At 32.6% G+C, this 65,321-nt stretch overlaps 2 protein-coding genes across 2 annotated transcripts in view; one reads left to right on the top strand and one right to left on the bottom strand.

The window, feature by feature from the left end:
* Window positions 1-6,593: 6,593 nt before the first annotated feature.
* Window positions 6,594-33,972, top strand: LOC129225739 (COP9 signalosome complex subunit 1-like; the record flags this gene model as incomplete). The annotated part of the gene is given in 14 exon segments (XM_054860237.1): window positions 6,594-6,689; window positions 10,609-10,790; window positions 10,881-11,042; window positions 11,659-11,794; window positions 11,979-12,056; window positions 13,111-13,251; window positions 19,452-19,546; window positions 19,641-19,746; window positions 19,830-19,910; window positions 22,992-23,129; window positions 28,016-28,102; window positions 30,536-30,583; window positions 33,656-33,729; window positions 33,844-33,972. Coding segments are annotated over 13 exon segments (1,422 nt in total), but the record flags the coding sequence as incomplete, so codon positions are not given.
* Window positions 33,973-58,288: 24,316 nt separating this feature from the next.
* LOC129225684 (uncharacterized) overlaps window positions 58,289-65,321 on the bottom strand; it is a 190,323-nt gene continuing 183,290 nt past the window's right edge. The window contains exons 10-13 of the mRNA XM_054860160.1: window positions 64,675-64,701; window positions 62,791-62,835; window positions 60,111-60,179; window positions 58,289-59,716 (exon numbers count right to left, since the gene is read on the bottom strand). Coding sequence (XP_054716135.1) covers window positions 58,778-59,716; window positions 60,111-60,179; window positions 62,791-62,835; window positions 64,675-64,701 — 1,080 coding nt within the window. The 3' untranslated portion in view covers window positions 58,289-58,777. The remainder of the gene's footprint in view (window positions 59,717-60,110; window positions 60,180-62,790; window positions 62,836-64,674; window positions 64,702-65,321) is intronic.

The following is a 65,321-nucleotide window of genomic DNA, read 5'->3' as shown; positions in this document are numbered from 1 at the left end:
CATAACAGTTTTTTTTTTTTTTTTTTGCAAAAGCATTTGCTCTTGCAGATACAATGAGATTGGAGCTAAAAGTTGAATTAAAAAAACTAAAATAAAATTTTTTTAAATGTATAAAAACAGTAAAATTATCAACAACAAAACAGTAAGGAAATGTACTTGTAACAATTCAAAAAAGTTACGAAAAATACATGAAATGCAAAATAATTCAATCACTAAATGTCAACATCACCATCTCCCTGGCACGCCACTATGGGTCACAAATATTTTCTTCGTTCAAAGAAGAGCAACTGAGTAGATGCAGGGGTCTGTCCAGGATTTTTCACAGGGTCCGTTTTTTGAGAAAAATCAAATAATTTTGTGAAAAATCAAATACTTTTGTGAAAAATCAAATAATTTTGCAAAAAAAAAATTTTTTTTTTTTTTTTTGCAAAAACGAAAGTTTAGACTCTTGAGATGGTGGAAACTGCATCATTGACACTTAAAGTTGAGTGTTTTCCCTATTTTCTGTTAAGAATATCATTCTTTAGTGCTTTTCTAGTATTTGGGGGGGGGGGGGGGAGAGGCATCGCTCACTGGGAGATGGGCACCCCTCAAGTATCAATATTTATCTACCATTCTACATCATGTTAAATTATACTAGAAATGTTATTTGTATAGTATTTAAAACAACTGTAAGAAAAAAAAATTCAGTCAGGGGTTCAGCATTTAAATTTTTAACCCAAGACACTGTTTAAGAGCACAGAGTTTCGTTTAAAACTCATAAATTCCGTGATTTTTACAAAAATAAAAAAATATTTTATTTGTTTACTTCTTAACTAAGCGTACTAAACATCGAAAATGCGAAAAATCAGATTCCCATAGCGGATGCAAAGAGATTGCAATCCTCAAAGTGAAGGCATCAAAAGTATAAAAACGGCTTGTAAAATAAATATTTTGTATAAAATTATTTTAGAATTGCATTTTAGAGCCCTATGAAAAACATATCATTAATATCTGGACACAGTTGAAGCAATAATAATAATAATAATAATAATAAATAAATAAATAAAATAAAAAATAAACGATCGATTCAGCATTTTAATTATTGACTCATAAAAGAAAATGGAATTTCGCTTTAAAAACCTGAAATAAGCTTTGTTACAAAAATAAAGAACCCTTTTCATTTATTTGCATCCTAATAAAGCGAAGTTAGCTTGAAAAAAGAATGAAATATGATTCTCATATCGGATGTAAAATGATTTCGTTTTTCAAAATGTAGGCATCTATAGAAAAAAAAACGGTAAATAAAAGAGTTTGTTTTAAGTTAATTATCCTTTTTAGCATCGAAAAATCAAACCCATATAACTTTCTCCCAAAATAACAGTTTAACATCGCACCGCCAGACGCTAAGTGGCGATAAACAGTTAAACATCGCACTGCTAGACGCTGACGCTAAGTGGTGATTAGTTTGAATTTGGTAACTCTATCTGAAGCGATCACATCCCCCCCCCCCTACTACCCTTTGCAGTTCTAAGTTCATTTCGCTGTATATTATTGATTATTAAATCATGAGTGGGGAGAAAAGTGCTTACTACGCCTGTTCAGAGAATGTTGACGCTTTTTCAAAGAAGTTTACAACAACACCGCTGCATAAAACAAACAAGCAAAATTATAAACCAAACTGACTTTTAGCTGTTAATTTCTTTCAAAGAAACCAACAACAGGCATTATATTTATTTGGCCGTAGTAATTATTTATGGCTTGCAGGAGCATCACAAGAGTGCCGATTTTTTTTTTTCTTTTGCGAAATTAGCTGATTTTATATAACTTGATTCCTTTAATTTAACTTTAAAAAAGGTTCCAACCATTATCGGTTTTATACAAGAAATATGTTCTATTATTTTAATCTGAGATTTGCTCTTTCAATAAACAATTTGTGAAAGATCCGTTTTTGTTTATCAGAATTTTGTGAAGGGTCCGTTTTGGTTGATCGGGATTTTGTGAAAGGTCCGTTTTGGTTGATTGGATTTTTGTGAAAGGTCCGTTTTGGTTGATCGGATTTTTGTGAAGGGTCCGTTAACGGACCCAAATTTGCTCTGGCCAGACCCCTGAGATGTTCTTTGTCCATCTCTATATCTTCATTGCATAAAGTGCAGTTGGGACTGTTGTATATGCCAATGCAATGCAGGTGTTTAGCAAGGTAATTGTGACCAGTTTCCGCTTGAAATGTTGCAACTGCAACAGATCCGGGAGAATTTGGAATTTTGAAAATAGTCCCTCCATTTCTTTTTTTTTTTTTTTTTAAATTTCTTAGTGGAATTTAGTGTGGTTATTTTTCTTTTAGTATTTTTAATTATTCTTTTCATTGTTGTGAACAGTACTTCGCGGTTGTTTGATTGTAAAGGTTTTGTTCCCTTTTTTTCTAATTTTTCGGTGCATTCATTTCTTTAGATACAGTAATGTTATTCTAAATAGTGTAAGCCAGGCACAGTACACACTGCTTAGAAGGATTTCATATTTTGTTATTTGTTGGCAGTGGGAAATAGTAAGATCAAAACCCCTTTCAGAACCCTTGGATTTAGCTCAAATTTCCAGTCGAAGAACTAGAATTTCTATACCTATTAAGATTGGTTATGGCCAGAATCCCCGTCCAGAAGCTAATTTATGGCCGTGCTACTGCTTGCTAGATCAATTTGGCATCTTTAAAATTTCAACAATTAATAATCAACAAACATAAATAATTTTAATTTTATAATCTTAAAAATGTTTTTACTTTACATTGATCTTGATCTTGCAGGTCTGTATCCTATAGGATTTGGTCATTTCTCGGAACAATTTCCCTCCACACCTTTCCCCCTAAGGCTGGGAACACACTTGGCAGTTCTTTATTCGATTGAATTTTTATCGCTGCCACTACAACAGAATTGTAGCATTCACACTTTGCGGTAAAATATCTATTACAACCACGCCACCTCTGTCAGTTGATCACTGACCACCATGCAGCAAGGTAAAAATTCTGACGAAAGTAGTCAGGGGTCTGTCCAGGATTTTTCACAGGATCTGTTTTTTGTGAAAAATCAAATAATTTTGTGAAAAATGAATTATTTTTGAAAAATCAAATAATTTTGTTAAAACGAAATTTTAAAACTTAGAGATGGCACAAACTGCATCATTTAATTTTAAAGTTGAGTGTTTTCCTCTTCTATGTTGAGAATATCATTCTGGAGTGTTTTTCTGATATTTGGCGGGGGGGGGGGGGGTCATCGCTTTCTCAAGTATATATTTATCTACCATTCTACATTGTGTTAAATTATACTAGAAATATTTCTGCACAGTATTTAAAATAATTGTAAAAAATAATAATAAATAAAATTCAGACAAAGGTTCAGAATTTAACTTTGTGACCCAAGACGCTCTTAAAAAGCGCAGAATTTCGTTTAAAACTTATAAATTCCGTGATTTTAACAAAAATAAAAAGATATTTTAATTGTTTACCTCTTAACAAAGCTTACTAAACATCAAAAATTCGAAAAATCGGATTACCATAGCGGATACAAAGAGATCGCAATTCTCAAAGTGAAGGCATCAGAAGTATAAAAACGGCTTGTAAAAGAAATATTTTTGATAAAATTATTTTAAATTTGCATTTTAGAGTCCTTTACATTTCATTAATATCTGTGGACACAGTTGAAACAAAAAAAAAAATTAAACAATTCAGCATTTTAATTTTTGACTCATAAAAGAAAATTTAATTTTGCTTTAAAAACTTTGAATGAGAGTTCTAACAAAAATAGAGACTTTTCATTTATTTGCATCCTAATAAAGCGAAGTTAGCTTGAAAAAAGGACAAAATATGATTCTCATATTGGACGTTAAAAGATTGCATTTTTCAAAATGTAGACATCTAAAGAAAAAAAATGGTAATTAAAAAAGTTTATTTAAAGTTAATCATCCTTGTTACCATCAAAAAATCAAAACCCATATAATTTTCTTCCAAAATAACAGTTAAACATCGCACAGCACAGCCCCGTAAAAACACAAATATTGACATGCTGGTAAAATGATGAGAATATTTTCTAATCAAGTCCTTATAAAGGTTCAACGCCAGATGCTAAGTGGTGATAATTTTGAAGTTGGTGACCTTATCTGAAGCAATCATATTTTTTCCCTACCCTTACTATACCTTTGTTGTTTTAAGTTCATTTTACAGATATATATAATTATTGTTTATCAAATCAGGAGCTGGAGAAAAGTGCTTACCAACGCCTTTTCAGAAAAGTTTACAACAACACCGCTGCTAATTAGCTGTGATAAAGCAAACAAAAGACCAACCTTTTTTTAGCTGTTAATTTCTTTCTAAGAAACAAACAACAAGCATTATATTTATTTGGCAGTAGCAATTATTTGTCTCTTGCAGAAGGATCGCAAGAGTGCCCTTTTTTTTTTTTTTTTTTTTTTGCAAAATTAGCAGCTTTTGTATAAGCTGATCCCTATAATTTGACTTCAAAAATGGTTCCAAAAATAATCGGTTTATAAACAGAAATCTGCGTTATATTGCTTTCAGATTTGCTTTTTCAATAAATAATTTGAACGATCCGTTTTTGTTTATTAGAATTTTGTGAAGGGTTCGTTTTGGTTGATCGGAATTTTGTGAAAGATCCGTTTTGGTCGATCGGATTTTTGTGAAAGGTCCGTTAACTTACCCAAATATCCTCTGGCCAGACCCCTGGTAGTGCCAGTGGAAGACTGCATTTCTACCGTCAGCGTTAAAAAATCCGATTGTCATCCGAATCGTTTTTCTGCTGAATGTGTATGTTGCAATACCATCCCACCTGTCACTACTGGTACGGCATGAACGGCAAAAGAAACAATCGGAAAAAACTCCTTGTATGTTCCCGGCTTTAGGATCAATTAACAAAGCAGAATAACAACTTTGGTTTAACTTTCTTCAGCTTTTCTTTCAGAGAGGAAAATATTTACAACTATTGCACTAATTGTAACATATAAGTGCCATTCCACAGAAAAACAACTATCTTGTGCCACACGTGACACCTAATGTATTTATTTTTGAATATGATAATTTAAAAAGATAATGAGCAACATTTTGTCGCTTTAGGAGTCACTAAACGTATGATTTCTAAAGCAAAAATTTTCGTTCATTACCTTTTAAAATTATTATTTTTAGTGAAATGTAATAACTTTTATATGCAGGACAAAATGGCGGCTTTTCTGTGAAATAGCTCCAAAAGCCTAGCACACCTTTTTTGTTTTAAATTAGCTCTTGAAATAAAACATTTATTTTTTATAAAGCCAAATTTTTAGTAGGACAATTCTTTTATCAAAAGTGTAATTCCATAATTTGCAATTAAAAGTATTGAATTCTTTGGTAACACAAGCTGGAAACAGGAATTCAATACTTAGAAAACCCAGTTTATTTTTAAAATTCCCCCTAATCTGTCTTTAACTATAGTTTATTTTAAAACCAAACTCAACTTGCTTTTTTTTAATTTAACTTAGATCCTTATTAATATAATAAATGCAAAAGTGATATTTATGTACTTTATTTGTATATTTGTTTGTTCGTAATTCTTTCATGCCTTAACTACATAACCGATCATCATCATTAAATTTTGTATAGAGGTTGTCATGAGTTTCGTGGTGAACATAGGTATACCTTTCGTTTAGAACAGAGTTCCTTTATTCCAATTTTAAAGAAAAATATAAATTTTCAATATCTCATCGAAAAAATGTAATATTTGTTCGATTTTTGCAGCATGTTAAATCCTTTAGATAGCTTCACAATGTGACTTTTACCCGAAGTTTGAGCAATAATTAGAACACCCACCAAATCTTCTCAAAAGAAAGTAATTTAGTTTTCATATTTTTTTTTAATATCAACTTTCTGCCAGGTTTAACAGCTTTTGTGGAACATAGATGGGATAAATTATGATAAGTTGATATACGTTAGTTTTAGAAATACTTTTAGTCGAAGTTTTGAAATATTTTTTTGAAATTTCGATACTTAATTTATTAATACATGTGCAGCTGTCAACGTGGAAAGATCGCACCTGACGCTAGTTAATATATAAAGATTGTAGAAGTTTTAGGATTTTGAAGAAATCCAAAGTGGTCTAAATGGAAAAATTTTAGTCATAAAATGGTTTTTTTCTGGAAATCGATCGAATTTTTTAGAAAAGCCAGATTGCTGAACAAGCAACACTTGACCTTGACACCATTCATTTTTGAGGTAGGGTGGGCAATGCAGCTAGTTGTTCATATTTTTAAAATTCAGCAAACAATGTAGATTGAGATTTCAATCAAGTATTTTATGAAAAAATGCACGATGAGATTGTATGGTTTTTTTTTTTTTTTTTTTCAATGAAATATTTTAAGTTCATAAAGTTGAAACTTGTGTGAATATAAATACTCAAGGACTGGAAAATAAATACCCTAGTAAATAACTTTCTCAAAAGTAGCTTAAATATTTTGCATGCCTAAATATTATACATCATTTATTGTGTATTTTATATTTCTAATTTGATAAAAGAGGTTAAGAGGAACTTCTTAAAATTTATTTAGTTGTAAATGAGTCAAATGAGAAACTTGTGTTAATTTTTCAGAGCTCTGTTGAACCTATGCAAGTTGATGCACCTCCAGATGAAAATGATGCATCTGAGGAAGAAGTTTACATTGTTGAAAATCCAACATTGGTAAATTCACAAGTTTATTGTTATACATTTGACTACTTAAAGTTTAAACATCTCATATTAATTATTATTGCCTTGTTAAACTACTGACTTAGTACATTCAGTCAGACACTGTTCAGTCTAACTTGTATGCATCTCTGTTTTATGTAATGCTAATTTTGATCATTTTAGAAACAGTTGTTAGCAGCATTTTTTTTTTTTTTTTTTTTTTTTTTTTTTTTTTTTTTTTGTGATGAAAAATTTTCACTCCAAACCTAGATTTTCAAACCTAGATGCTAACATGAAATTTTGGGTCAGATCTAAAATTTTGTTTCCTGACTCATCGTATTTGAGATCCACAATTTACCACTTTTAGGTTTGTAAGAAGTAGTAGCAAGAGGTCAAAATGGGGAAAAAATCTGATAATAGGGTAGAAAAAATTAGTTTGAAAGTGTACATAGTGTAAAATAGAGTGGCACAAGCTGCTGTATTCAAAGATATCCTGCCAAGAAATAAGTAGGAGCAATTTTTATATTTCTGTCAGGATTTTTATCTTATTGCCAATTTTTATGAAATTTAATTTTGGCATTTGAAAGTTTTTACTAATATCCTATTTTTTATTCTGCAATTTTTTAATCAACATTTTAGTATTTGTAACAAAAACCAAGTGGAACCTAATTTTAGTTGGAAAAGTAATTATATATTTACCATGTTCCTCATTACATTGAAAAGTTCTGAATAAATCAATCTTATTTAAGCCTTTTCCCCACATGCAAACGAGTGAATGTTTTATTTATACAATGTTTGTATTCACCCTGAAGGTACCATTTTTATTACATTATTTTTGAATATACCAATTTTGCTTGTCCATTTTTTTGTGAAGGAGGTACCAAAAATGGCAGAAAAATCGGCTAGGTTTTACAGTTGAATTATTAAATAATTTATAAATAAATTTTAAACAAAATTCTGCATTTGTTTGCCAGATTATTAGGCTTTAATGATAAATCCAGTTGCTATCAAAATTAGTTCTTCTTGGCGTAAACTTTTTATGCAACTCGCAAAAGTGACACTAGAACGTTTCAAATTATTCCAGTGTTGTGAAAGGATACCAAAAAATATCTTTACATTCAAAGAAACAAGAACTTTTCTATTTTAACTGTTTGTCTTCCCTTTTAAAAATCTAATGTATTTTAAAGTCAAATTTTCTTTCTTTTTTTTCCTAATTGCCTTTAAGATGATTGGTTTTAGTTCTTGCATTTCCGTTTGTTTCCCTTTTTATTGGCGTTCCATTTTGTTTCTTTACAACTACAAATTTAAATGTTATCCAATAGCATCTGCAAGGCTCATATGGTTCTTGAAAAATCATTGAATTTCATTCTCGAAATAAGGCCTTTAAAGCACTTGATTTTTCAAACTTTTGATGTATAGGTTAAGTTTTGATGTATAGGGTAAGTAGATAAAGAGTGCCCACAATGCTTAATAACCAAAATTAGCTCCTTTGAACAATAATTTTGAGAGTTATTCAGCATTGAAGAAAGAAATTCTAAAAATAAAATAGGTTTTATGAACTCTTCCAGTTCAAAAAGCTATTTCTTCCATTCATCCCTTCATTATATTCTAAATCTGAAGTTTTCCACCTTCACAATTATGAAACTTTTTTGCCTCTGGTTGGAACATTGCTGTAATTGAGAGGGAGGGGGGGGGTTCAGGGGGTGTTACTCCCGAGATAATGTTTTTTATTATAAAAATAATCCAATGTGTTGTAAATTAGAATAAAACCACCTTATAAGGAATAAAATTATTTAAAAAAATACTTTTAGCTTGGTGTCGGACATAAATTGTTCATATTGGATGTAAACTATTGCTCTTAAATGTAAATACATAACAATGATTACAGTTATAAATATGTAAATTATAGGTTACACATACTGAAACAAAATTTACCAAGTAAATTCAAAAGTAGGGTTGATTGGGGGAAGTGGGACACTGAGGTAAGTCACCCCCCAAAAACTGAAATATCCATATGGTTTGTATACTTTTTACATTGATCATGTCATGGTTCATCATAGTGATTAGTTTTGCATATATTTGGGTTAAGTGGAATTTTTTTCTAGGTCAGAAAACTTAGTCAAAAAAAAAAAAATCTGAACAATATTTTTTGACGAGTTTAAGCAGCATTTTTCAAAGAAGTGTTTCCCAGTTAGCATTTATTTTTTTATGATCATTAAACATTCATGTACAGTTTAACTTAAAGTGCATACTGCAGTCAGAATTTTTGAGTAAAATATTATTAAAAACTGTTTTAGAGGAGGGGCCCCACTTACCCCGTAAAATTTTGCTATAAGACGTCCCCACACTATGGGGTAAGTAGTCCCCCCCCCCTAACAGTGAGGATTTGAAAATCAAAAGCAATTTTGATGAAATATTTGTATTAGTGAAACATAAGACAACTATGATGACTTAGTAGGAATTGATAGTTCAGCTACAAAAGCTGGTGGTGAAAGAAAATCATCAAGACTTATATGGGTTGAATGTTGATAATGGATCTTCCTTAGCCAACTTTACATAGACGCAGTCATTTAGTGTTTCTAATTTCTTTTTACACTTATAGTTTTGGCAAATTTACCAAAATTGATCTTAATCAACTGTATTACGTTCATTCAGCACACCCTTTCTCAAAAGGGGTCCTACTTACCCCTATCAACCCTAAATGTATATACAATAAATTCATTAAGTTGTTTTTTTATGCATGTTTCACTTTAACCTTAAAATTAAAGGCAAAAAAAGGGAGAAACACAGTTGAAAACATATATGTTATTTAAAGGAATGTAACGGTGTCGGACGTAAAAAAAATTTTACGACACCAAGATTTTAGTAAAAAATATTCACTTGTTGCAAAATGAAAATAGGTTACATCAAAGAGATTGAAATTCTTACTTTGTACCCAAAAGTACATGTATGTTGCTTTAAAATTATTAACTCAGCATAATTAACTGCCCATTTTGGTGTCGGACGTAAAACACTTAATGTACCCCAGAGGAATTCTTTTACAAATCAAAATGAATTATATTTTGACACATTTTTGCAACATCACCAGCAACACTCTGTATCTTTAAATGGTTATTCATTTCAATTCATAATATTAGCATGTATTTTTTGGAAAAAAACAGAATTTCTTCGAGAGTCTCCAAATATGGTTTCAAATGCTCAAGATGTTGACCTTGGTTTAACCTGCTGTAACTTATTTATAACTGAAGTGATCAAATTTTAGACAGACATTTCAAAATATACAACTCTTTACCTTTAAAATGACACCTCATTTGTTTACAAATTTTAATTTTGAAAATTTGATCATCTGGTTGACCTTATCATGGAATTGCCCTATGGTTGAAAAATGAGAACTATAAAATGTGATTTACTTCTACAAAGACAAAACAAAAATTGTTATGTAAAATATGCAAAGTGGAATGTTGTAACACTACCGTATACATATTCATATATAAATTAATCCATGCTGTAGTATAAGAATCAGCTAACCTCTTCATTTGTGCAATAACTTGAGATTTTTCTTTGCTATGTTAAGTATGATGATTATGAGAAAACACTCTATTTTTCATTCTATGACTATGCTTGACTTTTTAAAACTCTCAAGTGCAATTCTATGTAACATAATTGAATCAGTTTGTGTTGAAAGTGGGTAAGTCAATTTACAAACAGTGTTGACTACACCCTTTTAACAAAAAGTGATTCAATTTTGCATGTCTTTTTCTAAATTGCAATAGTTATTTGTTTGCAGTAAAGAGGGGGGAAATACATCTTATTTGCTTAATATAAAGTTTTTTTTTGAAATATTTTTAAGCATTTTCTGTCATTTGTTGTGAACTAACTTTAAATTTTTATTTTAAATCAATGTTATTTTTAAAAAAAACTATTTCAAAATTAGGATTTAGAAGCTTACATAAGTAGTTATACTGGATTGGCGAAGCTCTACAGACTTATTTACATAGCAGATCACTGTCCATCTCTTAGAATAGAAGCACTGAAAATGGCTTTATCGTATGTTCAAAGCACATACAATGTTAGTATGTACCAGATGATACACAGAAAACTGGTTGAAGCAGCCGGGTAAGTGTTTCTTCCTTCTCTGTTAATTTTAAAGTTCAATGCGGACCAGCTTTAACTTACATAGCTATTCTTTGTTGCATCGTTTTGTAGTAACTCCAATCTACCTGACGTAACAGGAGGCCTCAATGCTGGAGTTGTACCTTTAGATTCTCAATGGATTGAAACCAAAAGCAAAAAAGCAGCGCTTAAATTAGAGAAACTGGATACCGATTTGAAGAACTATAAAAGTAATTCTATAAAAGAAAGTATAAGGCAAGTAATTTTAGATAGAATAATAAAAAATCTATATTATGTTTAAAATATCCAATCATTGACTGCACTGTGTTTCCTTGCTGCATAGTTTTTGTGGAAAAACTAACAACAATCATATACTTTACTATTGTGTTCATAATTGTGCACTGAGCTTCAGAAAGGAGTGCACCACCAACCTCCAAAAGGAAGAGCAAAGCTTTTGGGAATTCAAAAAACAAAATGGGTGTATGAAATTGGTGCTCCCTGAATTTTTTCAAAAGCATCCTAAATACAGAGACAGGATTTAGCTTTTGGTTCTAGACAGAGTCATTACTAGATTTATGAACCAAATCATAAACGTAATATTTGCTCAGAGATTGGGAGTTTGGCTGTTTCAACCCGGGATTTTTTCAAAATTGTAGTTTTAAAATTGCAGTTTAGATGGTTATTTAGTAATGTTATGGGTAAAAAGTTCACGGACATTCCCCTGTTTATTTTTTAAAATTTAAACTTTTAATAATGTTATTGTTTTTGATTATGTTAGGTATTGTGATATTTCAGATCTTTGTCATACAAATAATGTGTATGTAAATATTCATACAGAATTCATAATTTTATCTTGCGCAATTTATTTTAGGCGTGGCCATGACGATTTAGGAGATCATTATTTAGACTGTGGTGATTTAAGTAATGCTTTGAAATGTTACAGCAGAGCAAGAGATTACTGCACTAGCGGGAAACATGTTGTCAACATGTGTTTAAATGTTATTAAGGTAAATATTAAGCAAAAATTATTTGTTTTTTGAATTTTAATCTTAAAAATTTTATTTCTTTATTGGCTTGGGCTTTTTCCCCCCTTTTTTCATTTTTATTTCTCAAAAATGAAATGCAAATGTTTAGATTAAATACTTTCAACTTATTATTCTTTCTAATCATGTATCAAATGCATAATTTTAGGTTAGCGTTTATCTTCAAAATTGGTCTCATGTCCTTACATATGTCAATAAAGCAGAAGTTACTCCTGAAGTAGCTGAAGTAAGTTTAGTTTATATTGCTCCCTTCAGACAATTTAGTTAAATATTGTGATGGATTTTAGATTATCCTGAATTGGATTCGTTTTTTTCTCTGATTACATCTAAAAAGCTATAAAATTTACTTGTCCAAATAATTGCATTATCTTTTATAAATATGAAAAGGTTCAGTGGTGCTCCATTTATACCAAAGCAAATCACCAATTGTTGCTGTTCCAAAAATCTAACTCTTTAATCTATTTTGCATCAAATGAATCTTTATATTTTCTCATTTTGTACTTCTGCATTCCTAAATGTGAGATATCATGTTAAATATTGTGAGCTTTCATCTTAAATGAATCGTTTATTTCAAAAACCAGTCCAACGACAAAATTTCCAGTTTTAAAAAAACAGTTGTATCATCACATTAAGTTTTTCACATGGGATTACAACACTTTTCACTGAAAGAAATATATCTAACTATGTTTACATTTGAGTAAAAATGTAGTAACCCATAGTGGAATTTTTTTTTAAATTAGGGTAAAAATTCTTTTCCAAAATTTTAGAGCTTGTCGTTTGACTGGTTTTTGAAATAAACTGTACAAATACATGACAGTATTTTTTTCTCTTTAACGATCATGAATGGCAACAGCATGAAATTGACTTTTTCCTGCTGTCTCAATTTCTAGTTTGAATCTCCTCAATTTTTGAGGAGAACTTCCGCTGTCAGTGATGATAAAGGGATGAAGGTCCACTCACGACAAAAAATATTTTTAGCAGTCAATACCAAAGCTGATACTTACAGACCGCGATTCCCTTCTGAAAATTTTCGTGTTGTGGGCGAGAAATTGGCGTTAGGTCTAAAATTATTTGCTGGTGAAAAATCATGTTATAACCCTTTCCCATAAGTTGAATTGAGTTGTAGCGGGAGTCTACTGTACGTATAAAAAATTTCAGAGTGGGACCATGAGTTTATCAGCCTTATAGTAAATAATGAGGGAGGATTTTTTTAGTACCTGCTGATTTCTGGAGTTATTACCATCATTTGTATTGTAATATTCCCTTTTCTTCATTTTCAGGCAAATGGAAAAGAAACAAATCAACTTGTTTTAACAAAATTGAGGTGTGCTGCTGGTTTAGCTGAACTGGCTACTAGAAAATATAAATCTGCTGCAAAAAACTTTCTTCAAGCATCTTTTGACCACTGTGATTTTCCTGACGTAAGTGTAATTCATTAAGCCAGTGTGTATTCTGCAGATGTCTATTTATCGTAGCAGACGTTTTGTAAAAACACAAACCATTGAAGTGTTCAATTTTCGTACAGGGTAAAACGCAAAACAAATTTCGACTTCCTCAATGCAACGTTTTTATTTCATATTGCTCTAATTAAAAACTAGTGGTCAAAATGACTTGATATTTCACCAGAATTGTTAGGATGACATGAGAATTTGTTTGAAGAAGAGAAATTAAGTTTAAAAAAATGTTCGATAGTTGTCAGAGTTCTTCATGGGTGCAACACCTTCCGTCTCAGGACGGATTTCCGTCTTGGACAAAATTTCCGAGACGGAGGTCGGGACAGAAAGAAATTTGATGACTTTCTTCCAGTTTTTACTTAAAAAAGATAAATTGAGTGTTTGAAAAATACGCTTTAATATTACTGTACCGTTCCATAACCACAAATTTTTTACATCGACATTCTCTCGGTTTTCCGCCATGGACTTGTTTTGTTTGCAACGTGCTTTTGGAGGAGTGCCTTTTAGACTCGCGCCATTTGATTTTTTTTTAGGTATAGCTCTGTTATTTCCAACTCACTGCATTGTAGACCGAGGAGTTGCTCGCTATTCTCCCTGATTTTTCGAAATAATCGGCTCTTATTGAAAATTTAGCTTTTTTCATGCTATTTTCAATCATCATTTCGTTTTTTTCATTTGCGGTATTTTTTTTTTATAAACTTAACATGCATAAATAAAAATTATGTACGCTCTTCAAATGTCTTAAGAGTTGAATCTGAATCACCGATTGAGAGTGATTGCTGACAAGATGAAATGTTTTCGCCACAGCAAAGGGCGTCCACATACCAGGTAAAACGGAAACTATCAGGGAGTTTGAAGATTTTAATGGAAATCGGAATTTTGGAAATAATCAGGAGGAAATTTCAAGCTGGTTGGAAACACCGATGGGCAACCGTTCCTGCATTTTTGACAAAGACTTGAAGAATCACTAAATTCCAATGTCATTGAGTTAACACTTGATAGAATGGAAATATGGTGGGAGAGGGGAAAGAAAGGAAAGGAGAAAAATAACAGCAGCACAAATTTGCGAAAAAACGCTGCTCTTGCAAAGAGGGTCCGCAAATTAACCCATGATACTGAGGTCTTAAAACGTTTATATTTTGGACAATCTAAGAGGGGGGGGGGGCTACTCAAGGGCTCCAATATAAAATATCGAAAAACTGAATTGAAAGGCGTTTTTGAAGCAAGGAGTGGTTTCAAATTTCTCCTCTGCAAACTCTTAAAAATTTAAAAGTCAAAAAATTTAAGCTGTCTTTAATAATGTCAAAGTGGGGATGGGGAGGTTTTTAAAAAAATCGAAAACTGGAGTCTTAAAAACACTAATTTAGGCAATCTTTGGAAAATTTATGAGAAATAGTTTTGGTGTTCTAACATGAAAATGTTTTGTAGCTGATGTATTAAAACTATTAGAGGCTATACTTAAATGACTTAAGTGAAAGGGCATTTAGGACCCTCTCCCGAAAAGTGTGATTGAAGTCTTAAAACTTTTAGGCTGTCTTTAGCAATGTTAAGAGAAGGGAGGGGGCTCTCTTTAGGCGAAATTCCAAAACTGGAGTCTTAAAAGCTCAACTTTAGACTGTCTTGGGGTTCGGGGTTCACCTTCCCCAAAAAATATTTAAAACTGAAGTATTCAGAACCCAGCTTTAAGTAATCTTTAGAAGACGTAAGAAGAATTCGATTGCTTTCTCTCAATAAGTTTTAGAATTTAAATTCTTAAATCTTCGGAGATGAAAAAGGGAACCGCAAATTTAAGTCAAATTTAGTGAACTTAGGGGAAGGAGTTCGGAAGGGGTGTCTCTCTCCCCGAAAATTTCTCCGTTCTAAACTATTGAAATGCTATTTTGGCTATTTTTGAGTGAGTTAAGAGTTAGGGAATTCAGAGGGCTTTCTCAGAACATTTTCGAAATTGAAGTCTTAAAACTTTGGGTTGTCTTTGGCGATGTGAGGAGGGGAGTTGCTCTCTCAATAGAAAAATAAATCTTAAACAATAATTTACACTGCGTTTAGTAAATACAATGAGAGGGAGGGGGGGTGTTCTGCACCCCAGCCCGAAATATTTCCATTTCTGAAATTTCAAGAGCTTCGTTTTGGGCTATCTTTGGATGACTTAAGGGGGAAGGGCGTAGGAAGATTCTTTCAATAAGTTTCCAAAATGAAAGTATTAAAATTTTTAGGCGGTAATAAGTCATGTTTATAGGTAAGGGGGGTACTATAACTAAAAAAAAATTAGAAACTGAAGCCTTAAAAATTGAAATTTAAGACATTTGTGGTGAATTTAGAAGAAAGGGTTCTGGAGTTCTTTTCCGAAAATTTTTTGATGCTGAAATATTTAAAGCACCACTTTAGGCTATATTTGAGTGCCTTAAGAAGGATGTGATTCAGGGACCCTGCCTGGGGTTAGGATTCAGTTCCCCTATTTTTTTTTTTAATTAATAAATATTGGAAAGTGTACCTTGTTTAAAAAATATATCTACTTCACTGAAGCGATTTTTAGTGCTAATTTCACCACCTGATATCTTATGAAAGTATTTTTTTTTTCAAATGAAGACTGTAGGGGGGGGGGGAATGGTGCCAGTTCATTACCATTAGTCGGCCATACCCTTCCCCCACCTTTACTTCTTTTCTGGTTCAGAACTGATTTATATTGCAAAAGTGAAAATCTCATGTCCTAAGTGATTTTATTGCTACAATAAAAATGTTTATGACCGGCAAAAAACTAATGGTGGGAAGCTGCGAACGCTTTTACCCCTAACCTTATCCAACATCGTCTAAAATTGCGTTTTAGAACTTCAATTTCGAAATATTGCCGAAAGGAGAGTTCCTGAACTCCATCCCTTCAATATTGCATTCAAAAAGTTTATAAAAGTTATGAAAGATGGAGTTTTAAAGCTTAAGTTTCGGGGAGAGCCCAGAGCCCCCCCCCCCCCCCCCCTCTTTCCCTAATATTTTTGAAAGTTTCCCAATATTGTGATTTTGGTACTATCAGTTTGAAATAATTGATGTAAGAGTCCCTGAACCCCTCCTTTCCATGAACTTTACCAAAATGGCCTATCATAGCGTTTTTTGGACTTCAATTTATAAAAAATTCTGGGGGAGAGCCCACAGACCCCCTTCCCCCCCCCCCCACCTCCTTATTGCCGGATTTTAGATTTTTTTGGAAGTTGATGTCAAAACGCTTAAATATTACAATTTAAAGGTTTAAAATTTAAATCAAACACAGATTCCAAAACTGGCATTGTTAAAATCTACAACATTTATGCACACAAATTTTTTCCTTAAGCCCGCATGCGGCCGGGAGGGGGGGGGGGCTGAAAATATTTTCCGTCTTGAACACATCACTAAACTTGCACCCATGGAGTTCTTATTGCTGTTGCATAGCTGCCAAGTGCTCCGTTTTTCCCGGAGTTTCTCCGATTTTTATTGCGTGCTCCAAAAATCCGATTTATTCCAAAAAACGGAGTTTTTTCGACTTTACTAGTACACTTTTCGATTTCTGAGGAAAACGAAGAAATTTCCCTATCCTCGAAGGCAGGAATTGTGCACAAACACAACAAAAGAGAAGACAATTTGATGCTTTGGAAGCATTAGTGTCAGGATAAACACCGAGGGGGAGCGTCAATCGGAGAACGTCGTTTTTTCATAGAGCATTTCAGCTACGTGTAAAACGTAGCCTCCATGTTTGGTCATTCACAAGATGGAAGTAGACGATGCTTAAGTGCCTTTGTTTTCAAAGACAAAGCAGAATTGGGGTTTTCTTTTAACTGGAAACTAATGAAAATAAGCAACATGTGCTGCAAAAAAAAAAAAAATTTTTTTTTTTTTTTTTTTTTTTGGTTATTTTAAATGATTTTATTGAGAAATGAAAACAATTGTACTATTTTTAAAATTTCATCTTACCTTATTGCTTTGGACACGAATGTGCTAAAAATTCTCAATTAAATTGTAGTTTCATGGGGTTTTTTATTTTAAAATTATTTTCATGCAACAAATACAAAATTTTATATCTGAATTTTTGACTTAGTCGCCATATTTGGTCATTTGCGAGATTTAAGTACTCAAGACTTGTAAGTGGCCAAGTTTTCAAAATCAGAACTAGATGTTTATTGCAATGCAAACTATTGAAAATAATGCAAAATAAGCTGGGGTTTTTTTTTCGGAAAATTCGTAATTCAAATCGTCTCTTTCAAAATTTTTTCTTCAGAATATTATTTTATCATCATTGCTTTAGACACTATTATGCTAAAAACTGACTATTTCATCTAAATTTTAGTTTTTTAAGGATTATTAATTATTTATAATTACTTTTAATGCAAAAAATTCAAAAATCTATCATCTTAAATTTTTTGCGTTGTTGCCATGTTTGGTCATTTGCAGAATGGAAGTAGACTACATTATTAATAGCCTAAGTTTCCGAAAACATAATTGGTTGTTTGTCTCAATGCAAACTATTAAAAATAACAAAAGGCAAAAAGTTATGTTTTTTTTTTATTATTATTTTCTTGAAGGGGAAATTTAATCTGTATTTGATCCTCTCTCATTGCCTTGGAGGCTTTGCTATAAAATAAAACTATTTCATCGAAAATGAAGGTTCCTGCTAACTTCTCATTTATTTATTTGTTTTTTGGGGGTTTTTTTTTTAAAAGATAATTCAGAAAACTATTTTACCCTAAATTTTCCATGTGCAAAAAAAAGTATTGAATAACTCTCTTTTAGAATGTGCAAAGAGAGAGAGAGTCCTATTCATCTATTTTTCTTATGAAAGTTGTAAAAACTGCCCCTCCCCTCCAGTTTGTATTTCAAAACTTTGGCGACAGTGGTGGCCACTAAGTTTTTGGAGTCTAGTGGCCACTGGCCACTTAAAAAATTTCAGAGTCTTGACCTTTACCATGAAGTTGTTTTACTTCCAAGTATAAGAAGTAATTGTGTTTTAATCTTCAATATTGTGGGATTCGATGGGTTCTGATCTTGCTGTCACTCACTGTCTGCTCACTGTCACTCAACGAACGATTCGCATTAACAGTTATAATGAAATTTTAATTAATACTAGAACCTATGTACAACAGCTATTTACATTTATGAAATCAAATATCAATTCTACATCTACAACTACGGCATTTTCACAGCGAACTATTCGGGCGGCCTTTTAGCTCGTCCGTCCATTCTTGTTTCCTTGGCTCTTTTTCCCGCTCGTCGCACAGACTCGTGGATTTCGTGCTCCTATTTTAACCCTCATTGCTCCTATTTTTACCCTTAAGTGCTCCTATTTTTTTTATCTTGAGGTTGGCAGCTATGCTGTTGCTGCAAATTCTGTCACATGAGATGCACACCAGAGGCATAGCATCAGTGCAGATACCCTCCGATCTGTTTTACTACATGCTGTTTTGCGCTACCAACTGACAGCAGAATAAGGCATAGGACTTGTTGAACAAGTTATGAATCAGCCATCTGTAAAATGTTTGTTACATTAAGCTCCACTATTTCTCTTGCTACAATCATTATTTTCTCTGTGTTGGCTGTTGAATTATTAAGTTGTTTGTACTAGATTGTAATCTATTATCTTCAGATTATTGTAGTCGATTGTCCCCCCCCCCCCCTTAGTCTATTGTTTCATTTCAACTAACAAGATATTTGCATTTAATGAATCCCTTTTGGAGGCTCTTCCTCTTAAATTACTCTGACTTTGCCATCTGTCGAAATATTTTGGAACATTTTTTTCCCTATCTCCAAAGAATTTCCTTTGATCTCACAAGCAAAGTGATCACGTGAAATATTAAGTCGTTCTGACTCTCAGTTTTCAAATCAGAGCACTTTGAAATCGGAATTTTAATTATAATCTCCCTGTATTTTCCAATTCAGTACATATATGATTAAAAAATTTATTATATGATATATGCAATTAAAATATTTTAATAATGCCTTTTAAAATAAAGGAATATTTCAAAATAAGCTCTAATCACTTAGATAGCAGTAAATTCCTCCTGCTGTAAAATAAAGAATATCAAATCTGTCAAGTCAATTCAATGAAAGGATGTGCAGTTAAGCAACATGAAACTCAAAGTTTTTTTTTTCCCCCTTATGTACAAAAGATAGTTCTTATTAAGTAGTTATAGTTGTTTTTTAACTTGTAGCTCCTGTCACCCAACAATGTTGCAATGTATGGAGGTCTCTTTGCTCTAGCTTCATTTGACAGGCAAGAGCTTTTGCAGAAAGTTATTTCTAGCAGGTAAATATGTTTTCTTTAATTCACATATTATATTCTGTTAAAGTAGTTCATCTAATCGTACAATTTTTTGTTTGTTTTATTTTCTATTTAATAGTTCTTTCAAACTTTTCTTGGAATTGGAACCTCAGCTGAGGGACATAATTTTTAGATTCTATGATTCAAAATATGCATCATGCTTAAAATTACTCGATGAAATTAAGGTAATTTTCTTACAATTATATTTTTTAACTAAATTTTGACTTGAAGTTTTTTGTTTTAAAACATCATTGTTTTTCTTTGCCAGGATAATCTATTATTGGACATGTATTTAGCACCTCATGTTAATACTCTATATACACAAATTAGAAATAGAGCCTTAATTCAGGTGAGTAATTTTGTCAAATATTTATAATTTTTATTTACACAAAACTGAATCAAGTAGTTTTTGTTAATACAGTCAAATACTGTTTTATTAAATTTGAAGTGACCAAAAAAACAATTTTGCTGCAATGAAATTTGATGTTTTCATATCTCTGGATAAATCTTTGCCATAGAGTAGATTGCATGATTCATAGCAGCTTTTAAATTTTTTTAAGCCATTTTAAACGTTTTTAGTGGAAGAATTTTTTTGATTTTTAATGATTGCAGAGCAGAGTATCTTCTATCAAAAATGTGGCAAATGAACTGTTGTCGAAAATTCTTCATCAAAAATCCCTTGTCAAATCCTTCCAATTTTAGAATTGTTGTAATAGCTAAACCATTATTATTGACATCTGAAATAATGCTTTAATGGGATGCTTAGTGCAAGAATATGATCAAATCTTTTTTTAAACAGTATTAATAGATGCTTGAATTAGCCATATATGTACTTAAATGTGAACTGTTCTCAATTTTTTTTCTTTGCTAACAAAACTTGATTATAAAATGTAAACTTAACTCATTGCTGTATTTTATTACAATTCTTTAATACATGTACTGCATCAGCTTATAATCCTTTTTCTTTTTGTTAGTTGAACTGTTATCTAGCTATAGCAGGGTTTCCCAAACTTTTCCCATTTGTGGCACGCTATGAACGATTAGAATTTTCACAAAGCACCCTAGTCAATCTCTGTAAAGAGTCATCCAGAAGTCATGCAGCGCCCGTCATAAAATAATTCATTTAAAAAATTAATTTTAAGCTCAAATTATTTCATTTGTTGGAAATACTACTTTCCGAATGGGTCTTTGTTTTCATTTTCGAAGCGCACCGACATTTTTAATAGCTCTTTCAGGGTGGCGACAGATCAGGGAAAAGTCAGGGAACTTTATTAATCAGGGAAAAGTCCGGGAAATATCAGGGAGTTTTGAAAAAATAACAAAAAATCAGGGAAAATTAATTTTATGAAGAAAAAAATTTTTTTTTTTTTGCTTTACAAATTAAGATTCCCTACGTATTTTCCGCCAATTATCAGTTCAAAAAAAAATAAAACGTAAAATTAATGAGGTGCGATTATATAGTGCCGCATATTTGTGCATCTTTTTTCCTCAACGTCAAAGTATTGAATCTTACTTATTAACCACAGGATGAACTTCCTAAGATGGTTTCTGTTAGGTTTATTTTACATAGCTTGAAATTTCCTTTTACGTTTTCAAAGCTACGTAAAATATACAAGCAAAGAGGAAGCCTGCATTTATGCCTTAGCTCCTTTGCCTTTATTCCGTTGTCTCGAAGTAATTAGCGTACTGTAACCACGATTTCAAGAAGAAATCTTTGGTTTTTTAATTAATACTATAAAAGCTTAAAAGTTATTACTTTTTCGCGTTTCTAATTTAATTGCTAAAATTGAACTTTCAATGAAAAAAACTTTGTTTTTTGCTGTTATACTATTTGTTGTCACCGCAGATTATAAAGGTTTTCCTTTCTTCAGACTTAAGTGATTCTTTAATTTTATGACCAAGTTGTATTCTTTTATTTATTTTGAAATAAACTAATTGCTTTTTTTTTCCTTTTTTTTCTTGCATTTCAAAGTTGCTTGTTAAAAAAGCAATTAAGATTTTTTTTCGTTACATACTGAAATAACTTGAAATAGAGTTAACCTGTGTACTTAAGTAAATATCTTTATTTTTTTATTGTTAAAATGCTGTATTCATTCATTGAAACCTATGTTCTTGATTAGAGAAAAGCTCCCTATGAATGGATGTCAAATGGTTTCATCTGTTTTGCATAAATATGTCAATTAGTTATATAAGAACAACTGCATTACTTCTATTCTTTCACTATTACTTGTTATTCTTGCAGCAATTATTATACTGTTTGAAAACTTAGTTCAAAATAATTTCAATTACTTTTTAGTTCTATCATTAATATACATATGTTTTTAAGAGTAATTTTAATAGTTTCTTAAAATTCTTATGCTAAGCAATTTCTGGAAGTAAAGTTTTTTTTTTTTTTTTTTTTGAATTTTCTATACTATTTCCATGCAGAAAAATTTATTATACTGTTTTGTAGGGGGTTCCCCCCCCCCCCCAAAAAAGATGTTTTTTTAACCATTTTATTAAAAAAGTAGCATTTTTTAAAAATATATCTTTAGTCCAACAATTTTACACAACTTCAAACGTTTAAAATACTGCATTTTATACAAACATGCAATGGATTTCAAGTAGAGCAAAGAAAGGAAACCATTATCATTGGTAACGTAAATCAGGGAAATTTGGTGAACTAAATCAGGGTAAAGTCAGGGAACTTTTTTTCACAGTTCCTGTGGCCACCCTGTCTTTGCTTGTAGCATTGTCAAAATACATTTTTCCCAAATGTAAAATCTTTTAATGATTAACATGTGGATTTAAGGTGGACCGAATTCTTGTATTTTGATTACACACATAGCCTGTTAAATGGAACAAACAGACTATATCTGGAAATTCAGATGGATATAGAATAAAATAGGTACAACACAGAATCTACTTATTTTTTTCTATGTCCATCAATGAATGTCCTTAGCCATCAACATTAACTAAATTGTTTTAATTGATGAGGAGCTTTTATTATTATTATTTTTTTTTTTTAATTAATATGAACACGATAAACAGGAAACTCTGAAAAGTTCCAAGTCATAAATCCAACTGTGATGACAGTTTTTTAAGACCCTTTAAATTTGAATTAAACATTTTGCTTTCACCTTGTCAATTTCATACTAGCCCGGTAGAGATGGGTGTCAACTTCTCAAGTCTTAATCTGGTATTTTTCACGAAAAAGGTTTGCTGTGAAAAATGCTGGACAGTCCCCTGATTTGTTCCGTAACACTAGTAAAGCATTGAAGTAGTTACATCTTAGAGCATAGTTAGTCATCTTAAGTTTTCCTACTATTTTTTCTCTTTCTTTATTTTTTTATATAAAGTTAACATAAACATTCGTTCTAACAAACTAAATATACATATGTTTCGTTCTTATATAGCAAAATGAAATATGTTTTAATGATTTTCCTTTTAGTATTTCAGTCCTTATTTATCTGCTGATATGAATAAAATGGCTGTTGCATTTAATACTACAGTAGGAGCTTTAGAAGATGAGCTTATGCAGCTAATATTAGACAACCAAATACAAGCAAGAATAGATTCTCATAACAAAGTATGTATGTTTAAACTTTGTCATTCCTAAACTTTACAGCATCTCAGGAAGTTATATTGTTATAGTGTCCCGTGTCCCATGAGCAAAGATCAGCAAAATTTGTAAAATCTTAGAAACCGGGAAACACATTAAGGTGTTGCACAAATAATTTCTTGGAGTTTAAAGGAAAATTCAGCATAACATGTCTTCTGAAATATTTTTGTTCTGAAAGAACTAGTTGACCAGGGATACGCATCTGGATAATCTAGAAAAGTAAGGAAAATGTATAGTTCCTGAGGAAAGGATACTATTTTGTAGTTAAATTCAGAATGTTTGACTTTGGATTTTTAACATGCAGAATGTTTGCTATTTTGTATACACAAAAAAATCAAATGTAATATTTTAAAAATTTCAACCCCCCCCCCCCTGAATTTCGAGAATGTTTAATTTTTATTGAAAATACGAAACTTGAAAATAATATTAGATGAAATTTTGGGACATATTTCCAATTTCCACCTGTGAAATACCCTTGCCAGGGTTCCTACGGGTTCTTAAAGCCCCTATAAAGAACCTATTGTCAAGTATTGTTGGTAGGGACCAATCTAAAGGCCATATTAAGTAGTTTAAAAGCCCTAAAAAGTAATCAAAGGTCGTATTTTAAAATCGAAAGCAATGAAGTGTAGTGGAATTGGAGTGGGGGGGGGAGCAAGTTTATAAATAAATCCTCCCCTTCCCTTCTCTCAAAAAGTTACAACACTTTACTATGTACATGTTTATAAGTGAAATTCTTTCCACCATAAATAAATTCCTGCTATTCCACTGGCATGAAATGACCCTTTAAAGTTAGAAATGTGCCTTTAAAAGTCCACATAAAGGCCCTATTTTTTAATCTACTGGGAGAGTAGAAACCCTTCTTGCTGAGGGGTTTAAAATATTACTAATGTTCAGTATATTTTAAAGTGAATGAACAAATTCTGGTATTAGATTCTGTGCACTATCAATATTTATGATGAGTGATTTAAAAAAAAAGGAAAATGATTAATTTGAATTATGTTTTTTGCAATCACGAGTGTGTGTGTGTATAGGAATGTGTGTTTATGTGTGTAGGGGGGTATGTGTGTGTAGGCATGTGTGTTTGTGTCTGTGTGCAGGCATGAGTGTGTGGGTAGTTGTGTGTATGAGTGTTTGTGTGCATGGGGGCGGGGTATGTGTAGGTGTCTGTATGTATGCGTGTGTGTTTGTGTATGTAGGTGTGTGTGCGTGTGTAGTTGTGTTTGTACATGCGTGTGAGTAGGATATGGATGCAACCTGGAGGTGGTTTTTGCTATAGGAGCATCATCGTGAGGAGCCGGTCGACAGTGATGCTGCAGAGGGTGCTGGCGAGAAAATAAAATCATAGGACATCAAAACAGTCAAATGAAAGCAATAAGCAATCGTGATTGCTCAAAAAATCCAGTTTTAAATTTGTTAATAGTTACTAATTATATGCAAATATTTGTACCACTGCAAAAACTAAAAGTGAGATTTTAGCCATTTTGTATTTCTGGTTTAATCTGACTGGGTAATTTTCCTCTATCCTGTATGTTTGAAAGAGTTAAATGCCTTCCCATAGTGTAGTTGCTTGACTGTTAAATCAACTACAGAGTGCGGCATATCAACCTCAAGTAATTGGAGAGGGCGCTGTCTGAGTTGTGGTGAGGATACAATGGTGGAAACTGTATCAATGGATAGCAGTATACCCCGTCATTTACAGTAGTAGCAATAGCATGGTGCAATGAGCAACATCATGAGTTATGGAGGAGTGTCTTCGCAACAGTGGATTTGTGATAACTACTGGCGAAGAAGGAAGCGCGTTTGGTTCCATCTTGGTCAACATGGTTAAGAAAAACTATTTATGTTCTAAAGCTGCAGGGTTTTTTTTTTCTTTTGTATCAAAAAATCTCTGGGCAGCTGCATATTTGTGCTTTGGAGATTCCCGCCTTATTATTTCAGCCTTGTAACTATCTGAGATCGACTAGGCGTTTTTGTTTTCATTGCAATACCTATGACTCTAAATTTTGATACCCAAACATGATTTTTTTCTATCTGAAACAGGCTCATGTCAATCAATTTAGAACCAAACATGTAATGTTTACTGAGTAGTAATCAAAATCCCCCCAATATACTACTCCTCAACACATGATGATTAGTCCAGAGGCATAATGAAAAATTGCATTTTGAGGTTAAAGCATTTTTTTTTTTTTTTTTAATTGTGTTTTAGGGTTATTAAGGATCATTTTTAGCCACGGAAGCATTCGCTAAGTCATTTGGATTGTTTTTTATTGTGTCCCAAATTTATCTTACGCACGGGTAGGACTTGCCGTAGGTAATTTGTTACAAATAGATATCTTTCGAGCAAAATAGTGTGAGTAATTCCACCTTTTTATGTCTCCTTATAATAAATATTGTTATAAGCAGCGAATACCAAGCGTGCTTGGGAAATAAACTCTGGGAGTTCCGAGTTCGGCGGATCACTTAATCAGAACATCTGCCTAGCACCCCAGATCCCTTGCTCAGGAAGACTGAAATGAGCAAAGTAGGCCTTGGCACCCAAGGGCTGTCGTGCCACTGGGTTTGGTTAAAAGCAGCGATAGAAAGGCATTAAAAAATTTGGTTCCGGAAAATGTCTCAAAATATAGCACTAATAATCTTCTCCTTAACTTTTTCAAAAATAACCGAATTTTAGTCAAAAACATTTTAAATTTGGATCAATTAGGTATTTTTGTTACAAAAGCAGAGTTTAAACATTACTGGGACATATCTCAGCAGGTCTCATCATTTTCAAAAGAACATTTGCACAAAGTGCAAGTCAGACCAGCTTTTCCACAACGGCATCGAGAATTATGACACTTGATTTTGTGATTATATAATGACAGGCTTCAAAAGCAGAATAGAAGTCCATTCAACCTGAAAATTTGATTTTTGTTGTACAATTACAGTAAAATGTTAAAGTTAATGTAAAGTGAAACGAAAAGAAAGGAAAAGAAAGTATAGGTATATTTTCCAATTCGCGGGCCATTGACTCTATTTTATTCAACCATATTCTTGAGGGTAAGAAAGACTGGAGTTACTTGTAGACGTTTCTTTAATATATGTCCTCTTGAAGTGACGTTCTAAGAGCATTATTATTAGTGCGTCATGAGTTGGGGGAATGTTTTCAATTTTCCGATGAGCAGAGTACTATGTTTTCCGTGAGAAGTTGACGTTATTCTCTTCACTAATCTATCATATATTTTTATGACGTACTTTTCCAGCCCAAATGCAATATATAGTACTTCTTCTAGAGTAAGGAGTAAAAGAGATTTAAAAATGTCGTTGACTGCAGATAAGGCTTGCCATTGCTGCCAAAGCTGATCATTTTTCTTTGTTTCTGAAAGGGGGGAGGATGAGATTGTGTCACAACTTTCAAAACCTGAAAAACTAAAAGTCCGGTACACTTGCACTTAGAGTTTGAAATCTCCAGCATGTAATGCATGAAAATCAGGACATGAAGTTCAGTCTTCAGGATGAGCGGACAAGAACAGAACTGTGAACTTTTCTCTTCTCTGAATAGATATCAATCGTTTTCATTTGTAACTTTCGGACTGTCCTCTCATTGATTTTGATATTCTCTTCAAAGGATTTTTTACACAATGCAAATAATGCATATGTGGTTATTTGATGAGCCCGGCGACTTTTCTTTGACGTGAAAAGCGACTAAGAATGACTCGGCTATGCCACTGGATGATACACTTTGGGACCTATAAAAATCTATCCAAATGGTGTAGCAAATGCTATTATGGTTAAAAAAGCTTCTTGATGACCCTAAAACATAATTAGGAAAAAAAAATTGCTTTTGCCTCAAAATGCAGTGTTTTCGTTATGCCGCCGGACTATGGCGGCAAAAGATATCTTTGATTGTTTTGTGGCTAACCGTCAAACATGCGGCATTTTTAACAAAGCAAGTGGATATTTTAAGTTTTATAAATAAAGTGTACATTGATTATTTTGGTTTAATTGTAAGGGTATCTGGGTGGTCTTTTTTTTTAGCATTTTAAGAATATTTTTAGTTTTTCACTATTGACAGCTCTGACAAAACAGCATTTTTCGCATTTTTGAGCTCTTAAAACTTAATTTTTCAGTAAAGGATGTATCCACTACATTCTCTATCTTTGATTATTGCATTCAGCCTCCACAGCAACTAGAACACATCAAAAAACATATATTATTATTTGGCAGAAAAATCGTTACAATGGATTGAAATTTCGTGCGATTGTACAATATTACTGAAACCTCACAGCAAGTGCCTCCATGTCTAAACACATTCTTTAAAGGTCCCGAAACAAGAATCTAAAGCAAAATTGCTTTACCTCGAAGTGCACAATCCACCTAAAATTTGTTGTTATGCCTCTGGACTAGATGTTCACTGCACCATGCCCTTACTGCTACTGTAAATAACATGTATATTTCTATCCATCAATAGCATTTCTACTACTGTATCTTCACCAAGTTATCCCCCCCCCCTAAGTTTTATCCCATGACAGTTTTATGTGCCCCACCCTGTACTTATTGCCTTATTTGCTGTTATCTTGATTGAATGTAAACACTTTTATAAGGATTATTGAATTTTAAAATGAAATCTATTCGTAGATCTTAAAGTCAGTTAATACAGCAGGTTAAATGGTTTAGGTTTAATTTTTCTGTGCAAGCTACTTCTTAATGGCGCAAACTTGAGAATTCTTCCTTCCGGCGCACCATTACTAAAAACGGATGGAAAAGCAGGCTGGTTAAAGTTTTGCATATTTTCATCTTAGTTATCAGCTACAAAACTTGTTGATTTTTAAATTCAAATTTAGTATTTAAATACATAATTTATTTTCTAAATTTAGATTCTTTATGCTAAAGATATTGATCAGAGAAGTACTACATATGAAAAAGCTATTCAAATGGGCAAAGAATATCAGAGGCGGACAACAGTAAGTTTTTTTTTTTTTTTTTTTTTTTTTTTTTTTTTTTTTTTTTAAGGTATGTTATGTTGGTTTAATTTCTATATTCATGCACTTCTGAATAAAACTAAAACTTCTTTTTAACTTTGAATCCATCTGAAGACTCTACCAGAAATACTTATCATTATTTTTGTATATTGAAATGAGTTGTATGTATTTGTCACTTTAAGTAAATATTTGATTTTACCTGAAACATATTTTAATTTTTTTAGAAAGGTTATTTAAAATCCAAGATGCATAATTTATAAATTAAGTCATACCAAGGCTCGTTACCCTCTTTTTTTTTCTATTATTAAAAATAAGAAAGAATTAAACCATTTTTTTTAAATGAAATTATCATTGTACCTTCTTGACCAAGTTTTAATAGTAATATTTTTAAATCTTCATTACAAGTACTGATTAAGATGCACGATTGACACATAATCACTTGGACCAACTTGCCTGATTTACTGGTCTAGTTGACCCACATCCTTTACTTGCTAAGGTAGATGTTCAAGAAATGGACAAGCCTTGATCAAATGATATATTTCATCAAGAGATCTATATATCCCGAGGGTGTACAAACCGATCCAGAAAAGGTATCTGTGGTCAAGCGTTGGAGTCTTCCCGAAAACGTACATCAGCTGCGAAGTTTCCTGGGGCTGTGCACGTACTACAGGAAGTTTGTGAAGGATTTTTCCAAAATTGCATGACCTTTGCATAAGCTGATGGAGAACAAGCAAAAGTTTAATGGTCCAAAGAATGCGAAGATCCATTTCTACAACTGATGGAGGCTTTAACATCAACACCTATTCTCTTATATCCTCAGCCTAAAAAATCTTTCATCCTCAATACTGATGCGAGCCACGAGGGTATCAGAGCTGTTTTATCTCAAGAAACAGACAGCAACGGACATATCATCGCTTACTGGAGCAATTGCTTGTCAAAGTCGGAGCAAAATTACTGCGTCACCAGAAAGGAGTTACTGACCATAGCCAAGCTGTAGAACACTTCCTTCATTACCATAAAAATCAAAAATATTCATGAATAAAGAACTTTAAAGTTGACCGTACATTTGACTGTTTCAAGTCCGATGACAGTCCATGTCAGCCTAGTCGAAAACAAGGGGCCCGCACCTTGAGAAGTTCTAAATTGACATTGATGTAGTATGAATTTGGAAAGTTTTATAGAGCGAAGGGCCCAGTGACCTAACTGACTAAGAGCCTGTCTTGGCTCTTGCTGACCCTGGACTGTTTCCATATTAAATGAATGGTCATTTTCATTTATCTGGAGAGACAAATACAAAAAAGAAAGTAAAAAAAAAAGAAAAGTGAATAACTCTGAAGTCTTCACATTTCAAGTTTTCTAAAGTTTTCGTTAACAAATAAAAATAAAAAAAAGAAAGAAACGCCAAAATTTTGGGAATTTTTTGTAAGATTAAAAGTTTGAACATCTTTTGTTTAGCTTCCTAAAAAATAGGTACAGTTAAAATGAGTTTCTGCATTCTTTTAACTGAATGAGACTTAAATATGTTGCTGTTATTAATTAAGGAAAATGCTTTACTTTTTTGATTTTATTTTTTAAGCTAACTTTGTTTATTCAATACTGCTTTCATAGAATTTGTTTTGCTCTACATAATTAATTTTATATTGAACAGTTAAATTTATAACTACCAACCCATTTGATTCATTGTATCTTCAGGAGCAAGAAACCTAACTGTTAACTCTAACAAGACTGACGCTCTGAATACTAAAGCTTTGACCAGCTAATGACTGAAGCTTTGGCTGCTATACATATTGTGCTTTTTAGCAGAAATGCACAATAACTATATATGTCACCGTTAAAGTATGAAATCCGTTATTTTATAGAATACCTAGTTTATTCATAGAATAACGATCTGCAGCCCATTAAAGTGTAAAATAATCTATATCATATATCTTGTATGTTTCCATAAATACCATTTATACGCTGAAAAAATTAGATAAATTGCTTCTTTTCATTTTAATTGTCTATTATTAGTTTATTTATAGAATACCTAGTTATTTCATTTTAGATAAATTGTTTATTTTACAGTTTAACTGTCTCTCATTAGTTAATTTATAGAATACCTAGTTATTTCATAGAATAACTAGTTAACGTGTCAAATTAATAACACATTACACACTTTAACAGACGTGATCAGTTATTTCATGGAATAGCTAGGTATTCTATAAAATAACTGAATTATATATTTTAATGGTAACATATATAATATCAAGGTGTCAATGGAATTTAATGTTTCTAGTATTATGCAAAATTTTCAGCTTTGTCTTTTTTTATTAATTTTACCAATTTAGGTACTTATTTTTGTTTTGCACTGGTACCAAAAACGCAGATATTCATATGTAACGTAACTAGTTTTGAAATATTTTTTTTATTTTTCAGCAACTTATCCTTCGATCCGCAATGTTACGGAATCAAATACAAGTCAAGGTAAATATATTTTTAATCTCTTTTGCATTATATTTTTCCTTAGGGTCTCTTTATTAGGGTGTGCTTCACTCTTTTTTCTTTTCCTTTTCAAGCCTTTTTTTAGGAAAATAGTTTTTGGTGGAATTTCTGCATTTCACCAATTTAAATTTTATTTAATATTTACCTAAATGGCCATAATACTCATTCAACCTGTAAAATGTCTCCTGTACATGTTAGAGTGCTTTCAGAACAGAGTGGTGACAACAGCGGTGATTTTCCCCCCGGACAAGCGTGGCTTCAACTTTCGTCCAGACGTGAGGGGAGAAAATTTTGACCGTTTGGCTGAACTAAGTCAATTTGCCACCAAATGTGAATCGTTATCACGATTTTGGCAGCAAACGTGACTTCAATTTCTGAAGCATTTAGCAGGGATTACTGAGTTTCTTTCCATTCCTCGTTTTCACTTATCCTTGTCCGTTTTACTTTGCTGAACATCATCAAAAATAAATACATGAGTAAGATTTCTAAGAAAAATGAATTGAAATTGATAAGCGGCATCACTATTATCTTTACATTTTTAGTGTGTATGAATGAAAAAACAAAGTAAGTGACAAATATAACTTTAACAAAAGACAGTTCAAAAAGAATGAATAAAGAAAAGCATTACTTTAAAATGAAAAAAAAAATTGTTTTCTATTTCACAAAGAGAGAAAATTCACAAAATAAATAATGAACTTCCAGTGCTTATCGTAATGTGCAATAAAAAAATTTCATCTTGAAGCAAATTAGGAAACATAATATATCTATAGCTGGGAGGTGCAGGGCACCAAGTCATGCCCCCCCCCCTCCCCTTTTCCACAAAATCGAGACTTTTGCACCACTTACTCAACTTTTAATACTCAATTTAGAAGTATAAAGAAGAACTATATGCGAAGATTTCAACAAACAAATCTTCATTTTATAAGCTCAAGCCAAGACAATCTAATCAAGTAATAAAAATTACCAGAAAAGAAAAATTTCAAACTTGTTTTTTTGCTAACATTGTTTTTGTCACTTAATTCCCTTTTACCTTATATGGATATGAATAAGTTCAATTAATTTCTGCTATGTACAACTTTTATGAAAATAAGAGTTAAATAACTGAAAGTTACTGTATTAAAAAGCTTGAATTCAGAGTTCTTAATAAATAAATCAGTGATAGTGTCACTGCACAAATGCAGACAAATTCTTAACAAAATAAACAATTCACTTCTCATGGTTATCGCAATGTATATTTTTGGAAAAAGAAAAAAAAAAGTTTTATCTTTGAAGAAATGAGGAATAAGTGAAAGTAGATTGTCAGCTGAGTGCTACAATTAGAAAACTGCAAATTTTCATAAAATTGAATGTTTCACTTTTGTCGAAATTATTTGTTCGAAAGAAATACTTTTTATTGAATGAAATTTAAAATGGTGGCTTAATAATATTTTAACCTTGTGAAAAAATACCAATTTCTGGAGTTTTCTTTGAAACATTATGAAAAACCCAGAGTTGAAATTAAACCTACTTAAAGCATTCATCCCACACTATGAATATGAATGATTTAAATTAATTTTAAATGTATTTAGTTTTGAGCGTTCACACTGTGAGTAATATTTTTATAATTGTGCTTCACATTTTTTTCCCGCTTTTTTTATGGTTTCTATGTATAAACAATAAAAATTGTGCTACATTTTCAATTTTCTCTATAAGGAACCATAACCAGTATGCAGCTTCAGAATAGTTTCTATAATAACTAACATATATTTGTGTTTCTTACACACAAGATGCATTTTATTCTCAGATAGTTATTTCATTTGAGTAAAAGTATTTGGGGCTGAAACACATTTTACAGGACAAAACTAACTTCTAAACAACCGAAAATGAAATGCTCCTGTAGCGGAGCGTGGTTGCCGCAATGTTACTGAAGCCAAACAGCTCGCCAACACTACCCGAATCCAAAATCCTAAGATCATTGCTCTATAATTAAATCAATGTCTCACTTAGAGTTGCAAAAAGGATAAAAAATGATAGCCTATACATTTATGCAATTGAAACCTAAGGTCAGTACAAAACTGATTATTCACAAAAAAAGCGTTTTTCTAAGACCCATCCAATCTTCCTATGTTAAGTCTACGAGACTTTCGTCAGGATGCCCTCGGCGGACAAAGGCGCTTCCCCTCTTCTGAGTGGGGGGGACTGCCTATCGTCACTCTGATCATTCAAGGCACTCTAGTACATGTAAAAGGCTGCAGTTTGAAGTATATTTTAGCAAGCCAAACGTTCTGTTCGTGACTAAAGATTGTCACTCATGTATAAAATTGGCTTGATTTAATACAGTAGTTTTTTGGTTTTGCTTAGTTAAAAACAGATCCAGTGCTTGTCTCAAGTCTTATTTATTTATGTCAGTTTAAAGTTCTGATAAATTTCAATGCTTGGTATTAATAAAGAAATTAAAGTTATGATTTCAATGTGCATATTTGCATCATTGCAAAGGAATAAATATCTATTATTAGCACAACTTTTTTTTTCTTTTACATGCATTTAAATTTGTATGATCAAGTTTACAAAACGGTACGGTTTTTAATGTCCATCAAATTTTTCAGTTTAAATTTATCTACGCTAGTAACTTCCTTTTGTATGAATTGTCACAAGTCAATTCATATTATCAGATGCATGAAACTCAGATGTCATGCATTGTTCTTAAATAAAATTCTCTGTGGTGCTTTAATAATGACATAGCACAAAGTAACTGCTTTTTTTCCCCACCTTTTTAGTAACAATAAACTTTGGGATTTGAAATTTTATTGTTATAATGCCATACTGACATGAACCAAATAATATATTTTTGTAAACATTTTTTCCTATTTTTAAATTATGGCATTTCTTATATGAACCGATAATTTTTTATGCAAAGTTAAGGGACGAAAATTAGATTATTGTACCAAAATTTGTCAGTAGATAATTTTCTAATAAAGCTTTCGTTCATCGGCATAAATGAAATGACTAAAACTGCTTAATATTTTATATTGATTGTGAAGTAGTGTAAAGTTGATAAGTTAAATTGTGTTTCAGAGTCCACCAAGAGAAGGTTCTCAAGGAAATGAATTAAGTATGACACCAGTTAACAGCACACCTCGAAATTAAAAGTACATGCCTTATACTTCTTGGTTTATCTATTTCAAAATTATCTTATTACTTATTCAAATAAAATTCATTATTTTTGTATTGTTTAAATTAAATTCTTTTTCTTTAAATTTCAGATGCTGATTTGTAAAAATTGAACTAAGATTCTCTAGCATTTCTGAGTGAGAAACTTGTTTCCTTACTCATTGACGAACTATGTACAGCTTAGCTTATGCTAATTGTGAAATAAAATTTACTACATTTTGATAGATATCTGAAATTATTTACATTGAGGTTCAGCACCTATTTAATAACTAGGCTTGATTTTAATTTTTCATCCCGAAAACAAAAATCAAAAAATTAATTCCTGTTAGTATTTAAAGTGAAAAATTACTTTTCTGTAGAAATATAACGTTTACTAGCCACCTTCGATGACTAGTTATTAAACCTCTTTATACGTACCGTATTACCTGGCATTATCCGGCATGCCAGAAAAAAGTGAGGTTGACCAGCATGGCGGGAAATTTGAATTTGCCGGCATGCCAGATAATTTGTGCAACAAAACAAAAGTAAGTTTCCCCATTCAGTTCCAATCAGAAAGCAAACCACTGTAAGAAAAAGATTAGTAAATCTTGAAAGTAACCTTCTTTCAAAACAAAATGTGTATTGCATATAATATGTGCTTATTGTTTATGGTAGGTCAATATTAATAGGTTTAATTATATGCCAATAAAGTAATGATTTCAGAAGCAATCATCATTACTGCGATTTGCTCATATTTTTTAAATTATTTTAGGTCCCTTTTAGAGAGGTAAGTTTAACTTTTATTTATTAAATAGCTATGCTCAATTCTGTAGCACTGGTTTAGAGGCGGTAATTTACTTCTTAAATGTTTGCTTACTTAGTTTTAATTTAATTTTTATAAAATTATTTGTTATTAAACAATATTTTGCTTGTTAAAATAACAAATGACATTTTTAGTAAATATTTTTACAAAATTAAACAGTTTTTTAATACTAATAAGATATGTGTAGAACTTATATTCATTTTTAAACTGAACTTATATTTTCTATAGTATTAAATTTTTTTCCTAACCTTGATTTTTCTGGCATGCCAGAAAGGACCAGGCAAGTGTTATCGAAAATCCGGTGATCCCCCCCCCCCCCCCAATTTTGTGGCATGCTGAATAATGTGGGGTAAAACGGTAAAGTGCGTTACCCTCCACAGCTTTCAGGGATTAAAATCTTCCTTGTATCCACGATTTTCGGCTTTTTGTATTTTTTTCATTTCCCGGCCGTCAAGCATTTTCAAGCGATCGATTTCAATTGCATTCTTCCCGTCAGGATTTTTGCTGATTCACGTGTTCTTTCTAAGGTAGAAAGAAGAAAGGAACTTCGTTTCGTGGTTGGGGAGGGGAAAAGGCTCAAGAATGACGTAGAAAGCGTCAACATTTATGCATTTCGAAATCCGATTGCATCTGCTTCCATAACGCTCGCTCATTTTTGTCTACTATACCATCCTATTACTTAAACCTTTATAACTTTTTGTAGACTATTCTTTTCAACCCTTCTTGTATGTATTTTAATTTTTGCTGAAGACTTGTACTCTTGTTGTTTTGCCATACCCATTTCACAGCCACTTTCTAGCGATCGCGCAAATATCCCCTCACCTCCCTTCTGGCCCCGACCTTCCCATCAGGATTCTTGCTCAGGCACATGTTTTTTCTTGAGTAGAAAGAAGTAAGGAACTTTTTGCTGTTGGTGAAGAGGGTGAAATAGGAGTGGAGGGAGCAGTGCTGAAGAATGACGGGGGGTGCAATCCTTAGATGTAGCTTTTAAAATCTGATTGCATCCGCTTCTGTAACACTCTCTCATTTTTATCTGCTATGCCATTCTACTGCTTAGACATTAATACCTTTTTGTAGACTAATATTTTCAACCCTTCTTATACTTTTTTTTAATGAGGACTGCCACGCCCATTCAAAAATGTTTATCCTATTCCAGGGCTGTCACAATGCAAAGAGCCCATAAGCCAGAATTCCGGTCACTGATCACATGGTGGGCTGCAGTTTGAAAAAGTTGAACAGTAACCTCTTACACAATAACAATTAATGGTTGAATTATTAAACAATGAAACAGAAGGATTATAAAATGATTTGCTTTCATTTAATGGGAAAACTGAGGCCGATCCGCTTTCTTTACAAGGGCAGGAATGTCAACATCGATGTTTGTCGTTGCCAGCCGAAGAAGGTCTAACAATGAACTCTCGGAGAGGTAGCTCCTGTGACGATTCTTGATAAAGTTCATCTCCGATAAAGTACTTTTGCATAAATATGACGAGAGCACACTCTCAATTTCTTTTCCGAAATCATAAGGCCATAGAGTCAGTGAGGGGGTCTTTATTTTTAACTAATTGCAGGCAGGTTTTGCTTATCTCAGAGTTCGTACGGGTCATGGAAATCCTGGAAAGTCATGGAAAAAATAAGCAAATTTAAGACCTGGAAAAGTCATCGAAAATTGAAATTTTCTTTTAAAATCATGGAAATTTATTTGAAGTCATTTAAAAATATCCTGGCCAAAGAGAAAGAAACAGTAGCAAAAGAGCATTAGAAACCTAGAGTGATTTAACAGTACTGAACGTATAAAAGCTAATAAAACTGGAAAATTGAACAATCTCAAAAACGAATTTGAATTTTGAAATCTCATTACATCCACTTCTGTAGCAGCCTCTCGTTTTTTTTTTTTTTTTTTTTTTTTTGCAATGTGATTTTACTGCTTGGACATCACTCATCTTGAATTTACCATCATTTTCAACACTTCTAATATTTTATATTCTGTAGTAGCAAACTTGCATGTTCTTGATTTGGCATGCCCACTTAAAAAATGCAATTCAGTTGCATCTGAATTCATCTCCATTACTCTTGAAAACTTTACTATTAAATTGGTCAGAGTTTGTCTTAATTTGTTGAAGGTTTTAGAAAATAAAGATCTTTAGTCAGGCGATAGAATACAGAAATAGGGGAATTTAATACTCTAAAATCTCTACTACGTACGGCCCACATTTGACATTTGACACCCTCAGAGACCACCCGCACCTACCAATTTCTTGGTTTATCGGTTTTAAATGCTCAGATAAATCTGAGCAAGTGGGTCTCTGAGGAACTTTATTTAATTCATAAAAATACAGGAAAAATACGTTGTCTGTTACAATTTTAATTTGCTTTTGACAAAAATTTTGGTAATTTAACATTATTACATGTAATTAAGTAGACAAAACCAATGCATAAAAGCTTTACAATGATAAATTAAACATAAACCACATTAGAGAGTTGTTGCATTACAGAAGATAACGTGTTAAAGTGTTGAAAAAACCCTGAATTTAAATGGTATTAACTATTGAGTGTATTAATCAACGCCTTGAAACATGAACCCTTCATTAGACAATAGACCGAAAATTGAGTTAAGTCTGATGCGGGTATGATGTTGTGAACAGACAATTAATATGTTTTTATTGAGTGAAAGACTATGATTACGTCTGATATGCAAATGCGATGTTAGTGGACAGAAAAAAATGTAATGTTCCGGAGAACCTAATTCGCCACAAGAGCAATTAGCAGAATCAGAAAGGTTAAATCTGAAGATATTGTGGGAATGGTCCATGGCCAGAAAAGAAAATTGTCTCAAACCTACTTTTAATCAGGGGAGAAAAACGAACGGTGGGGAAGAATTCGAAGACTCTTCGTCCAGTATCCGCTTCATTCCACCTAAATTGCCAGTCATCTAATGTTTGTTTTTTAATGTATGAAATTTGAAGATTTTGGAAGAGGAATAGATGAAGAAGGAAACTGCGGGTCGTCAGCTGCAGTTCTTGCTAAGCGATCAGCCAGATCGTTGCCGACGTCCCCAGAATGCCCTTTTACCCAATGAATTGAGACAGAAGAATTACCAAATAATGACTGTTGAATATCAGAAACTGATTTATTCTGTTGAACAGGATTTTTAATTGCTAAGAGAGAAGACTGACTATCGGAAGAAAATTTGAATGGAATCAGCGTTAAGTGAATCCGAGAATTTTAATGCTTGATGAATAGCAAATAATTCTGCTTGAAAAATACTATTATCGGGATGAAGTCAGATACTCCAAGACGATGAAAGAGTTTCGCCCTCAAAATAAGCATATGCTGATGCTGTACCGGTAGAAGTAAGAGAACCATCTGTGTATAAGCGATGAAAGGAAAGATTTGTAGAATTGGAATTTATTGAGATTGGATATTCTTTGATTTGTAAATGTGAATTGGAAAACCATTTAGGTGCAGGAGTTTCAAAATCTGATGGTGATTAAGTAGTTTCATCTAGAATAATCTCTGCTGATTCTATTCCCATTTTCCAAATCCATACTTTTTCCCTTACTGTTAGTTCTATTGGAGGAATACCAGTCAAGGTTTGCAAAGCGGTGTGCGAGCAAGTTCTGTATGCTTCGGTTATAGTGAGAAGTGCCCTGCGTTGAAGAGTTAGTAATTGCTTTTCTAATTTAACTGGTAAACATCTACCCCACAATCCTGCTGCATAAAGTATTGTACTTTCAAAATTTTGAGTGTAAATCAGTCTTCTTTCTGCCATTCGAATCCCCCAGTTTCTACCTGCTAGGCGTTGCAGACAGCTTTGCTTATAGAAAGTTTTGTGCTTAATCCGATCTATGTGGGCATTCCACGTTAGATATTGATTAAAATGTAGGCCAAGATACTTTAAAACTTTTGTTCGTTTAATAAACTTGTCACCCAGACGTAAAATGGTGGGACGAACCAGATTGCGAGGAACTTTAAAAGGAAGAGCCATAGTTTTGCTTTCTGAAGCTTTGAGATTATGTTCTAGGAGCCAATTATGGAAGATTTTGAGAGAAAAATTGGCATTAGCTTGAAGAAGTTCCCTAGTGCGTCCATAGACTAAAAGGAGAAAGTCATCAGCGAAGGCTTGCACCTTAGTGTGTTCCGGCCATGGAGCTGATAACAGCGAGGCTGCCACTAAATTCCATAGCTCGGGACCGCTACAAGAACCCTGTGGACAACCTTTTGTTTGTGGAATTTTAAGAAAACCATTTGTGGAATTTATGAAAATGAACCGCTTTGAGAGAAAGCTAGAAAAAAGAGTATAAATTGATGATTCACAGTTAGTTTGAAGGAGATAGAATAAAATTTTGGTCCAGGGCAGGTTGTCGAATGCTGATACAATATCAACTGCAGACCCCGAAGAGTTCCTATTTTTCCTACTTTTTCCTACTTTTTAGAGCTCTCTCCTTATTTTCCTACTTTTTCCTTTTTTTCCCTACTTTTTCTTTCTTTAGTATAGCACTTCTAATTGTGCATTTTTTCTTATTTTTACAATGCCGCACCGATAATTTTCTGCATGTTTCAATTTTGAAAAGCAAAAGAAACAAGCGGATCCTGAGCTTTTCATTGACTGACTACAGTAATTTCTGGAAGGAACGCCGCGGCGCACAGTGGAGTATTTGACTGAAAATCCTGGCCAAAAGTCCAAAATTAAAAATTTACCCGATTTTTATGAAAATTTATTCCATGATAGTTGATTAACTGGTGCATCGATCGGCACCTTTTTTGGAAACTTGAGTCACATACAATTGCTCATAGCCTCGGTGAAAGATGAGATTTCTATAAGAATTTTCGCTTTTTTGTTACATTTCAGCTTAATTATTACGTTTCAATGTAGATTTTTTTGTAGCTTTCTAAATGAATGGAATTGAACCAAACCAATTTTACGCTATAAAGAAGTGTCAGGGCTTAGTGCTAATTATAAATCAAAGTAAATATTTTTATTTTCTTTTTGTGAAAAAAATAAAGAAAACTTGTTACATGAGATTTTTAAAGGCTTTTCGCCTTAATTTATAACTAGAGAAAGCTTTTTAAATGGGTGTCGGGCTTGGTCGGGCTGTTTTGAAAGTTGCATCGTATTTGGCAAAGTCTCTAGTGCTAATTTCAACAAAAAAATCTTCCGCCTACAACTGCCCTTTTTTTAAATGATTTTTTTAAAAAAAAAGTACATAATCCGATCTTTTTGTGACAAGTCATGATTTTAAACTGAATTTACCTACAAAGATTTAATAAATTTGTAAAAAAGCTATCATAAGTACTACTGAATGAAAAGATCGACATATTTGAGCGCACAAACAACAATAAAATTTCAGACAAGAGTTTCATGGTTACGAGAAACCGCTTCATCAATGTGTAAAGATGTAAGTTATGGAATGAGAAACATCCAATTAATTTCGAAAACGCTTACCTTTATGCATCGCTAAAGAGATTCACTGCACCCCTAAAACATGTGTTTGCGTTCAGTTATGTTAATTTTCTCCTGTACGTTAATGAGTTAATAAATTAAATTATTTTGTGATCTCGCTAAGAAAATTTGCTCTTCCTTAAAATTGAGATAGATTTTAGATAAAATAAATAAATATTTATATTTTTTCAGCTCATTGCTGCGAATAATGTGCCGGGGGAGGGGGTCTTTCCCCCTTATACGTAGAAAAAGGGGGGAAACACCCCCCCCCCCACACTTGCTAGCGTTAGGAGACAATTGTAATTGTCTCCTAACGTTCCTACGCTAGCGAGCTATCCATATTTAAGATATTTTACATACTCATTGTGAAATTAAAGTTATATAAAATTTTAGTTCCAAATTTGTTTGTACAATTTTTAGCGGGACACTTCACACGATGTAAAACTGAGGATCGACCCAAGGTACGAGTACAATATATACAATTCAAAAACAAAGAGCTTTTGAATATCCATTTTCGAGTGTTTTTACAGTTATAATATCCTAGTTTATTTATTTATTTTTTTTTCAATACAAAAAAGGTTCTTTGTAACCCCGAAACCCTTGTCTTTAATTCTTTTTGTGCATGATTAACTCATGGTTTTAATAATTGAAACCAAACGAAAAGAATAAAATTGATTATTTTTTTGGTTTCAAATTAGTGTTTTGTACAGAATACTAGGATTTTTTTAACCGCTTTTTGCTCTTTTCCCCCCCTCGAACAGTGCACTTAATTACATATCTTCAAAGGAAAACAGCAATTCGCATCGAACATGTTTACTTATCACTTGTCTAAGCATTATTGGCAAAGAGCCAACCGTGGCATTCATTTCGGATGAGTGAAAATTATTGAAAATTTTTATTTCAACTCATTGAAAAAAAATTCATTATAAATCAGTGACAGAACATAACTTCACCGTTTTCGCTGTAAATGAAGGTAAGGTGTTTATATTATTTCCTTAAAAAGTTTCAGAGCCACAACATTATTAGAATATTGGATGCAAGAATTTTAGTTTACATGATTGAATAATTGAAAAAAGTCGAAAAAGTGACTTCCCTTTGTAAATTCTTAGAAATTCGGTTAATTACGTTAGAACTTCAAGCAAACCATAATCTTGAAGAAAATTATTTTTCCTATCTAGTGATGCATTGGGTTTTTTCCTACGTTTACTAGGATCGTTTTTACGGTCGTAAACATGCAAAAGTCTAAACCGTGGATAAAATATTAAATATTTCATTTTCTAATTCAAATTTTAAAAATCGAGTTTCAAATTGTAACATTAGACATTTCAGACAACTTGTATACCAAGTTTCGTGTCTATAAGTGGGATAGCTTCGCCGTACAGCGCACAAACGCACACAAGGATGTCGCCTTCAGAAGGGTGAAAATTTCAAACTAGTTTTGGCCAGGATTTTCAGTCAAATACTCCACTGTGCGGCGTCTGCGTGCTTAAAAATTAAATTTTCGTAAGTGACTTGTCGTTGCGGCGTTTATGATCGAATTTTCTTTTTATCGTCCCGACTTCAGTCCTACTGTTTTAACAAAACAATAAAGAAATAGATACTGGCATATTCTGATGCAATTATATATTATTTACCCGTCAATTAGAAACTTTAACTAAAAGTAAACGGCCGACTGTTCAAAAAGTGAGGGAAAAGCCGAATTTCCTTTTTTGCCAATTTTTCGTACATATGATTACAAGTGAAATGGAGCTCTATTTAAACAGAAAGGCAATGTAAAACTGTAAAGGGAACGTAAGGAAGCGAAAAAATGAAAAACCTGTACACTGTACATATTTTATTAATGTTATTACAAAATAAAAGCCACAGATAACAGAAATTCGTAAAAATGGACCACTTCAAAAATAATCGCGGAAACTAAATTTTTTCATACATAAATATGATTATTGTTCATTCTAAATCGGAAAAATGATTATAAATTTATAAAGTTTCATTTTCTTTCTTTGCAAAGAGTGTATTTGCAAAAAAAAAAAAAAAAAAACGGCAAAACTTGTATGGTCAAAACGTTCCCGATTTTGGAGAAAAATCGGAAATCAAATTTTATTTCTTCCCATTTTTAAAAATTGGGGGGATGAAGCCACAAGCAAATATGTAATGTATTTTTTTTAGTGGGTATTTTCTACTCTGATATATTATCAATATCGAGGAGTTGCTCATCATTTTTATGTTCTGCGTTTATGGTAATGCGGCATTTCTGAACATTTAAAATTTTTTTTGACAGACTCTTACTCTTTTAGGGGTGCGGCCATTATACCATTGCGACGTATCTACTGTAAGTTATTGTATTCAGGGCGCATGATCAAAGAGAGGGGGGAGAGAAAGAGATATATGCAGGCATTTGATGCCAGGTGCTCCCTCTCATTTTCAATTTTGTGGACAATTTCCGAATGAATATTTTTGTTGTATGGTGAAGATTCAGAGAAACTTCATGCCTTCCCTTTCACATGCACAGAGAAACATTAGTAACCGATCTTTGTTTTTGATAAAAATCTTATGTTTACCATGCACGGATTTTTCCTTTTTTTCGTGACAAAAATTTTGGAACAAGGAGATAAAAATTCATCAAACTAGTAAAACAACATTCGTTTTTATTGCTTGATTAAAATTAAAACTGGCACGTCATTTCAATTTTCCCCCGGGGGGGGGGGACTAGCAAAGGATGTATGCTGAATGCAAATTTTATCTGAAAACAACAAAAACCGCACAAACTTGTATAGTTAAGCATTAATTTTCCAAAGCCAGGGAGGGAAGAAATTGACCCCACTTACCCCCTTAAATGATGTCCGTGAAACAAAAATTTATGTTGAATGATAAAAATACATAACATAATGCAAACTCTATAGTTTACTTATTTCTTTATTTGTTTAGTTTAATTATTTTACTATAAACTAGTGGTACCCGCACGGCTTTGCCCGTAGTAGAAAATTAAAAGGTTTTTGGTTCGCCTGTATATTTACAAATGTATGGTAAATTTCTCACCAATTGGCTCGTCCATGTTACGGTTCCACGTTATGATAACTTGATAACTTACTCGTCCATCTTATGATAAATTTGCTCTGGAAAATGTTCCTAAAATTGGTATAGAAGAACAAAATCTAATTTTCGAAAAATCGCTTCGAGGTGCATACTCCCATGCTACAAACTAATTTTGTGCCAAATTTCATAAAAATCGGCCGAACGGTCTAGGCGCTATGTGCGTCACAGAGATCCAGATATGCAGACAGAGATCCAAATATCCAGGACAGAGATCCAGACAGAGACTTTCAGCTTTATTATTAGTAAGGATTTTATGTTCAATATTTAAGAACAAATTTATTTTAGTTCTGCATTTTCAGTCTTTTTCCTTTTTTTTTTTTTTCAAATTCAAACATCTGCCCCTGTTAACGCAAGAACGCATGTCAGCTGCTGATTATTTTTAACTAAAACTAATTTAATATTTGCTTTGCTTTTTTTTTATCATAAGTTTATGACAACAGAAGCTGAAAGTGTAAATATTTTCAAATGATAAATGATGCTCTCGAAGGAATGTTTTCGTTTTTGACAGAACAAATCTTTCACAAAAATCGTTCATTATTGTTATTATTATTATTATTTTGCAATCGCTATATTGCATTTTATTCTCTCACACTTCAAATATTTATTACTGTGTTGTTGAAAAGTGTTTCTTTGTTTAGATTTTATTTTCATATTTTTGTAATTAATATTGTTAAGAGTCCAGCCACTTCAAGAAATTCTTTACTGACGACACAGTTCTTGAGAAAACAGAGGAAATTTATTTACAACTATGTGCAAGAAATATCCTTAGCAGCCATAACATTAATCATAGTAATTAGGCAAATATCAATTAACACCGTAAGCACAACGGCCCCACACGTATTCACATTAAAATACGCAAAAGCACATCGCAAATGTTAATACACACTTAAATCGGAACGCTGAAAACGAGACTCCACAGTTAGAAAACTGACTCCCTCATTCACAAGACGCCCAGCGTTTTATACCGAGCGAAGCAATTCTAGAAAATCCTACAAAGTTCTACAAATTTCTCATATTTTCTTCTTATTCCATTCACAAATCTTATCGTTCAGAAATGGGGGTACCGTATACTTCATTCGAATGTAAGGGGGTTGTATATTCATTACAAGAAACTATTTACAGCTTAAGTTACTACAATAATTTTAGATGAAGAATAATGGAATAAACGCCAAATTTAGCCAGATTACAGCAAATTAATCATAAAAATAATTACTATTTACAGATTTTGTAGCAATATGTTTGTTTCCAGCAGTTTATTTTTCATATTGATTGTCAGCTTGTTTCTTTCGTTTTGTTTTTGCTACTCGGTCTTTCATTAAATCCCCTTAACACTTCAAAAGTACAGTTAGTTTATTTTTGGGACAGTTTTAAATCAAAAATACTGTTAGTTTATTTTACATTAGAAATCACGGGACGCAGGAGCGTCCCGCCCCGCCAAGGAAACCAAACGCCAGCAGCCAACAGAAGCAAATCCACCGCCAAAGACGAAAGAAAATAAAAGGACCAAGAACAAGATTACACGACAGAAGAAGTTGGGGTTTTTTGGGTTTTTCACTCCTCTGTATCTCAGCCCCATGAAGACCCCCGGAGTTAATTTTTGGTACACTCAATCTCTAGGGGCCCCTGACGCCATAAACCAAAATACAATCCCCTGGACCATCAGGGGGAGGAGGTATTAAAGATATAAAATCGCTGTTCAAAAAAGTTTTCGCTTTCTTTGACAGGGCTACAGCCCAGACGAAAAAAGGAATCAAGCTGAAATTTCGCACACACATTCCTTGTGCCCTACTGATGTGCCATTTGACCCCGCTCCCGTTCCCCCCTCGTTTTTACCCCCCAAATTGTACTTTTCCGGGGTTCTATCACAGCTCCCACGGGGGCTACGGTGGTGATTATTTGTATACATATTCTTGGGGGTCATTGAGTACATATACAAAAATTCAACCCCAAGAACATCATGGGCCGGAGTAATTGAAGTTTGAAAATCACTAATTTTCCCTAAATTCTAATGTACTTACTCTCAGCTCATAGGGTTTGTTTATCTCGGACTGCAATTGCAAGGTTAGAACAGATCTAACAGTTATTCCAAAGTTGTCTTAGGAAATGAAATTCAATCAAGACTAAAACATATCCAACAGTTTCAACTAGACGTTAAATCGCTGATATCACAAATTTGCCACAGCGACTGCGCATGCGCGCAGACTTAGCTCATTGGGCTTTCTCTTTTCAGATTCTATGTTGTTTGTTTATACTTAAGCAGAGAAACAAATTAATGAATTAGATTAGAATGCTGTCCCCCCCCCCCCCCCAAAGTTTTGCCGATACGAAATTTCCTTCCCCCTGTTTTTCAGTTTTGATATATTTATGGAGGGAAGAAAGTTTAAATGTCGGCGCGAAACTGGGGTTAAACCATTACAATATTTTACGTGACAAATTATATGAAACTGTACGCATATGAATACGGCACATATAACTTTTTAATTGAAAGCGAAAAAGAGCACTTTTTTATTGGTTTGCTTATTTTCTAAATTAATGGATTTTTCGCAAACAACACATAATGAATTGAAAATATATGAAATACGTGTGTGGATATCCGTGCTTTGCAGTAATTTGTTAGCTGAAAAAATTTTTGCAATTTAAGCAAGACTTTTAATGAGCTTAGTCCGCGCGCAACATGCGCATTCGCTATGGCAAATTTGGGATATCCGCGATTTGGCATCTAGTACAGTTGTATAGATTTTCTGACACATTCAAATTAAAAATATTTAATGGCTTAGTTTTTTTTTTTTTTTTTTTTTTTTTGGCTTGGTGATAACATGCGTTATTTCGTTTTTTAAATGAACTTTTAAACAAAACTAGGTATTAAAAAAGACAAAGACTTCTATCAAGAAAAAGATAAATTACCAAACAATTAAAATTATCCCATAAAACGTAAAATAATCCACGATTTAAGAAAAATGTAATTAAACAAAAAGTGAAAAGCTAGATTAAAATAGCCCTCAAGCTGTAAAACATTTAAAGAAACCTTCATGAAAATGTTGAATAATCTGTCAAATAAAGAAACTGTAATAGAATTTATTGCGAAGTTGTAAAATACTCGAAAACAATATAATTTAAAATATAGTATTTTATTATCCAAGAAGTTTTCTTTGCAACAGAGAGGATACAAGAATTGCAATAAAATTTAAACCACCCAATTCTCGCAAAATGAACATAGAATCTTAGTAGTCAGAAAATAACTTGACGTAAAATTAGGCTAGTCATTATTGTTCCTTAAAAACACAAAACAGCGTTGTTTGAATTGAAAATTTTTTGACTTGAAGTTCTCAATTCTAAAAATACTGACAAAGTAACAATATCAATGCAAAAAGATGTGATATCTCATCAAAAACAACCCTGTTGTAAAAATTTCCCCGCCAAGAAAACCTTTTAACTTTTCCGCACAAAAAAGAAAACCTGCATCCTAAACCCAAAAACCCTCAGCCATAAAAAGTTATGATATCTAGTTTGCCCTCCAAGTATCTGCCAAACTATCATCCTCCCTCTTTTCCTTTTTCGTCACAGCTACTTCCATTAGAATCTCTTCCCACCTTCAACTCCTCAGAAATATGGATAGATCTTTTAAATTTTTTATCTTGGCGGGTTGTTTGGCGGGAAGTTTTTGGCTCACCAAGCAACCACTTCACTTTGAAAAGCTTCCCGCCAAACAAGATAAACAATTTAAAAGATATATCCATATTTCTGAGGAGTTGAAGGTGGGATGAAGTTCTAATGGAAGTAGCTGTGATGAAAAAGGAAAGGAGGAAATATGATAGTTTGGCAGATACTTGGCGGGCAAACTAGATATCATAACTTTTAATGGCTGAGGGTTTTTGGGTTTAGGATGCAGGTTTTCTTTTTTGTGCGGAAAAGTTAAAGGTTTTCTTGGCGGGGAAATTTTTACAACAGGGTTGTTTTTGATTAGATAAAATTTACGCTAAATTTGTTTCCTCTTGACGTGTGTGTAGTCCTATCTCTTCCTGTTTTTTCCTACTTTTTTAAGTGATAGTTTTCCTACTTTTCCTATTTTTTTAATTTTTGATTCCTTATTTCCTACTTTTTTCCACCAAAAAACCACTTCGGGGTCTGCAACTGATATTGCAACCATTAATTCCCCGGAACGAATACCATTTTGAATGTTAGAATAAAAATTAGCTAGAGCATGTTCAGTGGATCTTCTTGGTACAAAACCATACTGATCTGGATGATGATATCCGTTAAGGGTTAAATAACTTTGGAGCCGAAAAAGCATGACTTTCTCCAAGACTTTCGAGATAATGGGTAATAGTATAATAGGGCGAAAAGAAGAGAATTCTCTTGGGTCTTTCCCATCTTTCAGGAACAAAATGAGTACGCCCCCTACTAGCAAAATTTCTTGCATCAACCTTGACAGCTCTTGATATTATACTGACGGCGTCAATATTGACGTGTTTCATACTGCATAAAGCTTGCATAAAGATTAAAAAGCAATATTACAATAACAACACGTATGCAACATTGCATTCATCTTAAAATATCAATATTGATATTACCTTACAATAACAACATTGCATACATGTTGACCCCGTCAAGATGATATTGATTTCATGCTGTCGCCGTCAAGGTAATTAGTACACAATAGAACAGGTGGACCTTCGTTGATACTTGCGCATGCGCACAGTTCTTTCTACCCAGCGGCCCTCGCATTGCTTGGTGGCACATCTTTCTAATTTGATTCAGTCGGTTCAGAGGAGCTGCACGTGGCGTTGCATTTCTTTAGGCTTCGGTAAGTTGGTTGCTTAGTTATTAGTGTGGAATCGTATTGTTTTAGGAATAACTTATGAATGACTGATAACTGCATTTGTTTATTAATAGAGTACTAAACAAATCATATCGCAGACGATGTGTGATCAATGTTAAAAATGGCCGAAAATAACTTTTTTCGTCCCTAGACTTTGAAACAAAGGACATGAAGCCCAGAATTTCGTATTATCACTTCAATCTCATGAGTAAGATTAATTTTATTCAATGGTTATTTATGTTATTCTTTAAGATAAATTCATGTGTTTTGTCCATGGTATATTTTCAATGCTGACATCCATTTGGAAATGTACTTAATTGTATTTATTTACTTATTTATTATTTTGCTTTATTTACTCCTAAATGTGTTATAAAAACTTCCGCAATTATTCCTAACTAGGCATTTTATGTCTTTATAATACAATTAGAAGCATGAATTTAAAAAATAAGTCAAGTATTACGCAAAACGAAGAAACTTTCATTTTTTAAATTAAATTGCGAGTACTATTAATACCTTTATATGAATTTCCGATCAGATGTCAGCTTTAAGAAAATATTCTTAGGCTAGAAAACTAAATTGAAGAATAACAGAAATATTTAAAGAATGAAATTTAATTCTGGACTTTAAAGTGAAAATAATACAAAAAATAAAATAAAATAAGTAAATAAAATAAATAGATAAAACACCTTGCAAACGTGCTGATTTCATACTGTCATGACAATGTATCCTGACATTTTCCTGTCATGTCAATACGTATGCAATGTTACAAAATCAAGATCATCTTGCCTAGACCTTGATTTCATGCTGTCATGACAACATCTTGATATTATCCTGTCATATCAATACGCATGCAACATTACAAAAGCAAGATCATCTTGCCTAGACCTTGCTTTCATGCTGTCATGACAACATCTTGATATTATCCTGTCATATCAATACGTATGCAACATTACAAAAGCAGCATACCTTGATATTTTCCTGATATTATGCTGCATACACCTTGTCCGTCAATATTGTGGCAGCATACTGACAGCATAAATGGAGTAACATAACAACATTGAGGCAGCATTAATGCAAGATGATTTTTCTTGCACGTCAACCTTTATGCAATACTGAGGCAAGATATTTTGCTTACTGGGCCTTCTTTGAATAAAGTTGGAAAATGACCTAGAGTATAACAGGTGTTGAATAAATTGCTAATAAAATATGGAAAAGTCTCATGAAAGGTAGTCCAAATAATTGCGTCAAGTCCATCTTTACCCGGCGCTTTCTTTTTGGGAATAATTTTAAATGCATAATCAATTTCTTGTATTGTGAAGGGAGTTGATAATCCATGTGAAACATTTCTATGATTATTTATTGGGATAGCTGAAGAATCTTGAGAGGCTGGATAAAAATGGTTTAAAAGATCTTGAAGAAAAGAGTTTTCTGTCTCATATTGAGGGAATCTTTCTTGTATCTGAACAGGAGTAAAATACTTGCCGAAAGCTATTTTGTATGGTTTCCCAAAAGATTTATTGCTGTTTGTGCAGAAATTTTGCCAAGATTTTCTTTTGGAAAGACGGATTTCTTTTTTATATTTTGCTAATGTTTTTTTATAAATATTTTTATAGTAAATGAGCATATTTGTGTCATTGCAGTGTTGAAATCTTCTTCTTGCTGCTCTAGTTTGATTTTTTAGTGAAGAAAGGCCTTCGTGTCACCATGTTGCTGGACTTGCGATTGTAAAATATTTCTTTTTAAAGGAGTCATTTGCACATTCTTGTACTATTTGTACTAAAGTAGATACGTAACTATCAAGTTCAGTGGTATTCTGAATTGTTGGTAAGATTGGAATTATTGGTAGTATTTTTTGTTTTAAGCATCTTCTAAATTTAGCTGTGTTGTATGAAGTTTTATACCTAATGAAGCGAGATTTTGAAAAAGCAACTTGGATTTCAACTATTATATATTTATGATCACTTAGAGAAATTTATAGACTTATTGACCATAAGATAGGGAGGCGAAAGTTTCTTCCGAACGTTAAATCAGGCCAGCCTTTTCCATGTGGAGTCTCAAAAGTCGGTGGAAAATTTCTATTGTTGAATATGTCCAAGTTATGGGTTGCTATGAAATCTAATAATAATTCACCTCTTGATTCGTTATGTGGATACCCCCAAGATCTTGATCTAGCATTAAGTCACCTGAAAGAATTAAAGATGTTGGAGAAGTTGAAGTTAAGAAATCATACAAGTTCAATCAGAAGTTCTCCAAGAGGTTCCAAAGGAGAGCAATAGGCGGAAATTAAAATTATAGTAGAATTATTTAGTGAAATTTTTGCTGAAACAAAATCGTAAGAAACAAACGTTACATACGGAGTAATTTGTTTAGTTGCAAAGACAATCGCTGCCCTGCCACTATTGGAAAGAATACTTCCCCAAGATAATGGGATACCTGAAATTTTTGAATTGTGCAAATATGGCTCTTGGACCAGAAAAATATCAATTTTTTCTTCATTTGCGAACATAGTTAAATTGGAAGTAGGTGCATATGCTCTTTGTAAATTGATTTGAACCAATTTAATTGATGTTTGAGTTGTAGTGTTAAGAAGCGTTGAAGGAGCATGAGAAAATGATGAAAAATCTCTAAAAGTCAAAGGGTTAGAGGAACAATTTGATATCTCACTAGACATAGCAAATATTTTTACGATAGAGAACAACAGCCCTTTGGTAACAAGGGCAATCAGTGGAAGAAGGTGGGTGTTCAATATTGTTATTAGTTTTGTTCCTCTTATTATAAATATGGCAGTTAATACAGCTAGCGTTGTGTGAATCACAATCGTTTACATTATGGGATTCTGAGGAAAATCCACAGTATATGCCCTCTAAAAAGCATTTTGAGGCAATATGGCCATAACCTTGGCACTTGTAACAACGTTTTATTCCAATAAATTCTTTTAAAGAATGAACTCTCCACGAAATGTTGATTTTTGGAGATGATATAATAATATTAAATGTTTGAGGAGTGACTTCTAAGACCCAATTCTCCCTATTTCTCTTTCCACTAAGTTTAAATGAGAATTGAAAATCATCTTCCGTTTCTAGACCATAAGTACGCGAAAAGGCTAAGACAATTTCCTCCCATTCAGAATCTTTGGACAAATCATAAATGATTATTTTAGGTTTGCGTTTTGATGGAATGCGTACTGTAATTTCTTGAGAAAGTTTTGGATGTTCCACGATTTTTTGCTTTAGAAAATTCAAATCACGAATCGACGGAACATCAATGGCAAGTCCTCCTTTACCAATAAACCTGACTCGATTGATAGAAATTCCATCTTTTGAGGGGTTGTAGCTGGATTCTAAAGTATTTCTCAAATCAGTAGATCGTGGGTTTTGTTTCGTACTCGCAGGATATAATAGCAGTGTGTGTTCTTCTACGTGAGTTACTTGTGCGTAGCTTGGCTTTTGCATCGGGACTGTAATATCGTTCTCCAGATTAGAATGCACATTAGTGTGTTCAAGTATAGGGAAATCAGTTTTAGAACGTGGGAATGATTTTGGATCTTGATTCCCTTCGGGTTCTGTTTGCACTGAAACTGGAGAGTTCAACAGAGGTTCGATATTATCATTCATTCCTACTCGAGACTTTTCTTGTTCATGAAGCCTTTTTTCTATTAATTCAACAACTAAGAGGGATGTTTTCTGTAGTTCTTGACTCATAAAAAACCTATTTCTCTGGTCTTTTCCAGTTATTAATTCTCTTAGAAACTGGATTAAATCGCCGTTAGGACTATCGGGCGACAGATAATTCTCAGTAGGACGGCAATTTTTGTGAAAGTATTCTGAAAATGGACCAATCAAATCGTTAGCATTCTGTGATTCCAGGACCTCTATCACTTGGTCCGATAAAGTAATTGACGAGAAGCTAGTATTTCTAAGATTATACCTCTTTGTTGGAGTATCCATAATTTTAGCTTTGCCATTGACTTTTCCCAAAGATTGAGGTACTGATTCAATATCTGAAATAACATGCCCTGGATCAAGAGGAGTTTTGACGCGATTATTTTCATCCATTATTAGCACTAGTTATTATAAATCGAGTGCAAATTGTGTTATTTACTGGTTAAGCCTAATATCAATTAACAGTTATTTATTATTATTGTTTTTTGAAATATTGTTGTAAAATAAAATGGCAACGAAAATTAGTCATAACACTTAGCACTGGTCACATGGTATTAAAAGTAATAACTATGCCAAGTAAAATATTTCAACAATGTTACTGGTTCAGAAATTGGCGTTTGAAATACCGAGAGCTAAATCACTCTAGACTTATTATAAAGCAACAGTATCGCCAACAATATGGCGTTCTAAAGATATTTAAATTGAAGTTCAAAACCAAATGCTGAGTTTTTAACGGAGAAACAAGTTCAATAAATTGAAATATATATAATTTTTACTCCTTTACTCCGTGAGGTTCCAAGAGCGTTGAAGGCGATGGTCGGGAATCACTGAAAGGAGAAATGCATCTTGAGATGAAATCAGTGATGGGGCAATCGTTTACCAAAGTTGACAACATTTCTTTTTGATGTAAGATGTTTCCCGATTTCCCTTGGGTTGTCCAGTAATTCTTCGTATCTTCAAAAAGCTACAGTTCAGGCTCCCTTTAACGCTATTCGTTTGATGATTTGCTCAAAAGAGACGATTATATGGCTTCTTTGATCCTCCAATGCTTATGAAGCGACACTGGTATGTCATTTCCGTATTGATAAGTTAGCAAAAATCTAGAACTTGAATTGGTTGATTCCATACGGCCCACAAAAATAATCCACGTGACCCACTGAAGCGTTCAATATCAGGAATCAAACACTATGTTCTAGAATTCCTGGGCCTATTAATTTATATGCATTTGAAAATGTGCAAATAAACAAACAAGTACATTTGAATAAGAAGATTTATTCACTTTTGAATTTTTTATTTAAATAAATATCTTGTTTAGAAACATGAATTTACTAAAGAATGCAGCTTTACTGTAAAGAACCAAAAAACTCAAGTTATGTGGATGATTAAATGCACTGTTGACACTAAAAGACAACCTTTGAAGCAAATTTATTGAAACTTATAATTCATTCAACGTTTGTCCCATTCATTTTTATTCTGCCTGTTAATTAAAAAAAACATGAGACATTTAAGCATCATTATATTCCATTCACTGTATTTTTATTTTACTTAAATTTGTATGATGTAGAGAAATAAGAACAGTTTAGTTTTGTAGGTGTACACTTATACTTTTTCCACCTCAAGCTTCTTAGAGGTAGTGGCATTCACATAGCAGTTTTGCTAATGCTCATTTCCAAAAAATGGCAAGTTTGACGTTAAATAGTGCTATTCTCTTCATGTATCAAGGTCATGAAAATTTTTATGAAGTCATGAAAAAGTCTTGGGAAAAGTCATGGATTTTTTTCATCCGAATAGAGTATGAACTCTTGTTATCTGAAATGTTTCTCTCTAGCCTCCCTGTCTCCCCCCCCCCCAACATGAGACAATACTATTTCTAGGAATTTGTTTGAACATCAGCGTGCAAGGTAGGACTGCTTGACCTTGACCAGTAGATGTCCTGTACCTTTTTCTCCCAATACAATTAAAGGAGTAAAAGAACGATCAAGAGGAAATTTCGTGACCCTGACTTGACCAAGAATGTAGTCTCAGAAGCTTCTTGATACCATAAAATGTCGAAAAAAGAAATATGCTGAATAAGAAGTAGGTGGGCCGCACAATATGTGTTGGGAGGCCGCCAGTTGGACAGCCCTGTCCTATTCCATCCAAGTTAATTTAAGCCAACATCATTCTTCAAATCTAATTTTAATGCTTATCACTATCAGGCTTACCAAAGAAATAGTTCTTGAAGATCTTAGTAAATTCAAATTTATTTTAATTATACTGTGCTATTTCATTGTGACAGACATGTAAATATAATGCTTATATTCTCAAGTCATGACATAGTGTTTAAAACTTTTTTATCAATTTAAACATAATAATTTTTATGTTACTGTAAAATGATCCAACTGAGGGCCACTTTTTCGATGTTTTCAATGAAAATTCTGTGTGCATTTTTGATTTAGAAATTTGAGGACTTCAGCGATGGTAGCTATACATCTCATCTTTCAAATGAAAGTTCAAAAAAAATCTAAAGGGGTACAACTATGGGCCAACTTATTTTTAACCTAGCAAACACATTCAAAACTTGATCTAGCCTATTGTTTTCTGAGGCTACAAGTTATCCTCTGTATGACACTACATAAAGAATTTATTAGTAAAATATTTACCTTTTTTTAAAAACTTTTTAAGGTTTAATCATCATTTGTCGTCTTGAGTGATTATAAAAGTTCAATATGATAAATGTATGGTAACGGTTCCACATTATGATAATTTCGTAATTTACTCGTTCATCCTATGATATTTTTGTTCTTAAAATTGGAATAGAAAAAGAACCACATCGAATTTTCGAAAAATCGCTTCGAGGTGCACACCCCCATGCTACAAACTAACTTTGTGCCTAATTTCATGAAAATCGGCCTAACGGTCTAGGCGCTATGCGCGTCACAGAGATCCAGACAGAGAGACTTTCAGCTTTATTATTAGTAAAGATACCCAGTTGCTCCTAAAAATTTCAAAATGCTCCTCCAATTGTTTCTCCAATTTTAGCCACATTAATAATGTCATTTTGTAACAATGGTGTCCAATGACTCAGCTTGTATTAATTGTTTAATTATATGGAAGTTTTATAGCATTAGATGTCACATTATAAAGTTTTAATTTCACCTGATTTGTGGGCTATGGGAAATTGAAAGTGGAAAATGGAATTGGTATTTCTGTTAAAATCTTAAATAAATGCAAGATTATTTTATTTATTCATTTGTTGGCACTTCTACTAGCAGAAAAAAAACTAAAAACATTTATCTATTAATATTTAAAAGACGGTATAGTATCAATATAATTTCGCGTAATGTAATATATATATATATATATATATATATATATATATATATATATATATATATATATATATATATATATATATATATATATATATATATATATATATATATATATATATATATATTCAAATTTTAAGTCTCGCAATTTTTCCTATTTTTTGACTTTGGGCTGTTTTTATCCCTGAGCTTTACCGGAGGAAAATTTAATAGAAAATACCTGCTAGACCATTGTTGCAGCAGGCACTGTACTGATAGTTCACCAATTTAAGTAAGTAAATTCTACAACAGTGAATAAAATATTAAAATGAAATGAACTTTATTAACGGGAAAAAAGCAATATCTGCTGTCCGTTCCAAGTGGCAAGTTTTACCTCTTTGAATAATTTCTCAATCACTGTAATGTAGCATATTCAAGCTCTAGAACTGTGAATACCTATGCATGGTCGCTTAACTATGTTAACGAAGCCTATAATTTTTTTTTTTTTTTTTGAGCGACAAGACAACATTCATGTCACGTGACACATGTTTAACATGGACCCTTACAGAAAAGAGAAAATATTTTGAGTTTAATTTAACATCAAGATAAGGAAAGCAATCCCTAAAAGCCGCACCCGGTGTTGCACATGCTATCCCTAAAAATATTCTTTCCATAAAGGTCAACGCTGATTATGTTACATGTTAAAGAAGCATCGGCGAATTATTTTTTTATTTTTAATGGCATAACTTAATTACTTGGAGGATTACTTTTTATTTTATTAGAACTTACTTTGTTTCTAGTAAATTTGTTTCATGACTTGTTTCATTTTAAAAGCCATAAAAGAGACAAAGTAATGCATGATATCGCCAAATATGTAGTTTCTACGTTGCTTTGATGAAGTAGAGCAACAGTAAATAAATAAAATGAAAAATGATCGTCAATATTAAAAAATAGTTCTGACATACTTATGTCGGGAAAAATGCTGTGTTCCAGATGCAATAGGGTTGAATTTTAAAAATTCTTGCTTGGAATAGTTCCAAAAATATTCATCAGACTATATTTAATAGTGGTAGCAAAACACGCTTTAAAGAAAGCGCAATATTCCCTGACATTAAAATAAGCCTTGCAAAACCCTTACTACGAAAATAAAAAAAAAATAATGTGGGAATACCTAATCAGAAGGGAAATACTTATTTTCAGTGTTATTTGCTAAATGCATTAAAAACTCCTTCCACTAACATTACCAAAGATCTATTAAAATTACGTTTCAAAAGAAACAGGTTCGAACATTTAAGTGGAGCGCCCCTCTCCTTTCCCCCATTCTCGTCAAAATCATTAAAGATCGTCTTAAATTATATTTACAGGTCATCCATTTCGAGAAAATTCCGAGAGAGCTTCCAAAAACTCTTTTTCTTAACGTCACAAAGGTCGGTTACAATTGCGATTTTAGAGCTTGAATTTCAGAAAACTGCTTGTTCCCCAACCATACATAGACTAAAATAGCGTCTTTAAGACTTTAATCGCGAAAATTTACCGGGAGCAAGCCCCCGAATTTCTTCTTTCCCTAGCATTACCACAGATAGTCTAACTGCGTTTTTAGAACTACAATTTTGAAAACTTATCGGAGGAGAGCCTCGAACCCGACAACTCCCCCTAACACAACGGCACAGACTATCTACAAATGCGTTTTTGAAGTTTCAATATTGAAAAATTACCGGGAAGTGGCCACCGAGCCTTTTATCCCCCTAACATCACCAGAGATAGTCTAAAACTAGTTTTAAAACTACAATTTCGAAAATTTTCCTTGGGAGGAACCCCCGGTCCCCCTATCTAAGTGACTATTATATTCTCGTTTCGAGTTTCATATTGTATTCATCTGGTAATGGCTCAATCCCAAACCAGAAAGTTCAAACCCCTCTCTTTGTAATTATTCAAAAGTTTGAAAAAAAAAAATAATAATAAGGTGCAGCAAAACTCGGTGGGGGGGGGGGGGCTCCAAAACTTGTTTACTCAAGGTCCACGTTGTAAATTTTAGGAAGGCGAGGCCGTTCAACAATCCAACAATATTTCAGTTCAAATGATATTTGTTAGCGCTACCCCCCCCCCCTTGAATTTGACTGGAAATCAAACTCTTAAAAACTTATGTTTCACCCGATTCGAAAGCGAGAAAAAAAATGGGGGGGGGGCACCCCCGAATTGCATAATCATAATTTGCTGTAATCTATTAAGTTTTTGTACAAGTATAATAGTAATTTTAATGTATCAATAGCATATACTCTTATAATTTTAACAAAAATTTTAATCAAGCTTTCCTGTCATACTCGCAACTATAATCTAAAAATAATTGATCGTAATTTAGCCTTGTAATCGTGAAATCTTGACTTGCTGAAAGTGAAAATCTTTAAGCTGTGTTTCTAATATTGTATGGAGAAGATAAAATTTTAATATTGACGAAACTGCTTGCTCGTCAAGGGGCGGGTTGGAAGTGAGGGTCATAAAATTAAGACCTTTCTTAACAGTGGTTAGTACCCCCCCCCCCGCCCCCTTGACAGAATTTATCATCCAAATCTTTACAATTGGTCATGCATCAATTTCACTTCCATCTGTCGGTGGTAGTCAAAAAATCAAAGCACGCGGCCGCATTGAAATCGTACTAGTGGAAAAGGTATGGTGATATCAAAAATGCAATGAAGTTCTTTAACAGTTTTGAAAAACATTTGTTTTTTTTCATGTCCATGAAAGAGTAGTGAGGAGGAATTTATCAAAAAAAGTGAATTTGCAAGTTTCAGTGATAATTTGACCATCCACGAGCTTTGTATGTATTTCCTTTGTTTCTGCAGCGGGACATTTAATCTGAACCCTGGTAGATGATTTTTTTAAATAAGTGTTTCAAAATGTTTTCTTATATAGTTTATTCTATTATATTTAATTAATAAACATATTTATAAGAATGCCTAGGAAGTGGAAATCATATCAAAATCTCATTTTTATGTTTAGTAAGTTGAAACCATTTTGCATTAGTTTTCGCGCAAATTCTTCAATAAGTGATGGCACATGTCATTAATTTTTACATTAATTGAATTGATGACCTCGGTTTTATAACGTTGGAATCTCCTGAGAAACGCGATATATCGAAGAGTTACTGCATTAAGTATTATACTTCTATTACTTAATGCCTCTAAAATGCTTGATGGGGGGCAGTCTTAGTTTCGTGTTAATTTAGAAGTTAGATTTATGTTTTCCTTTTTACCATTGTTTTAAAGTAGTGCTTAAAAAACTTTTTAAACATTTTTAAGTACTTGATTCATTAACTTTCTAGAAACAAATCAAATAATTTTAAAACACATTTATTCTAAATTTTCAAACAGTCGGGCTCAATTTTAAAAAAGCAATATTTTAATTTTTTAAAAAAGCTTACACATTCATTACCATAAATATTGAATTTAAGTTTAAAATCACTCTTCAGTTGATTCATTTTTGACATGCTAACAAGAAATAAAAATGATCATGATGGATAAAAACTCCATATCCATGTTAAGAGAACACATAATGAACAATTACATGATTCTCAACTAGAGTAAGAGAGTCTTGATGAAAAATATTTGTTCATTTGAGGAACACATTCACATACAACGGTTTTAAGGATCATGAATGTCAGTCAGTTTGATACTTATGATTCCATTCTTCATTAATCATTTCTTTATGTTCATAGCACAGAAAAGTATAACCTTTTAATGTGGTGGATATTTCAAAGTTCTCAGTCACTAATATGCATTTTTTTTCTGCTACGAAATATTTCATCAATAAATACTAAGTCTTAAAACTACAAATTTACAAAATTGAAATTCAAACAACGTTTTATAAAATGTATGTTCGTTTTATAAAGCTATTTGAGTCCTAAAGTAACTTTGATTGCATCATATCCATCCACTAATCTGCTTTACAGCTTTCGTAATTTCTCGATGTACGAGTGCACTAATTGTACCACCACTAGTGGCTACAGAAACGCCTCTCGTATAGTCGGGTGGTGGTATTGGTGGTATTTTGTCCAGTTTTTCAGTACTGACCCCTGAATATAAATCGCAGTTGCTGTGTCCTCTTACTAAAAAATTACTCCTATAAGCTACTGGCATTTGATAGGAAGATACAATGGCTGGCGGTCTCCCCCCAGGATACTTTGAAACTTTGCTGGTGGGATCGTTTGTTGGCAATGACAACTGTCTTGATACTGTATCATGATCTACAGCACGTCGCACTAAGAAGAAATTTGAAGAGTCGACAACTTTGGTTTCTCCTTCCAGCTGCCTACGTGTTCTGACTTCGTTAGTTTCCCTGCGATCTTCAGATCGACTTCTTTGTCCAATTTTGCGACCGGAGTTGGCACCTGGATAACGAAAAGCAGAACCATTCTTCTTGTCTTCGATGAGTTTAGCACATGCTCGACTGACACGCTTGTCACTTGGTGGAATTGGGATATCGGGGTAACTCCAGTTGATTCCACTGTCCGACTCAGATTCACTGAGTGCTGAATCCGCCGAGTCTTTATCGGAGTTGGATGTCTTGGACCCGAAACCAGTCGATGTCGATGATGCTGTCTTTGTGTAAAGGTTTTTCTGTAGCAGAGGATTGGAATTGTTGGAAGAAGTTGATTTGCTGCTCAGGTTTGGCGAAGTGCTTTCTTCATAGCAAGAATTGTCAGACCGGAATCCAACAGGCGGGCGAATGGTCGGAACGTCAATGAAAATTTCTTCAGTTCCTAGTTGACCAGTATCTCCGGAGAGGAATGGATCGTCATCATCGTTAAATAAGTTTGTTTTCATGTCTAAAACATTCACTTGGTTCATTTCTGCAACTGGCTAAAAAAAATTGTACCAAAAACATTAGTTTTGAACATAAAGCGAAAATTCATGTTATTGAACGTTTCAAGAAACACTTCATGTGTTTGTTTCACAACTCAATTTGTGAAAGGAAGAACAAATTCTGTTTTCGAAACTTGGTCTCTAATGATCAAATTAATTTGCTTCAATGTGGCGAGAAATCCCTACTTTTTACTACCGAACATTGCTGCTTTTTCTGGATAGAACTTAATCACTTAAATGTAAATTTTGGCCCCAGGAACAAAAAATACGCTGCTTTAAAAAAATAATAATAAAGAAATTAAAAACTTGGTTTTTTAAATTATTATTTTTAAGTTTAATTGAATAATTGGGAAATATAGATTTAAAAGTTTTCAAATTTCTTTCAACTTACTTTTGGTTTTATCATTTCAGTCTTCAAAGTAGTTACCTCTTCATTTAGATCTTCACATTTCTCTTTCAGCTGAAAGCGAAATAATAATGTGTTAAGAAAACATGCACAACGATTTACCCTTTAATCTGATCGTTAAAGACCTTATGAGTTTTTTCTATATTTTTATCTGCATTAGTCTATTGAGTACATCAAAAACAAAATTACCGTTTTTTCTATTTAAGGTGGGAAGGGAAGGACAAAGTTATGTACTCACATTTTATTGTGAACTAAAGTAAATTTTCCTGTTTTTATTTAAAAAAAAGGTTTTTACAGTACCTCAAAAATGATCAAACAATCAAAAAAATTATTATTATTATTATTATTGCTTATTTCAAAGCTAAAAACTAATCCAAACACAGGGGAAAAGTTTCATTGCTTTAGTTCAAATATTTAAAAAGTTATGAGTGGTTTTAGGTCATGCTCCACATGTGTTCTTATGCAAAAGAAAAACTTTAAATTGATTTTTCTCGATGATCTTTTTTTTTTTTGTGTTTTCCTGTCATTAGAATCCATAAGGATTTTTTTTTTATAACACAGCTTTGAAGTGATACTTTTTGTAATTAGGATAATATATTTAACAAAACTGCATTGGATAAGCATTTTATAAATTACTCAAATGTTTAGAGCATGTTATACCTTTAAAAACCAAATCAAATTCAAAAATTACGATTTTTTACAAAATTAATCACAGAAAATTTTCTAATGAACAAAAGCATATGAATGCACAGATTTTTAGAGCGGATGATTGTTATCGTTTAGCAAAAAGCTTTTTTTATATTAGTGCAAAAACAAAAAAGTCTTTACGGATGTTTAAAATGAAATTTTTTGAACTTTTTAAAAAAGTAGGCAATGTTTTAAAATTTTGAAAATACATTATTGATTACGAAGTAAGTATCCATGTTATGGTTTCAAAGAAAAATAAAATGTACTTTAATTTTAAAAAAAAAAAATGTTTGGAAGGCAATGTGACCCCTTAATTTTTAAGCATCATTTCTTAGAATTATGTCATATTTTATTACAATAAGAAATGAAGTAAAATATGTATCCTAAACCGTTTTTGTAGAAAATTTGGAAACTAAAACTGATACAGTGCACTACCCCCCTCCCCCCGTATTCGGACCCTATAAAGCACAAAATAAATAGATGCAAAAAAAAATCGGTCTAGATATCAAGAAAGTTTAGTTCATCAATTTGTCAGTTTATTTAACGTTCAAACGAAAGCACCTACATAAAGTGACCTTATCTCTGGTGCGAAATATGTTAGTAAAATTTCTTGCGCAAAAACTTACGTACAGTTGAACCTTTTAACTGGAGACACTAAGGGGACCAGACATTTTGACCCTTAAATAGAGGTGTCTCTTATTCAAAGGTGGATGAATACTTGAATGCTGTGTACTAAGTAGTATAATATCATAATAAGCATTAACTATTAAGACTTAAGATTAAATACTGAAAATGTCTCATTATGTTAAATAAAATTCATAATTATTCAAATTTCTAAGTTTATTTTATTTTTTAATTACAATTTCATCAAAAATTTTGTATTTGCAAAGTTTTGTAGCATACAAAAATAATTTTGATGTAATTCATTACATGTATTTGCTTTATGTTATGTAATTTACAATGTAATACTATGTGAATTACAATTAATGTTCAAATTTTTAAGTTTTATATACAAAACTAATTAGTTGCTGTGCACTCTTCGTCGGCCCTGAACCTATTTGAATACATTGTTGAGAGGGCAAATTATGCATGTTAATTTCAGCAAGTTTTTTTTACAATACATTACTTGTTTCCTTCACATATGTTTATATCAAACTTATCTCAATTAATTTGTAGAGGAAAAGTGAAACTTGAATCATAGTAAATTCAGTTTCTTATGTGCTTATACATTATTTCTTACATTTTTTTTTTGTTTTGTTTTGTTTTGTTTTGTGACTGTCCCTTAAACAGAGTGTCCCTTAATTAGAGGTAAATACATGGAAGTCTCTATTCAAAGGGACTGCGACCAGAAAAAATGTCCATTAAATAGAGGTGTCCCTTATTTGGAGGTGTCCTTTAATGGAGGTTCCACTGTATATTATTAGTTTGTCCATGCAATTCTGTGTCATTATTTTTTATCTTAAATTATGTCTTATGTTAAAAAAATAAATAAAAAAAACTATTAACGTTCCGTACATAGCAGAGTCCCTCAAAATAAAGTAAGCATGCATTTTTGAAGGTTTAAAAAAAAAACTTTAAATGAACTATCTTTAGTTTAGTGAAATTGTCTTTAATCTGATCGATGTCTTTCGTTGAGACTACCTCTTCAGATGAACGAATTTACCGGTACCGCGGTACCGGGTCCTCTTGCACTTGTCATAACGTTACTCAGTGATCGAAAATGGATTTTTTTTTTTTTTTTTTTTTTGCATGGATTGTGGTGAATATTTTCCATCAAATTTAACAAAAAAAAAAAAAAAAAAAGCCTGTGGTCTATTTGGTCTTCAGTAGTTTTACAGAGGTCAAACAGCAAATAAATGAAGCATTTTCCATCCGGAAGCGCATTCAAAGAGTAGCAACTGTTCAATATTCACATCGTTAAAATCGCTTTTTCAAAGCAAGAACCATCAAAACATTTATGATGTACGTATTTACTTACTTCCAGTTCGATCTGCATCAAATTAATTTTATCTTCTTCTAGTTTCTGAAAAGAAAAAAAAAACAGTAGTTAATAGCAACAATAGATTGGTTAAATATAAGAGTTTATATGCTCAACTGCACCCTTTATTAGTGAGACATCCGCGAAGAATAATAAATATCATTACATAGAAAGCATAAATGAAAAAATAATCGGAAAAGAATTAACACATAATATACAATTTGCCCCAGTGGCGGATCCAGACGATCCTCTAGGGAGGGTCGAATGACTAATGCATCCTATGGGGGGAATGACTAATTAATTTTTTTTTTTTTAATTTTAAAACTGAAGCGTAATTTTTTTTTTTTTTTTTTTTTTTTTTTTTTTTTTTTTTTTTGTGGGTGTATGATTTGAAGAGTTGGAATCAAAGTAAAAGTGTTTCGAGTATCAAGAATAGAAAATTGAAAAAAAAGGGAAGGGTTTCTATTAGTAGTCTGGATTTATTATCCAAATTAAACCCTTGTTGATTATCTTGAGGACTCGCGAAGTATTTTCCAGCAACCATTTAAAGTCCTCAATTGTCCAAAAACGTTACAGTATCAAGATGGCTTCTCTTTTTACCAGTTTTCGTACCGAACAATAATGAAATACAAAAAAAATACATTCGTAAGTAAAATTTGAAGATAGTTATGGATTTGCTTGTTGATTGAGCTGTTTAATATTTGCGCATAAGTAGGAGTGTTTGCGGCCTCTCTCCCAAAAATGTTTGTTAGGAACGCATTTTTAGATTCTTTTTGGTGGTTACTAGGAGGAAAGAAGGTTTAAAAGGACCCTCTCCGGAGTTTTTTTGAAATTTAAGGGTATATTTCCGGATTTCGGAAATACAATTGTTTGCCATCTTTGGTGGCTTGGATGAAAAGGATGAGATTCAAGAATTCTCTCTCGTTGTTTTTTGATATTAGAATTCCAAAAAACGCAATTTTAGGGACCTTTAATGATGTTAAGAACAGGGGGTTCGAGGGCTTACCCCCGGAAAAATGATTAGAATTGAAGTCCTAAAAATGTAATTGTTGGCTATCTTTGATGACGTAGCAAAAGACATGGAGTTGAGAACTTTTTCCTTAGGAATGTTTCGATATAGAAGTTCCAAAAACGCAGTTGTAGTCGATCTTCGAATGATGTTGAAAGATGGGGAAAGAAGGACTTGGGGGCTCCTCTCCGGAAATTTTTCGAAAGTGAAGTACTGAAAAAGAGTTGCAGGCCATCATTTATGACGTTGGGAGAAGGAACAGGCTTCAGAACATTCCACCGGAAATTGTTCCAAATTGGAGTTTTGAAAATGTGATTGTTGGCCATCTTTGGTAGCATTAAGGGAAAGAATGGGGTCGGGAGGTGTCTCTCAACTTTTCGATGCAGAAACTTCAAAAACGCAATGTTAGAGGATCTTCACTGATGGTAGAAAAAGGGCTCAGGGTCTCTCCCCTGGAATTTTTTCGGAATTGGAATCAGAATGAGGAGGAAAAGTTAAAATTTGATGCACGTGTTCCGCTCATTTTAGTGTGATTTCTGCTTTATTTAGAGGCTAACATACATCTGCAAAAGCTGAAATCCCTGAAAACAAATAGATGCGTCCATTTCCGCCTGTGAACCGGATATTTGCCTTTCCATCTAATCGGTGGTCAGACTGTTTATATATATCAAAAAACAATAATAATAACAACAATAATTACCTCCAAAGTTTGTTTAAAAAATCATTTGCAAACCTTTTTTGAAGCATCTTGAATGATAAAGAAAATGGGAAATTAAAATCCGAAGGAAATGGTTTAGGAAATACAAAATAGCAACGAGAAAAGTGGAACAATATACCTGAACTCCCTTCATATGTTAAAATGAAATATTACTTACTTGAAGCGCCTGCCTCAAAAGTTGCACCTAAAAAAAGAAAATTATTAGTCAGTGTTCAAGTTATTATCAACAAGAAAATTAACAATTTACAATAGTTTTATTAAGGAGGAAAGAGTGAAAGAAAATCAACAAAAGACTTAGTTTAGCTCAATGGTGTCCAAACTTTTTCTGCCCGAGGGCCGCACCTCATACTTAAATCAAATACATAAAATTTCATAATATTTCACTCTTTTAACTTTTGTAAATAATGTGAGGGAAATATGGAAAAAGGAAGGAAACTAAAAACCAATAATTGTTGTCATCAATTACTTAATGCTTATTTCAATAAATGGAGGTTTTTCAGAAACTAATTTCTGAATATTTGGTTCAAAATTTGTGTCATTGTCGCTAATCATGTTTTTCGATTTGTATCATTGAACAAAACACCGGGCCGCGCGGATCAGCTTCGCGGGCCGGATGGGGCAACGGGCCGTAGGTTGAGCACTACTGATTTAGCTCATACTCGACTTAATTTCTACTAAAAGAAGTGCGGGAGCCCTATACTCCTCACACTATTTTTTAACGCGTAAATATCCTGTTGGCCTCCTAAAGATTTGCAAAACTGAAAAGAAGTGCAGGAATTCAGCTCCCTCGAGTACCTACCCTTC

This window comes from Uloborus diversus, chromosome 7 (genome assembly GCF_026930045.1).
Source record: "Uloborus diversus isolate 005 chromosome 7, Udiv.v.3.1, whole genome shotgun sequence".
NCBI lineage: Eukaryota > Metazoa > Arthropoda > Arachnida > Araneae > Uloboridae > Uloborus > Uloborus diversus.
Note: the sequence above shows the minus strand (reverse complement) of the source record. Positions and strands in the feature narration are given on the sequence as shown.